The following is a 72,089-nucleotide window of genomic DNA, read 5'->3' on the forward strand; positions in this document are numbered from 1 at the left end:
GCTCATTGGTCGAATGGACCAGGGGCGTGGTTTCCGGAACCAGGAGGCGGGCCCAGGCCCACAGCTGAGCCATTTAAAGTCAAGGCGGGGGCGGGGCCAGGTGAGCAGCTGGAGGCGGTCACGGGATCACGCGGGCGGGGCCAGGTGAACAGCCTGAAGTGGTGAGGTAAGCAGGAGAGAGGGTCGCGGGCAGGGACACGGGTGACCAGCAGGCGGGTCTGCCGGCGGCAGGGACCTAAAGAGGGGGCCCGGCGGCTTTGCCGGCCCCTTAGCTGACCTGCGGGAAGGGGTCAAGGGAAGAGTGGGTTGGGACCGGTGTCAAAAGCTAGAGGTGGTCCAGTGGGGAAGGCCCTGGGGCCCGGTGAAACCTGGACGAGGGTCTCAAGTGCCCACAAAAGCCTCACCTGCCTGAGCTTCAGACTGGATGCCAGCAAGAGGGACCCTTGTCCTCAGGGCAGGGCGTTCCAGGCGAATGGGGGGGAAAGCCGGCCCCCGGGGCCGGGCCACCAGACCAGTCAGAACCTCCGGAGGGGCCGGGGAGGTGCCCCCAGAGTGGAAAGTGATAATTTCTCGGACTTGACACAGCTCTCTCCCGGTTGTCAAAGCCCATAGGCAGGGCTCTGGGCGTCCCAGGACACTCTGCTCTGAGCTGCCCTTTGGTGGGAGCGATGGGGGCCGGGGCGGGGGGGTTAGAGGGCCGTCCCCGAGGCTCATGGAGGCCCCTGGGTGTCCTGAAGGGAGGGCTGGCTGGTCTGCCCACGCTTGGGGACCTGGGAGGCACCCTGTGAGCAGAGGGCTATGTGTCTTTACATCCCAGTGGTGGGGGCTATTCCTCTGTGTTTGGGAGCAGGGCAGACTGGCTGGTGCTGCTCGCTCATTGGTCGAATGGACCAGGGGCGTGGTTTCCGGAACCAGGAGGCGGGCCCAGGCCCACAGCTGAGCCTGTAAAGTCAAGGAGAGGGCGGGGCCACTTGAGCAGCTGGAGGCGGTCACGGGATCACGGGGGCGGGGCCAGGTGAACAGCCTGAAGTGGTGAGGTAAGCAGGAAAGAGTCTCGGGCAGGGACACGGGTGACCAGCAGGCGGGTCTGCTGGCGGCAGGGACCTAAAGAGGGGGCCCGGCGGCTTGGCCGGCCCCTTAGCTGACCTGCGGGAAGCGGTCAAGGGAAGAGTGGGTTGGGGCCGGTGTCAAAAGCTGGAGGTGGTCCAGTGGGGAAGGCCCTGTGGCCCGGTGAAGGTGCCCCAGGAGCACAAAGTGATTTTCTCGGACTTGACACAGCTCTCTCCCCGTTGTCAAAGGCTAACCCTAACCCTAAAACTAAGCCTATCCCTCAACCTAACCCTCACCAGTGGCTAAGGCCCGGGGGACCTGTGAAACCTGGACGAGGGTCTCAAGTGCCCACAAAAGCCTCACCTGCCTGAGCTTCAGACTGGATGCCAGCAAGAGGGACCCTTGTCCTCAGGGCAGGGCGTTCCAGGCGAATGGGGCGGAAAGCAGGCCCCCGGGGCCGTTCCACCAGACCAGTCAGAACCTCCGGATGGGCCGGGGAGGTGCCCCCAGAGTGGAAAGTGATAATTTCTCGGACTTGACACAGCTCTCTCCCGGTTGTCAAAGCCCATAGGCAGGGCTCTGGGCGTCCCAGGACACTCGGCTCTGAGCTGCCCTTTGGTGGGAGCGATGTGGGCCGGGGCGGGGGGGTTAGAGGGCCGGCCCCGAGGCTCATGGAGGACCCTGGGTGTCCTGAAGGGAGGGCTGGCTGGTCTGCCCATGCTTGGGGACCTGGGAGGCACCCTGTGAGCAGAGGGCTATGTGCCTTTACATCCCAGTGGTGGGGGCTATTCCTCTGTGTTTGGGAGCAGGGCAGACTGGCTGGTGCTGCTCGCTCATTGGTCGAATGGACCAGGGGCGTGGTTTCCGGAACCAGGAGGCGGGCCCAGGCCCACAGCTGAGCCAGGTCAAGTCAAGGCGGGGGCGGGGCCAGGTGAGCAGCTGGAGGCGGTCACTGGATCAAGGGGGCGGGGCCAGGTGAACAGCCTGAAGTGGTGAGGTAAGCAGGAGAGAGGGTCGTGGGCAGGGACACGGGTGACCAGCAGGTGGGTCTGCTGGCGGCAGGGACCTCAAGAGGGGGCCCGGCGGCTTGGCCGGCCCCTTAGCTGACCTGCGGGAAGCGGTCAAGGGAAGAGTGGGTTGGGGCCGGTGTCAAAAGCTGGAGGTGGTCCAGTGGGGAAGGCCCTGGGGCCCGGTGAAGGTGCCCCAGGAGCGCAAAGTGATTTTCTCGGACTTGATACAGCTCTCTCCCCGTTGTCAAAGGCTAACCCTAACCCTAAAACTAAGCCTATCCCTAAACCTAACCCTCACGAGTGGCTAAGGCCCTGGGGCCCTGTGAAACCTGGACGAGGGTCTCAAGTGCCCACAAAAGCCTCACCTGCCTGAGCTTCAGACTGGATGCCAGCAAGAGGGACCCTTGTCCTCAGGGCAGGGCGTTCCAGGCGAATGGAGCGGAAAGCAGGCCCCCGGGGCCGGGCCACCAGACCAGTCAGAACCTCCGGAGGGGCCGGGGAGGTGCCGCCAGAGTGGAAAGTGATGATTTCTCGGACTTGACACAGCTCTCTCCCAGTTGTCAAAGCCCATAGGCAGGGCTCTGGGCGTCCCAGGACAATCTGCTCTGAGCTGCCCTTTGGTGGGAGCGATGGGGGCCGGGGCGGGGGGGTTAGAGGGCTGGCCCCGAGGCTCGTGGAGGACCCTGGGTGTCCTGAAGGGAGGGCTGGCTGTTCTGCCCACGCTTGGGGACCTGGGAGGCACACTGTGAGCAGAGGGCTATGTGCCTTTACATCCCAGTCAGTGGTGGGGGCTATTCCTCTGTGTTTGGGAGCAGGGCAGACTGGCTGGTGCTGCTCGCTCATTGGTCGAATGGACCAGGGGCGTGGTTTCCGGAACCAGGAGGAGGGCCCAGGCCCACAGCTGAGCCTGTAAAGTCAAGGAGAGGGCGGGGCCACGTGAGCAGCTGGAGGCGGTCACGGGATCACGGGGGCGGGGCCAGGTGAACAGCCTGAAGTGGTGAGGTAAGCAGGAAAGAGGGTCGCGGGCAGGGACACGGGTGACCAGCAGGCGGGTCTGCCGGCGGCAGGGACCTAAAGAGGGGGCCCGGCGGCTTGGCCGGCCCCTTAGCTGACCTGCGGGAAGCGGTCAAGGGAAGAGTGGGTTGGGGCCGGTGTCAAAAGCTGGAGGTGGTCCAGTGGGGAAGGCCCTGTGGCCCGGTGAAGGTGCCCCAGGAGCACAAAGTGATTTTCTCGGACTTGACACAGCTCTCTCCCCGTTGTCAAAGGCTAACCCTAACCCTAAAACTAAGCCTATCCCTCAACCTAACCCTCACCAGTGGCTAAAGCCCGGGGGACCTGTGAAACCTGGATGAGGGTCTCAAGTGCCCACAAAAGCCTCACCTGCCTGAGCTTCAGACTGGATGCCAGCAAGAGGGACCCTTGTCCTCAGGGCAGGGCGTTCCAGGCGAATGGGGCGGAAAGCAGGCCCCTGGGGCCGTTCCACCAGACCAGTCAGAACCTCCGGATGGGCCGGGGAGGTGCCCCCAGAGTGGAAAGTGATAATTTCTCGGACTTGACACAGCTCTCTCCCGGTTGTCAAAGCCCATAGGCAGGGCTCTGGGCGTCCCAGGACACTCGGCTCTGAGCTGCCCTTTGGTGGGAGCGATGTGGGCCGGGGCGGGGGGGTTAGAGGGCCGGCCCCGAGGCTCATGGAGGACCCTGGGTGTCCTGAAGGGAGGGCTGGCTGGTCTGCCCATGCTTGGGGACCTGGGAGGCACCCTGTGAGCAGAGGGCTATGTGCCTTTACATCCCAGTGGTGGGGGCTATTCCTCTGTGTTTGGGAGCAGGGCAGACTGGCTGGTGCTGCTCGCTCATTGGTCGAATGGACCAGGGGCGTGGTTTCCGGAACCAGGAGGCGGGCCCAGGCCCACAGCTGAGCCAGGTCAAGTCAAGGCGGGGGCGGGGCCAAGTGAGCAGCTGGAGGCGGTCACTGGATCAAGGGGGCGGGGCCAGGTGAACAGCCTGAAGTGGTGAGGTAAGCAGGAGAGAGGGTCGTGGGCAGGGACACGGGTGACCAGCAGGTGGGTCTGCTGGCGGCAGGGACCTCAAGAGGGGGCCCGGCGGCTTGGCCGGCCCCTTAGCTGACCTGCGGGAAGCGGTCAAGGGAAGAGTGGGTTGGGGCCGGTGTCAAAAGCTGGAGGTGGTCCAGTGGGGAAGGCCCTGGGGCCCGGTGAAGGTGCCCCAGGAGCGCAAAGTGATTTTCTCGGACTTGATACAGCTCTCTCTCCGTTGTCAAAGGCTAACCCTAACCCTAAAACTAAGCCTATCCCTAAACCTAACCCTCACGAGTGGCTAAGGCCCTGGGGCCCTGTGAAACCTGGACGAGGGTCTCAAGTGCCCACAAAAGCCTCACCTGCCTGAGCTTCAGACTGGATGCCAGCAAGAGGGACCCTTGTCCTCAGGGCAGGGCGTTCCAGGCGAATGGAGCGGAAAGCAGGCCCCCGGGGCCGGGCCACCAGACCAGTCAGAACCTCCGGAGGGGCCGGGGAGGTGCCGCCAGAGTGGAAAGTGATGATTTCTCGGACTTGACACAGCTCTCTCCCAGTTGTCAAAGCCCATAGGCAGGGCTCTGGGCGTCCCAGGACAATCTGCTCTGAGCTGCCCTTTGGTGGGAGCGATGGGGGCCGGGGCGGGGGGGTTAGAGGGCCGGCCCCGAGGCTCGTGGAGGACCCTGGGTGTCCTGAAGGGAGGGCTGGCTGTTCTGCCCACGCTTGGGGACCTGGGAGGCACACTGTGAGCAGAGGGCTATGTGCCTTTACATCCCAGTCAGTGGTGGGGGCTATTCCTCTGTGTTTGGGAGCAGGGCAGACTGGCTGGTGCTGCTCGCTCATTGGTCGAATGGACCAGGGGCGTGGTTTCCGGAACCAAGAGGAGGGCCCAGGCCCACAGCTGAGCCTGTAAAGTCAAGGAGAGGGCGGGGCCACGTGAGCAGCTGGAGGCGGTCACGGGATCACGGGGGCGGGGCCAGGTGAACAGCCTGAAGTGGTGAGGTAAGCAGGAAAGAGGGTCGCGGGCAGGGACACGGGTGACCAGCAGGCGGGTCTGCCGGCGGCAGGGACCTAAAGAGGGGGCCCGGCGGCTTGGCCGGCCCCTTAGCTGACCTGCGGGAAGCGGTCAAGGGAAGAGTGGGTTGGGGCCGGTGTCAAAAGCTGGAGGTGGTCCAGTGGGGAAGGCCCTGTGGCCCGGTGAAGGTGCCCCAGGAGCACAAAGTGATTTTCTCGGACTTGACACAGCTCTCTCCCCGTTGTCAAAGGCTAACCCTAACCCTAAAACTAAGCCTATCCCTCAACCTAACCCTCACCAGTGGCTAAGGCCCGGGGGACCTGTGAAACCTGGACGAGGGTCTCAAGTGCCCACAAAAGCCTCACCTGCCTGAGCTTCAGACTGGATGCCAGCAAGAGGGACCCTTGTCCTCAGGGCAGGGCGTTCCAGGCGAATGGGGCGGAAAGCAGGCCCCCGGGGCCGTTCCACCAGACCAGTCAGAACCTCCGGATGGGCCGGGGAGGTGCCCCCAGAGTGGAAAGTGATAATTTCTCGGACTTGACACAGCTCTCTCCCGGTTGTCAAAGCCCATAGGCAGGGCTCTGGGCGTCCCAGGACACTCGGCTCTGAGCTGCCCTTTGGTGGGAGCGATGTGGGCCGGGGCGGGGGGGTTAGAGGGCCGGCCCCGAGGCTCATGGAGGACCCTGGGTGTCCTGAAGGGAGGGCTGGCTGGTCTGCCCATGCTTGGGGACCTGGGAGGCACCCTGTGAGCAGAGGGCTATGTGCCTTTACATCCCAGTGGTGGGGGCTATTCCTCTGTGTTTGGGAGCAGGGCAGACTGGCTGGTGCTGCTCGCTCATTGGTCGAATGGACCAGGGGCGTGGTTTCCGGAACCAGGAGGCGGGCCCAGGCCCACAGCTGAGCCAGGTCAAGTCAAGGCGGGGGCGGGGCCAGGTGAGCAGCTGGAGGCGGTCACTGGATCAAGGGGGCGGGGCCAGGTGAACAGCCTGAAGTGGTGAGGTAAGCAGGAGAGAGGGTCGTGGGCAGGGACACGGGTGACCAGCAGGTGGGTCTGCTGGCGGCAGGGACCTCAAGAGGGGGCCCGGCGGCTTGGCCGGCCCCTTAGCTGACCTGCGGGAAGCGGTCAAGGGAAGAGTGGGTTGGGGCCGGTGTCAAAAGCTGGAGGTGGTCCAGTGGGGAAGGCCCTGGGGCCCGGTGAAGGTGCCCCAGGAGCGCAAAGTGATTTTCTCGGACTTGATACAGCTCTCTCCCCGTTGTCAAAGGCTAACCCTAACCCTAAAACTAAGCCTATCCCTAAACCTAACCCTCACGAGTGGCTAAGGCCCTGGGGCCCTGTGAAACCTGGACGAGGGTCTCAAGTGCCCACAAAAGCCTCACCTGCCTGAGCTTCAGACTGGATGCCAGCAAGAGGGACCCTTGTCCTCAGGGCAGGGCGTTCCAGGCGAATGGAGCGGAAAGCAGGCCCCCGGGGCCGGGCCACCAGACCAGTCAGAACCTCCGGAGGGGCCGGGGAGGTGCCGCCAGAGTGGAAAGTGATGATTTCTCGGACTTGACACAGCTCTCTCCCAGTTGTCAAAGCCCATAGGCAGGGCTCTGGGCGTCCCAGGACAATCTGCTCTGAGCTGCCCTTTGGTGGGAGCGATGGGGGCCGGGGCGGGGGGGTTAGAGGGCCGGCCCCGAGGCTCGTGGAGGACCCTGGGTGTCCTGAAGGGAGGGCTGGCTGTTCTGCCCACGCTTGGGGACCTGGGAGGCACACTGTGAGCAGAGGGCTATGTGCCTTTACATCCCAGTCAGTGGTGGGGGCTATTCCTCTGTGTTTGGGAGCAGGGCAGACTGGCTGGTGCTGCTCGCTCATTGGTCGAATGGACCAGGGGCGTGGTTTCCGGAACCAAGAGGAGGGCCCAGGCCCACAGCTGAGCCTGTAAAGTCAAGGAGAGGGCGGGGCCACGTGAGCAGCTGGAGGCGGTCACGGGATCACGGGGGCGGGGCCAGGTGAACAGCCTGAAGTGGTGAGGTAAGCAGGAAAGAGGGTCGCGGGCAGGGACACGGGTGACCAGCAGGCGGGTCTGCCGGCGGCAGGGACCTAAAGAGGGGGCCCGGCGGCTTGGCCGGCCCCTTAGCTGACCTGCGGGAAGCGGTCAAGGGAAGAGTGGGTTGGGGCCGGTGTCAAAAGCTGGAGGTGGTCCAGTGGGGAAGGCCCTGTGGCCCGGTGAAGGTGCCCCAGGAGCACAAAGTGATTTTCTCGGACTTGACACAGCTCTCTCCCCGTTGTCAAAGGCTAACCCTAACCCTAAAACTAAGCCTATCCCTCAACCTAACCCTCACCAGTGGCTAAGGCCCTGGGGCCCTGTGAAACCTGGACGAGGGTCTCAAGTGCCCACAAAAGCCTCACCTGCCTGAGCTTCAGACTGGATGCCAGCAAGAGGGACCCTTGTCCTCAGGGCAGGGCGTTCCAGGCGAATGGGGCGGAAAGCCGGCCCCCGGGGCCGGGCCACCAGACCAGTCAGAACCTCCGGAGGGCCGGGGAGGTGCCCCCAGAGTGGAAAGTGATAATTTCTCGGACTTGACACAGCTCTCTCCCGGTTGTCAAAGCCCATAGGCAGGGCTCTGGGCGTCCCAGGACACTCTGCTCTGAGCTGCCCTTTCGGGGGAGCGATGGGGGCCGGGGCGGGGGGGTTAGAGGGCCGGCCCCGAGGCTCCTGGAGGCCCCTGGGTGTCCTGAAGGGAGGGCTGGATGGTCTGCACACGCTTGGGGACCTGGGAGGCACCCTGTGAGCAGAGGGCTATGTGCCTTTACATCCCAGTGGTGGGGGCTATTCCTTTGTGTTTGGGAGCAGGGCCGACTGGCTGGTGCTGCTCGCTCATTGGTCGAATGGACCAGGGGCGTGGTTTCCGGAACCAGGAGGCGGGCCCAGGCCCACAGCTGAGCCATTTAAAGTCAAGGCGGGGGCGGGGCCAGGTGAGCAGCTGGAGGCGGTCACGGGATCACGCGGGCGGGGCCAGGTGAACAGCCTGAAGTGGTGAGGTAAGCAGGAGAGAGGGTCGCGGGCAGGGACACGGGTGACCAGCAGGCGGGTCTGCCGGCGGCAGGGACCTAAAGAGGGGGCCCGGCGGCTTTGCCGGCCCCTTAGCTGACCTGCGGGAAGGGGTCAAGGGAAGAGTGGGTTGGGACCGGTGTCAAAAGCTAGAGGTGGTCCAGTGGGGAAGGCCCTGGGGCCCGGTGAAACCTGGACGAGGGTCTCAAGTGCCCACAAAAGCCTCACCTGCCTGAGCTTCAGACTGGATGCCAGCAAGAGGGACCCTTGTCCTCAGGGCAGGGCGTTCCAGGCGAATGGGGGGGAAAGCCGGCCCCCGGGGCCGGGCCACCAGACCAGTCAGAACCTCCGGAGGGGCCGGGGAGGTGCCCCCAGAGTGGAAAGTGATAATTTCTCGGACTTGACACAGCTCTCTCCCGGTTGTCAAAGCCCATAGGCAGGGCTCTGGGCGTCCCAGGACACTCTGCTCTGAGCTGCCCTTTGGTGGGAGCGATGGGGGCCGGGGCGGGGGGGTTAGAGGGCCGTCCCCGAGGCTCATGGAGGCCCCTGGGTGTCCTGAAGGGAGGGCTGGCTGGTCTGCCCACGCTTGGGGACCTGGGAGGCACCCTGTGAGCAGAGGGCTATGTGTCTTTACATCCCAGTGGTGGGGGCTATTCCTCTGTGTTTGGGAGCAGGGCAGACTGGCTGGTGCTGCTCGCTCATTGGTCGAATGGACCAGGGGCGTGGTTTCCGGAACCAGGAGGCGGGCCCAGGCCCACAGCTGAGCCTGTAAAGTCAAGGAGAGGGCGGGGCCACTTGAGCAGCTGGAGGCGGTCACGGGATCACGGGGGCGGGGCCAGGTGAACAGCCTGAAGTGGTGAGGTAAGCAGGAAAGAGTCTCGGGCAGGGACACGGGTGACCAGCAGGCGGGTCTGCTGGCGGCAGGGACCTAAAGAGGGGGCCCGGCGGCTTGGCCGGCCCCTTAGCTGACCTGCGGGAAGCGGTCAAGGGAAGAGTGGGTTGGGGCCGGTGTCAAAAGCTGGAGGTGGTCCAGTGGGGAAGGCCCTGTGGCCCGGTGAAGGTGCCCCAGGAGCACAAAGTGATTTTCTCGGACTTGACACAGCTCTCTCCCCGTTGTCAAAGGCTAACCCTAACCCTAAAACTAAGCCTATCCCTCAACCTAACCCTCACCAGTGGCTAAGGCCCGGGGGACCTGTGAAACCTGGACGAGGGTCTCAAGTGCCCACAAAAGCCTCACCTGCCTGAGCTTCAGACTGGATGCCAGCAAGAGGGACCCTTGTCCTCAGGGCAGGGCGTTCCAGGCGAATGGGGCGGAAAGCAGGCCCCCGGGGCCGTTCCACCAGACCAGTCAGAACCTCCGGATGGGCCGGGGAGGTGCCCCCAGAGTGGAAAGTGATAATTTCTCGGACTTGACACAGCTCTCTCCCGGTTGTCAAAGCCCATAGGCAGGGCTCTGGGCGTCCCAGGACACTCGGCTCTGAGCTGCCCTTTGGTGGGAGCGATGTGGGCCGGGGCGGGGGGGTTAGAGGGCCGGCCCCGAGGCTCATGGAGGACCCTGGGTGTCCTGAAGGGAGGGCTGGCTGGTCTGCCCATGCTTGGGGACCTGGGAGGCACCCTGTGAGCAGAGGGCTATGTGCCTTTACATCCCAGTGGTGGGGGCTATTCCTCTGTGTTTGGGAGCAGGGCAGACTGGCTGGTGCTGCTCGCTCATTGGTCGAATGGACCAGGGGCGTGGTTTCCGGAACCAGGAGGCGGGCCCAGGCCCACAGCTGAGCCAGGTCAAGTCAAGGCGGGGGCGGGGCCAGGTGAGCAGCTGGAGGCGGTCACTGGATCAAGGGGGCGGGGCCAGGTGAACAGCCTGAAGTGGTGAGGTAAGCAGGAGAGAGGGTCGTGGGCAGGGACACGGGTGACCAGCAGGTGGGTCTGCTGGCGGCAGGGACCTCAAGAGGGGGCCCGGCGGCTTGGCCGGCCCCTTAGCTGACCTGCGGGAAGCGGTCAAGGGAAGAGTGGGTTGGGGCCGGTGTCAAAAGCTGGAGGTGGTCCAGTGGGGAAGGCCCTGGGGCCCGGTGAAGGTGCCCCAGGAGCGCAAAGTGATTTTCTCGGACTTGATACAGCTCTCTCCCCGTTGTCAAAGGCTAACCCTAACCCTAAAACTAAGCCTATCCCTAAACCTAACCCTCACGAGTGGCTAAGGCCCTGGGGCCCTGTGAAACCTGGACGAGGGTCTCAAGTGCCCACAAAAGCCTCACCTGCCTGAGCTTCAGACTGGATGCCAGCAAGAGGGACCCTTGTCCTCAGGGCAGGGCGTTCCAGGCGAATGGAGCGGAAAGCAGGCCCCCGGGGCCGGGCCACCAGACCAGTCAGAACCTCCGGAGGGGCCGGGGAGGTGCCGCCAGAGTGGAAAGTGATGATTTCTCGGACTTGACACAGCTCTCTCCCAGTTGTCAAAGCCCATAGGCAGGGCTCTGGGCGTCCCAGGACAATCTGCTCTGAGCTGCCCTTTGGTGGGAGCGATGGGGGCCGGGGCGGGGGGGTTAGAGGGCTGGCCCCGAGGCTCGTGGAGGACCCTGGGTGTCCTGAAGGGAGGGCTGGCTGTTCTGCCCACGCTTGGGGACCTGGGAGGCACACTGTGAGCAGAGGGCTATGTGCCTTTACATCCCAGTCAGTGGTGGGGGCTATTCCTCTGTGTTTGGGAGCAGGGCAGACTGGCTGGTGCTGCTCGCTCATTGGTCGAATGGACCAGGGGCGTGGTTTCCGGAACCAGGAGGAGGGCCCAGGCCCACAGCTGAGCCTGTAAAGTCAAGGAGAGGGCGGGGCCACGTGAGCAGCTGGAGGCGGTCACGGGATCACGGGGGCGGGGCCAGGTGAACAGCCTGAAGTGGTGAGGTAAGCAGGAAAGAGGGTCGCGGGCAGGGACACGGGTGACCAGCAGGCGGGTCTGCCGGCGGCAGGGACCTAAAGAGGGGGCCCGGCGGCTTGGCCGGCCCCTTAGCTGACCTGCGGGAAGCGGTCAAGGGAAGAGTGGGTTGGGGCCGGTGTCAAAAGCTGGAGGTGGTCCAGTGGGGAAGGCCCTGTGGCCCGGTGAAGGTGCCCCAGGAGCACAAAGTGATTTTCTCGGACTTGACACAGCTCTCTCCCCGTTGTCAAAGGCTAACCCTAACCCTAAAACTAAGCCTATCCCTCAACCTAACCCTCACCAGTGGCTAAAGCCCGGGGGACCTGTGAAACCTGGATGAGGGTCTCAAGTGCCCACAAAAGCCTCACCTGCCTGAGCTTCAGACTGGATGCCAGCAAGAGGGACCCTTGTCCTCAGGGCAGGGCGTTCCAGGCGAATGGGGCGGAAAGCAGGCCCCTGGGGCCGTTCCACCAGACCAGTCAGAACCTCCGGATGGGCCGGGGAGGTGCCCCCAGAGTGGAAAGTGATAATTTCTCGGACTTGACACAGCTCTCTCCCGGTTGTCAAAGCCCATAGGCAGGGCTCTGGGCGTCCCAGGACACTCGGCTCTGAGCTGCCCTTTGGTGGGAGCGATGTGGGCCGGGGCGGGGGGGTTAGAGGGCCGGCCCCGAGGCTCATGGAGGACCCTGGGTGTCCTGAAGGGAGGGCTGGCTGGTCTGCCCATGCTTGGGGACCTGGGAGGCACCCTGTGAGCAGAGGGCTATGTGCCTTTACATCCCAGTGGTGGGGGCTATTCCTCTGTGTTTGGGAGCAGGGCAGACTGGCTGGTGCTGCTCGCTCATTGGTCGAATGGACCAGGGGCGTGGTTTCCGGAACCAGGAGGCGGGCCCAGGCCCACAGCTGAGCCAGGTCAAGTCAAGGCGGGGGCGGGGCCAAGTGAGCAGCTGGAGGCGGTCACTGGATCAAGGGGGCGGGGCCAGGTGAACAGCCTGAAGTGGTGAGGTAAGCAGGAGAGAGGGTCGTGGGCAGGGACACGGGTGACCAGCAGGTGGGTCTGCTGGCGGCAGGGACCTCAAGAGGGGGCCCGGCGGCTTGGCCGGCCCCTTAGCTGACCTGCGGGAAGCGGTCAAGGGAAGAGTGGGTTGGGGCCGGTGTCAAAAGCTGGAGGTGGTCCAGTGGGGAAGGCCCTGGGGCCCGGTGAAGGTGCCCCAGGAGCGCAAAGTGATTTTCTCGGACTTGATACAGCTCTCTCTCCGTTGTCAAAGGCTAACCCTAACCCTAAAACTAAGCCTATCCCTAAACCTAACCCTCACGAGTGGCTAAGGCCCTGGGGCCCTGTGAAACCTGGACGAGGGTCTCAAGTGCCCACAAAAGCCTCACCTGCCTGAGCTTCAGACTGGATGCCAGCAAGAGGGACCCTTGTCCTCAGGGCAGGGCGTTCCAGGCGAATGGAGCGGAAAGCAGGCCCCCGGGGCCGGGCCACCAGACCAGTCAGAACCTCCGGAGGGGCCGGGGAGGTGCCGCCAGAGTGGAAAGTGATGATTTCTCGGACTTGACACAGCTCTCTCCCAGTTGTCAAAGCCCATAGGCAGGGCTCTGGGCGTCCCAGGACAATCTGCTCTGAGCTGCCCTTTGGTGGGAGCGATGGGGGCCGGGGCGGGGGGGTTAGAGGGCCGGCCCCGAGGCTCGTGGAGGACCCTGGGTGTCCTGAAGGGAGGGCTGGCTGTTCTGCCCACGCTTGGGGACCTGGGAGGCACACTGTGAGCAGAGGGCTATGTGCCTTTACATCCCAGTCAGTGGTGGGGGCTATTCCTCTGTGTTTGGGAGCAGGGCAGACTGGCTGGTGCTGCTCGCTCATTGGTCGAATGGACCAGGGGCGTGGTTTCCGGAACCAAGAGGAGGGCCCAGGCCCACAGCTGAGCCTGTAAAGTCAAGGAGAGGGCGGGGCCACGTGAGCAGCTGGAGGCGGTCACGGGATCACGGGGGCGGGGCCAGGTGAACAGCCTGAAGTGGTGAGGTAAGCAGGAAAGAGGGTCGCGGGCAGGGACACGGGTGACCAGCAGGCGGGTCTGCCGGCGGCAGGGACCTAAAGAGGGGGCCCGGCGGCTTGGCCGGCCCCTTAGCTGACCTGCGGGAAGCGGTCAAGGGAAGAGTGGGTTGGGGCCGGTGTCAAAAGCTGGAGGTGGTCCAGTGGGGAAGGCCCTGTGGCCCGGTGAAGGTGCCCCAGGAGCACAAAGTGATTTTCTCGGACTTGACACAGCTCTCTCCCCGTTGTCAAAGGCTAACCCTAACCCTAAAACTAAGCCTATCCCTCAACCTAACCCTCACCAGTGGCTAAGGCCCGGGGGACCTGTGAAACCTGGACGAGGGTCTCAAGTGCCCACAAAAGCCTCACCTGCCTGAGCTTCAGACTGGATGCCAGCAAGAGGGACCCTTGTCCTCAGGGCAGGGCGTTCCAGGCGAATGGGGCGGAAAGCAGGCCCCCGGGGCCGTTCCACCAGACCAGTCAGAACCTCCGGATGGGCCGGGGAGGTGCCCCCAGAGTGGAAAGTGATAATTTCTCGGACTTGACACAGCTCTCTCCCGGTTGTCAAAGCCCATAGGCAGGGCTCTGGGCGTCCCAGGACACTCGGCTCTGAGCTGCCCTTTGGTGGGAGCGATGTGGGCCGGGGCGGGGGGGTTAGAGGGCCGGCCCCGAGGCTCATGGAGGACCCTGGGTGTCCTGAAGGGAGGGCTGGCTGGTCTGCCCATGCTTGGGGACCTGGGAGGCACCCTGTGAGCAGAGGGCTATGTGCCTTTACATCCCAGTGGTGGGGGCTATTCCTCTGTGTTTGGGAGCAGGGCAGACTGGCTGGTGCTGCTCGCTCATTGGTCGAATGGACCAGGGGCGTGGTTTCCGGAACCAGGAGGCGGGCCCAGGCCCACAGCTGAGCCAGGTCAAGTCAAGGCGGGGGCGGGGCCAGGTGAGCAGCTGGAGGCGGTCACTGGATCAAGGGGGCGGGGCCAGGTGAACAGCCTGAAGTGGTGAGGTAAGCAGGAGAGAGGGTCGTGGGCAGGGACACGGGTGACCAGCAGGTGGGTCTGCTGGCGGCAGGGACCTCAAGAGGGGGCCCGGCGGCTTGGCCGGCCCCTTAGCTGACCTGCGGGAAGCGGTCAAGGGAAGAGTGGGTTGGGGCCGGTGTCAAAAGCTGGAGGTGGTCCAGTGGGGAAGGCCCTGGGGCCCGGTGAAGGTGCCCCAGGAGCGCAAAGTGATTTTCTCGGACTTGATACAGCTCTCTCCCCGTTGTCAAAGGCTAACCCTAACCCTAAAACTAAGCCTATCCCTAAACCTAACCCTCACGAGTGGCTAAGGCCCTGGGGCCCTGTGAAACCTGGACGAGGGTCTCAAGTGCCCACAAAAGCCTCACCTGCCTGAGCTTCAGACTGGATGCCAGCAAGAGGGACCCTTGTCCTCAGGGCAGGGCGTTCCAGGCGAATGGAGCGGAAAGCAGGCCCCCGGGGCCGGGCCACCAGACCAGTCAGAACCTCCGGAGGGGCCGGGGAGGTGCCGCCAGAGTGGAAAGTGATGATTTCTCGGACTTGACACAGCTCTCTCCCAGTTGTCAAAGCCCATAGGCAGGGCTCTGGGCGTCCCAGGACAATCTGCTCTGAGCTGCCCTTTGGTGGGAGCGATGGGGGCCGGGGCGGGGGGGTTAGAGGGCCGGCCCCGAGGCTCGTGGAGGACCCTGGGTGTCCTGAAGGGAGGGCTGGCTGTTCTGCCCACGCTTGGGGACCTGGGAGGCACACTGTGAGCAGAGGGCTATGTGCCTTTACATCCCAGTCAGTGGTGGGGGCTATTCCTCTGTGTTTGGGAGCAGGGCAGACTGGCTGGTGCTGCTCGCTCATTGGTCGAATGGACCAGGGGCGTGGTTTCCGGAACCAAGAGGAGGGCCCAGGCCCACAGCTGAGCCTGTAAAGTCAAGGAGAGGGCGGGGCCACGTGAGCAGCTGGAGGCGGTCACGGGATCACGGGGGCGGGGCCAGGTGAACAGCCTGAAGTGGTGAGGTAAGCAGGAAAGAGGGTCGCGGGCAGGGACACGGGTGACCAGCAGGCGGGTCTGCCGGCGGCAGGGACCTAAAGAGGGGGCCCGGCGGCTTGGCCGGCCCCTTAGCTGACCTGCGGGAAGCGGTCAAGGGAAGAGTGGGTTGGGGCCGGTGTCAAAAGCTGGAGGTGGTCCAGTGGGGAAGGCCCTGTGGCCCGGTGAAGGTGCCCCAGGAGCACAAAGTGATTTTCTCGGACTTGACACAGCTCTCTCCCCGTTGTCAAAGGCTAACCCTAACCCTAAAACTAAGCCTATCCCTCAACCTAACCCTCACCAGTGGCTAAGGCCCTGGGGCCCTGTGAAACCTGGACGAGGGTCTCAAGTGCCCACAAAAGCCTCACCTGCCTGAGCTTCAGACTGGATGCCAGCAAGAGGGACCCTTGTCCTCAGGGCAGGGCGTTCCAGGCGAATGGGGCGGAAAGCCGGCCCCCGGGGCCGGGCCACCAGACCAGTCAGAACCTCCGGAGGGCCGGGGAGGTGCCCCCAGAGTGGAAAGTGATAATTTCTCGGACTTGACACAGCTCTCTCCCGGTTGTCAAAGCCCATAGGCAGGGCTCTGGGCGTCCCAGGACACTCTGCTCTGAGCTGCCCTTTCGGGGGAGCGATGGGGGCCGGGGCGGGGGGGTTAGAGGGCCGGCCCCGAGGCTCCTGGAGGCCCCTGGGTGTCCTGAAGGGAGGGCTGGATGGTCTGCACACGCTTGGGGACCTGGGAGGCACCCTGTGAGCAGAGGGCTATGTGCCTTTACATCCCAGTGGTGGGGGCTATTCCTTTGTGTTTGGGAGCAGGGCCGACTGGCTGGTGCTGCTCGCTCATTGGTCGAATGGACCAGGGGCGTGGTTTCCGGAACCAGGAGGCGGGCCCAGGCCCACAGCTGAGCCATTTAAAGTCAAGGCGGGGGCGGGGCCAGGTGAGCAGCTGGAGGCGGTCACGGGATCACGCGGGCGGGGCCAGGTGAACAGCCTGAAGTGGTGAGGTAAGCAGGAGAGAGGGTCGCGGGCAGGGACACGGGTGACCAGCAGGCGGGTCTGCCGGCGGCAGGGACCTAAAGAGGGGGCCCGGCGGCTTTGCCGGCCCCTTAGCTGACCTGCGGGAAGGGGTCAAGGGAAGAGTGGGTTGGGACCGGTGTCAAAAGCTAGAGGTGGTCCAGTGGGGAAGGCCCTGGGGCCCGGTGAAACCTGGACGAGGGTCTCAAGTGCCCACAAAAGCCTCACCTGCCTGAGCTTCAGACTGGATGCCAGCAAGAGGGACCCTTGTCCTCAGGGCAGGGCGTTCCAGGCGAATGGGGGGGAAAGCCGGCCCCCGGGGCCGGGCCACCAGACCAGTCAGAACCTCCGGAGGGGCCGGGGAGGTGCCCCCAGAGTGGAAAGTGATAATTTCTCGGACTTGACACAGCTCTCTCCCGGTTGTCAAAGCCCATAGGCAGGGCTCTGGGCGTCCCAGGACACTCTGCTCTGAGCTGCCCTTTGGTGGGAGCGATGGGGGCCGGGGCGGGGGGGTTAGAGGGCCGTCCCCGAGGCTCATGGAGGCCCCTGGGTGTCCTGAAGGGAGGGCTGGCTGGTCTGCCCACGCTTGGGGACCTGGGAGGCACCCTGTGAGCAGAGGGCTATGTGTCTTTACATCCCAGTGGTGGGGGCTATTCCTCTGTGTTTGGGAGCAGGGCAGACTGGCTGGTGCTGCTCGCTCATTGGTCGAATGGACCAGGGGCGTGGTTTCCGGAACCAGGAGGCGGGCCCAGGCCCACAGCTGAGCCTGTAAAGTCAAGGAGAGGGCGGGGCCACTTGAGCAGCTGGAGGCGGTCACGGGATCACGGGGGCGGGGCCAGGTGAACAGCCTGAAGTGGTGAGGTAAGCAGGAAAGAGTCTCGGGCAGGGACACGGGTGACCAGCAGGCGGGTCTGCTGGCGGCAGGGACCTAAAGAGGGGGCCCGGCGGCTTGGCCGGCCCCTTAGCTGACCTGCGGGAAGCGGTCAAGGGAAGAGTGGGTTGGGGCCGGTGTCAAAAGCTGGAGGTGGTCCAGTGGGGAAGGCCCTGTGGCCCGGTGAAGGTGCCCCAGGAGCACAAAGTGATTTTCTCGGACTTGACACAGCTCTCTCCCCGTTGTCAAAGGCTAACCCTAACCCTAAAACTAAGCCTATCCCTCAACCTAACCCTCACCAGTGGCTAAGGCCCGGGGGACCTGTGAAACCTGGACGAGGGTCTCAAGTGCCCACAAAAGCCTCACCTGCCTGAGCTTCAGACTGGATGCCAGCAAGAGGGACCCTTGTCCTCAGGGCAGGGCGTTCCAGGCGAATGGGGCGGAAAGCAGGCCCCCGGGGCCGTTCCACCAGACCAGTCAGAACCTCCGGATGGGCCGGGGAGGTGCCCCCAGAGTGGAAAGTGATAATTTCTCGGACTTGACACAGCTCTCTCCCGGTTGTCAAAGCCCATAGGCAGGGCTCTGGGCGTCCCAGGACACTCGGCTCTGAGCTGCCCTTTGGTGGGAGCGATGTGGGCCGGGGCGGGGGGGTTAGAGGGCCGGCCCCGAGGCTCATGGAGGACCCTGGGTGTCCTGAAGGGAGGGCTGGCTGGTCTGCCCATGCTTGGGGACCTGGGAGGCACCCTGTGAGCAGAGGGCTATGTGCCTTTACATCCCAGTGGTGGGGGCTATTCCTCTGTGTTTGGGAGCAGGGCAGACTGGCTGGTGCTGCTCGCTCATTGGTCGAATGGACCAGGGGCGTGGTTTCCGGAACCAGGAGGCGGGCCCAGGCCCACAGCTGAGCCAGGTCAAGTCAAGGCGGGGGCGGGGCCAGGTGAGCAGCTGGAGGCGGTCACTGGATCAAGGGGGCGGGGCCAGGTGAACAGCCTGAAGTGGTGAGGTAAGCAGGAGAGAGGGTCGTGGGCAGGGACACGGGTGACCAGCAGGTGGGTCTGCTGGCGGCAGGGACCTCAAGAGGGGGCCCGGCGGCTTGGCCGGCCCCTTAGCTGACCTGCGGGAAGCGGTCAAGGGAAGAGTGGGTTGGGGCCGGTGTCAAAAGCTGGAGGTGGTCCAGTGGGGAAGGCCCTGGGGCCCGGTGAAGGTGCCCCAGGAGCGCAAAGTGATTTTCTCGGACTTGATACAGCTCTCTCCCCGTTGTCAAAGGCTAACCCTAACCCTAAAACTAAGCCTATCCCTAAACCTAACCCTCACGAGTGGCTAAGGCCCTGGGGCCCTGTGAAACCTGGACGAGGGTCTCAAGTGCCCACAAAAGCCTCACCTGCCTGAGCTTCAGACTGGATGCCAGCAAGAGGGACCCTTGTCCTCAGGGCAGGGCGTTCCAGGCGAATGGAGCGGAAAGCAGGCCCCCGGGGCCGGGCCACCAGACCAGTCAGAACCTCCGGAGGGGCCGGGGAGGTGCCGCCAGAGTGGAAAGTGATGATTTCTCGGACTTGACACAGCTCTCTCCCAGTTGTCAAAGCCCATAGGCAGGGCTCTGGGCGTCCCAGGACAATCTGCTCTGAGCTGCCCTTTGGTGGGAGCGATGGGGGCCGGGGCGGGGGGGTTAGAGGGCTGGCCCCGAGGCTCGTGGAGGACCCTGGGTGTCCTGAAGGGAGGGCTGGCTGTTCTGCCCACGCTTGGGGACCTGGGAGGCACACTGTGAGCAGAGGGCTATGTGCCTTTACATCCCAGTCAGTGGTGGGGGCTATTCCTCTGTGTTTGGGAGCAGGGCAGACTGGCTGGTGCTGCTCGCTCATTGGTCGAATGGACCAGGGGCGTGGTTTCCGGAACCAGGAGGAGGGCCCAGGCCCACAGCTGAGCCTGTAAAGTCAAGGAGAGGGCGGGGCCACGTGAGCAGCTGGAGGCGGTCACGGGATCACGGGGGCGGGGCCAGGTGAACAGCCTGAAGTGGTGAGGTAAGCAGGAAAGAGGGTCGCGGGCAGGGACACGGGTGACCAGCAGGCGGGTCTGCCGGCGGCAGGGACCTAAAGAGGGGGCCCGGCGGCTTGGCCGGCCCCTTAGCTGACCTGCGGGAAGCGGTCAAGGGAAGAGTGGGTTGGGGCCGGTGTCAAAAGCTGGAGGTGGTCCAGTGGGGAAGGCCCTGTGGCCCGGTGAAGGTGCCCCAGGAGCACAAAGTGATTTTCTCGGACTTGACACAGCTCTCTCCCCGTTGTCAAAGGCTAACCCTAACCCTAAAACTAAGCCTATCCCTCAACCTAACCCTCACCAGTGGCTAAGGCCCGGGGGACCTGTGAAACCTGGATGAGGGTCTCAAGTGCCCACAAAAGCCTCACCTGCCTGAGCTTCAGACTGGATGCCAGCAAGAGGGACCCTTGTCCTCAGGGCAGGGCGTTCCAGGCGAATGGGGCGGAAAGCAGGCCCCTGGGGCCGTTCCACCAGACCAGTCAGAACCTCCGGATGGGCCGGGGAGGTGCCCCCAGAGTGGAAAGTGATAATTTCTCGGACTTGACACAGCTCTCTCCCGGTTGTCAAAGCCCATAGGCAGGGCTCTGGGCGTCCCAGGACACTCGGCTCTGAGCTGCCCTTTGGTGGGAGCGATGTGGGCCGGGGCGGGGGGGTTAGAGGGCCGGCCCCGAGGCTCATGGAGGACCCTGGGTGTCCTGAAGGGAGGGCTGGCTGGTCTGCCCATGCTTGGGGACCTGGGAGGCACCCTGTGAGCAGAGGGCTATGTGCCTTTACATCCCAGTGGTGGGGGCTATTCCTCTGTGTTTGGGAGCAGGGCAGACTGGCTGGTGCTGCTCGCTCATTGGTCGAATGGACCAGGGGCGTGGTTTCCGGAACCAGGAGGCGGGCCCAGGCCCACAGCTGAGCCAGGTCAAGTCAAGGCGGGGGCGGGGCCAAGTGAGCAGCTGGAGGCGGTCACTGGATCAAGGGGGCGGGGCCAGGTGAACAGCCTGAAGTGGTGAGGTAAGCAGGAGAGAGGGTCGTGGGCAGGGACACGGGTGACCAGCAGGTGGGTCTGCTGGCGGCAGGGACCTCAAGAGGGGGCCCGGCGGCTTGGCCGGCCCCTTAGCTGACCTGCGGGAAGCGGTCAAGGGAAGAGTGGGTTGGGGCCGGTGTCAAAAGCTGGAGGTGGTCCAGTGGGGAAGGCCCTGGGGCCCGGTGAAGGTGCCCCAGGAGCGCAAAGTGATTTTCTCGGACTTGATACAGCTCTCTCTCCGTTGTCAAAGGCTAACCCTAACCCTAAAACTAAGCCTATCCCTAAACCTAACCCTCACGAGTGGCTAAGGCCCTGGGGCCCTGTGAAACCTGGACGAGGGTCTCAAGTGCCCACAAAAGCCTCACCTGCCTGAGCTTCAGACTGGATGCCAGCAAGAGGGACCCTTGTCCTCAGGGCAGGGCGTTCCAGGCGAATGGAGCGGAAAGCAGGCCCCCGGGGCCGGGCCACCAGACCAGTCAGAACCTCCGGAGGGGCCGGGGAGGTGCCGCCAGAGTGGAAAGTGATGATTTCTCGGACTTGACACAGCTCTCTCCCAGTTGTCAAAGCCCATAGGCAGGGCTCTGGGCGTCCCAGGACAATCTGCTCTGAGCTGCCCTTTGGTGGGAGCGATGGGGGCCGGGGCGGGGGGGTTAGAGGGCCGGCCCCGAGGCTCGTGGAGGACCCTGGGTGTCCTGAAGGGAGGGCTGGCTGTTCTGCCCACGCTTGGGGACCTGGGAGGCACACTGTGAGCAGAGGGCTATGTGCCTTTACATCCCAGTCAGTGGTGGGGGCTATTCCTCTGTGTTTGGGAGCAGGGCAGACTGGCTGGTGCTGCTCGCTCATTGGTCGAATGGACCAGGGGCGTGGTTTCCGGAACCAAGAGGAGGGCCCAGGCCCACAGCTGAGCCTGTAAAGTCAAGGAGAGGGCGGGGCCACGTGAGCAGCTGGAGGCGGTCACGGGATCACGGGGGCGGGGCCAGGTGAACAGCCTGAAGTGGTGAGGTAAGCAGGAAAGAGGGTCGCGGGCAGGGACACGGGTGACCAGCAGGCGGGTCTGCCGGCGGCAGGGACCTAAAGAGGGGGCCCGGCGGCTTGGCCGGCCCCTTAGCTGACCTGCGGGAAGCGGTCAAGGGAAGAGTGGGTTGGGGCCGGTGTCAAAAGCTGGAGGTGGTCCAGTGGGGAAGGCCCTGTGGCCCGGTGAAGGTGCCCCAGGAGCACAAAGTGATTTTCTCGGACTTGACACAGCTCTCTCCCCGTTGTCAAAGGCTAACCCTAACCCTAAAACTAAGCCTATCCCTCAACCTAACCCTCACCAGTGGCTAAGGCCCGGGGGACCTGTGAAACCTGGACGAGGGTCTCAAGTGCCCACAAAAGCCTCACCTGCCTGAGCTTCAGACTGGATGCCAGCAAGAGGGACCCTTGTCCTCAGGGCAGGGCGTTCCAGGCGAATGGGGCGGAAAGCAGGCCCCCGGGGCCGTTCCACCAGACCAGTCAGAACCTCCGGATGGGCCGGGGAGGTGCCCCCAGAGTGGAAAGTGATAATTTCTCGGACTTGACACAGCTCTCTCCCGGTTGTCAAAGCCCATAGGCAGGGCTCTGGGCGTCCCAGGACACTCGGCTCTGAGCTGCCCTTTGGTGGGAGCGATGTGGGCCGGGGCGGGGGGGTTAGAGGGCCGGCCCCGAGGCTCATGGAGGACCCTGGGTGTCCTGAAGGGAGGGCTGGCTGGTCTGCCCATGCTTGGGGACCTGGGAGGCACCCTGTGAGCAGAGGGCTATGTGCCTTTACATCCCAGTGGTGGGGGCTATTCCTCTGTGTTTGGGAGCAGGGCAGACTGGCTGGTGCTGCTCGCTCATTGGTCGAATGGACCAGGGGCGTGGTTTCCGGAACCAGGAGGCGGGCCCAGGCCCACAGCTGAGCCAGGTCAAGTCAAGGCGGGGGCGGGGCCAGGTGAGCAGCTGGAGGCGGTCACTGGATCAAGGGGGCGGGGCCAGGTGAACAGCCTGAAGTGGTGAGGTAAGCAGGAGAGAGGGTCGTGGGCAGGGACACGGGTGACCAGCAGGTGGGTCTGCTGGCGGCAGGGACCTCAAGAGGGGGCCCGGCGGCTTGGCCGGCCCCTTAGCTGACCTGCGGGAAGCGGTCAAGGGAAGAGTGGGTTGGGGCCGGTGTCAAAAGCTGGAGGTGGTCCAGTGGGGAAGGCCCTGGGGCCCGGTGAAGGTGCCCCAGGAGCGCAAAGTGATTTTCTCGGACTTGATACAGCTCTCTCCCCGTTGTCAAAGGCTAACCCTAACCCTAAAACTAAGCCTATCCCTAAACCTAACCCTCACGAGTGGCTAAGGCCCTGGGGCCCTGTGAAACCTGGACGAGGGTCTCAAGTGCCCACAAAAGCCTCACCTGCCTGAGCTTCAGACTGGATGCCAGCAAGAGGGACCCTTGTCCTCAGGGCAGGGCGTTCCAGGCGAATGGAGCGGAAAGCAGGCCCCCGGGGCCGGGCCACCAGACCAGTCAGAACCTCCGGAGGGGCCGGGGAGGTGCCGCCAGAGTGGAAAGTGATGATTTCTCGGACTTGACACAGCTCTCTCCCAGTTGTCAAAGCCCATAGGCAGGGCTCTGGGCGTCCCAGGACAATCTGCTCTGAGCTGCCCTTTGGTGGGAGCGATGGGGGCCGGGGCGGGGGGGTTAGAGGGCCGGCCCCGAGGCTCGTGGAGGACCCTGGGTGTCCTGAAGGGAGGGCTGGCTGTTCTGCCCACGCTTGGGGACCTGGGAGGCACACTGTGAGCAGAGGGCTATGTGCCTTTACATCCCAGTCAGTGGTGGGGGCTATTCCTCTGTGTTTGGGAGCAGGGCAGACTGGCTGGTGCTGCTCGCTCATTGGTCGAATGGACCAGGGGCGTGGTTTCCGGAACCAAGAGGAGGGCCCAGGCCCACAGCTGAGCCTGTAAAGTCAAGGAGAGGGCGGGGCCACGTGAGCAGCTGGAGGCGGTCACGGGATCACGGGGGCGGGGCCAGGTGAACAGCCTGAAGTGGTGAGGTAAGCAGGAAAGAGGGTCGCGGGCAGGGACACGGGTGACCAGCAGGCGGGTCTGCCGGCGGCAGGGACCTAAAGAGGGGGCCCGGCGGCTTGGCCGGCCCCTTAGCTGACCTGCGGGAAGCGGTCAAGGGAAGAGTGGGTTGGGGCCGGTGTCAAAAGCTGGAGGTGGTCCAGTGGGGAAGGCCCTGTGGCCCGGTGAAGGTGCCCCAGGAGCACAAAGTGATTTTCTCGGACTTGACACAGCTCTCTCCCCGTTGTCAAAGGCTAACCCTAACCCTAAAACTAAGCCTATCCCTCAACCTAACCCTCACCAGTGGCTAAGGCCCGGGGGACCTGTGAAACCTGGACGAGGGTCTCAAGTGCCCACAAAAGCCTCACCTGCCTGAGCTTCAGACTGGATGCCAGCAAGAGGGACCCTTGTCCTCAGGGCAGGGCGTTCCAGGCGAATGGGGCGGAAAGCAGGCCCCCGGGGCCGTTCCACCAGACCAGTCAGAACCTCCGGATGGGCCGGGGAGGTGCCCCCAGAGTGGAAAGTGATAATTTCTCGGACTTGACACAGCTCTCTCCCGGTTGTCAAAGCCCATAGGCAGGGCTCTGGGCGTCCCAGGACACTCGGCTCTGAGCTGCCCTTTGGTGGGAGCGATGTGGGCCGGGGCGGGGGGGTTAGAGGGCCGGCCCCGAGGCTCATGGAGGACCCTGGGTGTCCTGAAGGGAGGGCTGGCTGGTCTGCCCATGCTTGGGGACCTGGGAGGCACCCTGTGAGCAGAGGGCTATGTGCCTTTACATCCCAGTGGTGGGGGCTATTCCTCTGTGTTTGGGAGCAGGGCAGACTGGCTGGTGCTGCTCGCTCATTGGTCGAATGGACCAGGGGCGTGGTTTCCGGAACCAGGAGGCGGGCCCAGGCCCACAGCTGAGCCAGGTCAAGTCAAGGCGGGGGCGGGGCCAGGTGAGCAGCTGGAGGCGGTCACTGGATCAAGGGGGCGGGGCCAGGTGAACAGCCTGAAGTGGTGAGGTAAGCAGGAGAGAGGGTCGTGGGCAGGGACACAGGTGACCAGCAGGTGGGTCTGCTGGCGGCAGGGACCTCAAGAGGGGGCCCGGCGGCTTGGCCGGCCCCTTAGCTGACCTGCGGGAAGCGGTCAAGGGAAGAGTGGGTTGGGGCCGGTGTCAAAAGCTGGAGGTGGTCCAGTGGGGAAGGCCCTGGGGCCCGGTGAAGGTGCCCCAGGAGCGCAAAGTGATTTTCTCGGACTTGATACAGCTCTCTCCCCGTTGTCAAAGGCTAACCCTAACCCTAAAACTAAGCCTATCCCTAAACCTAACCCTCACGAGTGGCTAAGGCCCTGGGGCCCTGTGAAACCTGGACGAGGGTCTCAAGTGCCCACAAAAGCCTCACCTGCCTGAGCTTCAGACTGGATGCCAGCAAGAGGGACCCTTGTCCTCAGGGCAGGGCGTTCCAGGCGAATGGAGCGGAAAGCAGGCCCCCGGGGCCGGGCCACCAGACCAGTCAGAACCTCCGGAGGGGCCGGGGAGGTGCCGCCAGAGTGGAAAGTGATGATTTCTCGGACTTGACACAGCTCTCTCCCAGTTGTCAAAGCCCATAGGCAGGGCTCTGGGCGTCCCAGGACACTCTCCTCTGAGCTGCCCTTTGGTGGGAGCGATGTGGGCCGGGGCGGGGGGGTTAGAGGGCCGGCCCCGAGGCTCGTGGAGGACCCTGGGTGTCCTGAAGGGATGGCTGGCTGGTCTGCCCACGCTTGGGGACCTGGGAGGCACCCTGTGAGCAGAGGGCTATGTGCCTTTACATCCCAGTGGTGGGGCTATTCCTCTGTGTTTGGGAGCAGGGCAGGCTGGCTGGTGCTGCTCGCTCATTGGTCGAATGGACCAGGGGCGTGGTTTCCGGAACCAGGATGCGGGCCCAGGCCCACAGCTGAGCCAGGTCAAGTCAAGGCGGGGGCGGGGCCAGGTGAGCAGCTGGAGGCGGTCACTGGATCAAGGGTGCGGGGCCAGGTGAACAGCCTGAAGTGGTGAGGTAAGCAGGACAGAGGGTCGCGGGCAGGGACACGGGTGACCAGCAGGCGGGTCTGCTGGCGGCAGGGACCTCAAGAGGGGGCCCGGCGGCTTGGCCGGCCCCTTAGCTGACCTGCGGGAAGCGGTCAAGGGAAGAGAGGGTTGGGGCCAGTGTCAAAAGCTGGAGGTGGTCCAGTGGGGAAGGCCCTGGGGCCCGGTGAAGGTGCCCCAGGAGCGCAAAGTGATTTTCTCGGACTTGACACAGCTCTCTCCCCGTTGTCAAAGGCTCACCCTAACCCTAAAACTAAGCCTATCCCTCAACCTAACCCTCACCAGTGGCTAAGGCCCTGGGGCCCTATGAAACCTGGACGAGGGTCTCAAGTGCCCACAAAAGCCTCACCTGCCTGAGCTTCAGACTGGATGCCAGCAAGAGGGACCCTTGTCCTCAGGCCAGGGCGTTCCAGGCGAATGGGGCGAAAAGCAGGCCCCCGGGGCCGGGCCACCAGACCAGTCAGAACCTCCGGAGGGGCCGGGGAGGTGCCCCCAGAGTGGAAAGTGATAATTTCTCGGACTTGACACAGCTCTCTCCCGGTTGTCAAAGCCCATAGGCAGGGCTCTGGGTGTCCCAGGACAGTCTGCTCTGAGCTGCCCTTTGGTGGGAGCGATGGGGGCCGGGGCGGGGGGCTTAGAGGGCCGGCCCCGAGGCTCATGGAGGCCCCTGGGTGTCCTGAAGGGATGGCTGGCTGGTCTGCCCACGCTTGGGGACCTGGGAGGCACCCTGTGAGCAGAGGGCTATGTGCCTTTACATCCCAGTGGTGGGGCTATTCCTCTGTGTTTGGGAGCAGGGCAGGCTGGCTGGTGCTGCTCGCTCATTGGTCGAATGGACCAGGGGCGTGGTTTCCGGAACCAGGAGGCGGGCCCAGGCCCACAGCTGAGCCAGGTCAAGTCAAGGCGGGGGCGGGGCCAGGTGAGCAGCTGGAGGCGGTCACTGGATCAAGGGGGCGGGGCCAGGTGAACAGCCTGAAGTGGTGAGGTAAGCAGGAGAGAGGGTCGCAGGCAGGGACACAGGTGACCAGCAGGCGGGTCTGCCGGTGGCAGGGACCTAAAGAGGGGGCCCGGCGGCTTGGCCGGCCCCTTAGCTGACCTGCGGGAAGCGGTCAAGGGAAGAGTGGGTTGGGGCCGGTGTCAAAAGCTGGAGGTGGTCCAGTGGGGAAGGCCCTGGGGCCCGGTGAAGGTGCCCCAGGAGTGCAAAGTGATTTTCTGCCTTCTGGTCCAAGTATAAGCTTTGCCCACTTTATCAAACAACTTCCTACACACTGTTATGAACTGAGGCAGCTCGGGAACATTGTCTCTCAACTGTGTTATAGAGTGTAGTACTACATTTCAGTGAAGTGTAAGGCTTTCCAAAGCTGCCGAACGTGTTTCTTTCTCTATTTCAATGGTATTCTGCCTTGTATAACACCCATTTACCACTCTAGTCTCCTTTAAGTAAGGAATATAGGATTCATACAGTGTTTCATGTGATCTTAACTCGAATTAATGATTTCCCGGATCTTAGCTACCTTTACTACCCTAAGAACTGACTTGGAGAATCTCTTTGAGCGGTTGTAAACAAGTTCTCATCTGTTTACAGTCATTTTCTCTGATTTAATCATGTTTTCATGTAGTTTCTTATATTCTGCCTTCTGGTCCAAGTATAAGCTTTGCCCACTTTATCAAACAACTTCCTACACACTGTTATGAACTGAGGCAGCTCGGGAACATTGTCTCTCTACTGTGTTACATAGTGTAGTACTATATTTCAGTGAAGTGTAAGGCTTTCCAAAGCTGCCGAATGTGTTTCTTTCTCTATTTCAATGGTATTCTGCCTTGTAAAACACACATTTACCACTCCAGTCTCCTTTAAGTAAAGAATATAGGATTCATACAGTGTTTCAAGTCATCTTAACTTGAATTAAGGATTTCCCGGATCTTAGCTACCTTTTCTACACTAAGAACTGACTGGAGAACCTCTTTCAGCTGTTCTGAACATGTTCTCATCTGTTTACAGTCATTTTCTCTGAATTATCCAAGTTTTCATGTAGTTTCCTATATTCTGCCTTCTGGTCCTAGTATAAGCTTTGCCCACTTTATCAAACAACTTCCTACATACTGTTATGAACTGAGGCAGCTCGGGAACATTGTCTCTCAACTGTGTTATAGAGTGTAGTACTACATTTCAGTGAAGTGTAAGGATTTCCAAAGCTGCCGAACGTGTTTCTTTCTCTATTTCAATGGTATTCTGCCTTGTATAACACCCATTTACCACTCTAGTCTCCTTTAAGTAAGGAATATAGGATTCATACAGTGTTTCATGTGATCTTAACTCGAATAAATGATTTCCCGGATCTTAGCTACCTTTACTACGCTAAGAACTGACTTGGAGAATCTCTTTGAGCTGTTCTAAACAAGTTCTCATCTGTTTCCAGTCATTTTCTCTGAATTATCCATGTTTTCATGTAGTTTCCTATATTCTGCCTTCTGGTCCAAGTATAAGCTTTGCCCACTTTATCAAACAACTTCCTACACACTGTTATGAACTGAGGCAACTCGGGAACATTGTCTCTCAACTGTGTTATAGAGTGTAGTACTACATTTCAGTGAAGTGTAAGGCTTTCCAAAGCTGCCAAACGTGTTTAATTCTCTATTTCAATGGTATTCTACCTTGTATAACACAGATTTAGCACTCTAGTCTCCTTTAAGTAAAGAATACAGGATTCATACAGTGTTTCATGTGATCTTAACTCGAATTAAGGATTTCCCGGATCTTATCTACATTTACTACAATAAGAACTGAATGGAGAATCTCTTTGAGCTGTTCTAAACAAGTTCTCATCTGTTTATAGTCATTTTCTCTCAATTATCCATGTTTTCATGTAGTTTCCTATATTCTGCCTTCTGGTCCAAGTATAAGCTTTGCCCACTTTATCAAACAACTTCCTACACACTGTTTTGAACTGAGGCAGCTCGGGAACATTGTCTCTCAACTGTGTTATAGAGTGTAGTACTACGTTTCAGTGAAGTGTAAGGCTTTCCAAAGCTGCCTAACGTGTTTCTTTCTCTATTTCAACGGTATTCTGCCTTGTATAACACACATTTACCACTCTAGTCTCCTTTAAGTAAAGAATATAGGATTCATAGAGTGTTTCATGTCATCTTAACTAGAATTAATGATTTCCCGGATCTTAGCTACTTTTACTACGCTAAGAACTGACTGGAGAATCTCTTTGAGCTGTTCTAAACAAGTTCTCATCTGTTTCCAGTCATTTTCTCTGCATTATCCATGTTTTCATGTAGTTTCCTATATTCTGCCTTCTGGTCCAAGTATAAGCTTTGCCCACTTTATCAAACAACTTCCTACACACTGTTATGAACTGAGGCAGCTCGGGAACATTGTCTCTCAACTGTGTTATAGAGTGTAGTACTACATTTCAGAGAAGTGTAAGGCTTTCCAAAGCTGCCAATCGTGTTTAATTCTCTATTTCAATGGTATTCTACCTTGTATAACACACATTTAGCACTCTAGTCTCCTTTAAGTAAAGAATATAGGATTCATACAGTGTTTCATGTGATCTTAACTCGAATTAAGGATTTCCCGGATCTTAGCTACATGTACTACAATAAGAACTGAATGGAGAATCTCTTTGAGCTGGTATTCTGCCTTAGGTACCTAAGAACTGACTGGAGAATCTCTTTGAGCTGTTCTAAACAAGTTCTCATCTGTTTACAGTCATTTTCTCTGAATTATCCTTGTTTTCATGTAGTTTCCTATATTCTGCCTTCTGGTCCAAGTATAAGCTTTGCCCACTTTATCAAACAACTTCCTACACACTGTTATGAACTGAGGCAGCTCAGGAACATTGTCTCTCAACTGTGTTATAGAGTGTAGTATTACATTTCAGTGAAGTGTAAGGCTTTCCAAAGCTGCCGAACATGTTTCTTTCTCTATTTCGATGGTATTCTGCCTTGTATAACACACATTTACCACTTTAGTCACCTTTAAGTAAAGAATATAGGATTCATACAGTGTTTTATGTCATCTTAACTAGAATTAAGGATTTCCCGGATCTTAGCTACCTTTTCTACACTAAGAACTGATTTGGAGAATCTCTTTCAGCTGTTCTAAACAATCTCTCATCTGTTTCCAGTCATTTTCTCTGAATTATCCATGTTTTCATGTAGTTTCCTATATTCTGCCTTCTGGTCCAAGTATAAGCTTTGCCCACTTTATCAAACAACTTCCTACACACTGTTATGAACTGAGGCAGCTCGGGAACCTTGTCTCTCAACTGTGTTATAGAGTGTAGTACTACATTTCAGTGAAGTGTAAGGCTTTCCAAAGCTGCCGAACGTGTTTCTTTCTCTATTTCAATGGTATTCTGCCTTAGCTACATAAGAACTGACTGGAGAATCTCTTTGAGCTGGTATTCTGCCTTAGGTACCTAAGAACTGACTGGAGAATCTCTTTGAGCTGTTCTAAACAAGTTCTCATCTGTTTACAGTCATTTTCTCTGAATTATCCTTGTTTTCATGTAGTTTCCTATATTCTGCCTTCTGGTCCAAGTATAAGCTTTGCCCACTTTATCAAACAACTTCCTACACACTGTTATGAACTGAGGCAGCTCAGGAACATTGTCTCTCAACTGTGTTATAGAGTGTAGTATTACATTTCAGTGAAGTGTAAGGCTTTCCAAAGCTGCCGAACATGTTTCTTTCTCTATTTCGATGGTATTCTGCCTTGTATAACACACATTTACCACTTTAGTCACCTTTAAGTAAAGAATATAGGATTCATACAGTGTTTTATGTCATCTTAACTCGAATTAAGGATTTCCCGGATCTTAGCTACCTTTTCTACACTAAGAACTGATTTGGAGAATCTCTTTCAGCTGTTCTAAACAATCTCTCATCTGTTTCCAGTCATTTTCTCTGAATTATCCATGTTTTCATGTAGTTTCCTATATTCTGCCTTCTGGTCCAAGTATAAGATTTGCCCACTTTATCAAACAACTTCCTACACACTGTTATGAACTGAGGCAGCTCGGGAACATTGTCTCTCAACTGTGTTATAGAGTGTAGTATTAAATTTCAGTGAAGTGTAAGGCTTTCCTAAGCTGACGAACGTGTTTCTTTCTCTATTTCAGTGGTATTCTGCCTTGTATAACACACATTTACCACTCTAGTCTCCTTCAAGTAAAGAATATAGGATTCATACAGTGTTTCATGTGATCTTAACTCGAATTAAGGATTTCCCGGATCTTAGCTACCTTTACTACGCTAAGAACTGACTGGAGAATCTCTTTGAGCTGTTTTAAACAAGTTCTCATCTGTTTACAGTCATTTTCTCTGAATTATCCATGTTTTCATGTAGTTTCCTATATTCTGCCTTCTGGTCCAAGTAAAAGCTTTGCCCACTTTATCAAACAACTTCCTACACACTGTTATGAACTGAGGCAGCTCAGGAACATTGTCTCTCAACTGTGTTATAGAGTGTAGTATTAAATTTCAGTGAAGTGTAAGGCTTTCCAAAGCTGCCGAACATGTTTCTTTCTCTATTTCGATGGTATTCTGCCTTGTATAACACACATTTACCACTCTAGTCTCCTTTAAGTAAAGAATATAGGATTCATACAGTGTTTCATGTGATCTTAACTCGAATTAAGGATTTCCCGGATCTTAGCTACCTTTACTACGCTAAGAACTGACTTGGAGAATCTCTTTGAGCTGTTCTAAACAAGTTCTCATCTGTTTACAGTCATTTTCTCTGAATTATCCATGTTTTCATTTAGTTTCCTATATTCTGCCTTCTGGTCCAAGTATAAGCTTTGCCCACTTTATCAAACAACTTCCTACACACTGCTATGAACTGAGGCAGCTCGGGAACATTGTCTCTCAACTGTGTTATAGAGTGTAGTACTACATTTCAGTGAAGTGTAAGGCTTTCCAAAGCTGCCAAATGTGTTTAATTCTCTATTTCAATGGTATTCTACCTTGTATAACACACATTTAGCACTCTAGTCTCCTTTAAGTAAAGAATATAGGATTCATACAGTGTTTCATGTGATCTTAACTCGAATTAAGATTTCCCGGATCTTAGCTACATTTACTACAATAAGAACTGAATGGAGAATCTCTTTGAGCTGTTCTAAACAAGTTCTCATCTGTTTACAGTCATTTTCTCTGAATTATGCATGTTTTCATGTAGTTTCCTATATTCTGCCTTCTGGTCCAAGTATAAGCTTTGCCCACTTTATCAAACAACTTCCTACACACCGTTATGAACTGAGGCAGCTCGGGAACCTTGTCTCTCAACTGTGTTATAGAGTGTAGTACTACATTTCAGTGAAGTGTAAGGCTTTCCAAAGCTGCCGAACGTGTTTCCTTCTCTATTTCAATGGTATTCTGCCTTGTATAACACACATTTACCACTCTAGTCTCCTTCAAGTAAAGAATATAGGATTCATACAGTGTTTCATGTGATCTTAACTCGAATTAAGGATTTCCCGAATCTTAGCTACCTTTACTACGATAAGAACTAACTGGAGAATCTCTTTGAGCTTTTCTAAACAAGTTCTCATCTGTTTACAGTCATTTTCTCTGAATTATCCATGTTTTCATGTAGTTTCCTATATTCTGCCTTCTGGTCCAAGTATAAGCTTTGCCCACTTTATCAAACAACTTCCTACACACTGTTATGAACTGAGGCAGCTCAGGAACATTGTCTCTCAACTGTGTTATAGAGTGTAGTATTACATTTCAGTGAAGTGTAAGGCTTTCCAAAGCTGCCGAACATGTTTCTTTCTCTATTTCGATGGTATTCTGCCTTGTATAACACACATTTACCACTCTAGTCTCCTTTAAGTAAAGAATATAGGAATCATACAGTGTTTTATGTCATCTTAACTCGAATTAAGGATTTCCCGGATCTTAGCTACATTTTCTACACTAAGAACTGATTTGGAGAATCTCTTTCAGCTGTTCTAAACAATCTCTCATCTGTTTCCAGTCATTTTCTCTGAATTATCCATGTTTTCATGTAGTTTCCTATATTCTGCCTTCTGGTCCAAGTATTAGCTTTGCCCACTTTATCAAACAACTTCCTACACACTGTTATGAACTGAGGCAGCTCGGGAACATTGTCTCTCAACTGTGTTATAGAGTGTAGTACTACATTTCAGTGAAGTGTAAGGCTTTCCAAAGCTGCTGAACGTGTTTCTTTCTCTATTTCAATGGTATTCTGCCTTGTATAACACACATTTACGACTCTAGTCTCCTTTAAGTAAAGAATATAGGATTCATAAAGTGTTTCAAGTCATCTTAACTTGAAATAAGGATTTCCCGGATCTTAGCTACCTTTTGTACACTAAGAACTGATTTGGAGAATCTCTTTCAGTGTTCTAAACAAGTTCTCATCTGTTTCCTGTCATTTTCTCTGAATTATCCATGTTTTCATGTAGTTTCCTATATTCTGCCTTCTGGTCCTAGTATAAGCTTTGCCCACTTTATCAAACAACTTCCTACACACTGTTATGAACTGAGGCAGCTCGGGAACATTGTCTCTCAACTGTGTTATAGTGTGTAGTACTACATTTCAGTGAAGTGTAAGGCTTTCCAAAGCTGCCGAACGTGTTTCTTTCTCTATTTCAATGGTATTCTGCCTTGTATAACACATATTTACAACTCTAGTCTCCTTTAAGTAAGGAATATAGGATTCATACAGTGTTTCATGTGATCTTAACTCGAATTAATGATTTCCCGGATCTTAGCTACCTTTACTACGCTAAGAACTGACTTGGAGAATCTCTTTGAGCTGTTCTAAACAAGTTCTCATCTGTTTACAGTAATTTTCTCTGAATTATCCATGTTTTCATTTAGTTTCCTATATTCTGCCTTCTGGTCCAAGTATAAGCTTTGCCCACTTTATCAAACAACTTCCTACACACTGTTATGAACTGAGGCAGCTCGGGAACATTTTCTCTCAACTGTGTTATAGAGTGTAGTACTACATTTCAGTGAAGTGTAAGGCTTTCCAAAGCTGCCAAACGTGTTTAATTCTCTATTTCAATGGTATTCTACCTTGTATAACACACATTTAGCACTCTAGTCTCCTTTAAGTAAAGAATATAGGATTCATACAGTGTTTCATGTGATCTTAACTCGAATTAAGATTTCCCGGATCTTAGCTACATTTACTACAATAAGAACTGAATGGAGAATCTCTTTGAGCTGTTCTAAACAAGTTCTCATCTGTTTACAGTCATTTTCTCTGAATTATGCATGTTTTCATGTAGTTTCCTATATTCTGCCTTCTGGTCCAAGTATAAGCTTTGCCCACTTTATCAAACAACTTCCTACACACCGTTATGAACTGAGGCAGCTCGGGAACCTTGTCTCTCAACTGTGTTATAGAGTGTAGTACTACATTTCAGTGAAGTGAAAGGCTTTCCAAACCTGCCGAACGTGTTTCTTTCTCTATTTCAATGGTATTCTGCCTTGTATAACACACATTTACCACTCTAGTCTCCTTCAAGTAAAGAATATAGGATTCATACAGTGTTTCATGTGATCTTAACTCGAATTAAGGATTTCCCGAATCTTAGCTACCTTTACTACGCTAAGAACTAACTGGAGAATCTCTTTGAGCTTTTCTAAACAAGTTCTCATCTGTTTACAGTCATTTTCTCTGAATTATCCATGTTTTCATGTAGTTTCCTATATTCTGCCTTCTGGTCCAAGTATAAGCTTTGCCCACTTTATCAAGCAACTTGCTACACACTGTTATGAACTGAGGCAGCTCGGGAACCTTGTCTCTCAACTGTGTTATAGAGTGTAGTACTACATTTTAGTGAAGTGTAATGCTTTCCAAATATGTCGAATGCGTTTCTTTCTCTATTTCAATGGCATTCTGCCTTGTATAACACACATTTACCACTCTATTCTCCCTTAAGTAAAGAATATAGGATTCATACAGTGTTTCATGTCATCTTAACTCGAATTAAGGATTTCCCGGATCTTAGCTACCTTTACTACACTAAGAACTGATTGGAGAATCTCTTTGAGCTGTTCTAAACAAGTTCTCATCTTTTTACAGTCATTTTCTCTGAATTATCCATGTTTTCATGTAGTTTCCTATATTCTGCCTTCTGGTCCAAGTATAAGCTTTGCCCACTTTATCAAACAACTTCCTACACACTGTTATGAAGTGAGGCAGCTCGGGAACATTGTCTCTCAACTGTGTTATAGAGTGTAGTACTACATTTCAGTGAAGTGTAATGCTTTCCAAAGATGTCGAATGTCTTTCTTTCTCTATTTCAATGGCATTCTGCCTTGTATAACACACATTTACCACTCTATTCTCCTTTAAGTAAAGAATATAGGATTCATACAGTGTTTCATGTCATCTTAACTCGAATTAAGGATTTCCTGGATCTTAGCTACCTTTACTACACTAAGAACTGACTGGAGAATCTCTTTGAGCTGTTCTAAACAAGTTCTCATCTGTTTACAGTCATTTTCTCTGAATTATCCATGTTTTCATGTAGTTTCCTATATTCTGCCTTCTGGTCCAAGTATAAGCTTTGCCCACTTTATCAAACAACTTCCTACACACTGTTATGAACTGAGTCAGCTCGGGAACCTTGTCTCTCAACTGTGTTATAGAGTGTAGTACTACATTTCAGTGAAGTGTAAGGCTTTCCAAAGCTGCCGAACGTGTTTCTTTCTCTATTTCAGTGGTATTCTGCCTTAGCTACCTAAGAACTGACTGGAGAATCTCTTTGAGCTGGTATTCTGCCTTAGGTACCTAAGAACTGACTGGAGAATCTCTTTGAGCTGTTCTAAACAAGTTCTCATCTGTTTACAGTCATTTTCTCTGAATTATCCATGTTTTCATGTAGTTTCCTATATTCTGCCTTCTGGTCCAAGTATAAGCTTTGCCCACTTTATCAAACAACTTCCTACACACTGTTATGAACTGAGGCAGCTCGGGAACATTGTCTCTCAACTGTGTCATAGAGTGTAGTATTACATTTCAGTGAAGTGTAAGGCTTTCCAAAGCTGCCGAACGTGTTTCTTTCTCTATTTCAGTGGTATTCTGCCTTGTATAACACACATTTACCACTCTAGTCTCCTTCAAGTAAAGAATATAGGATTCATACAGTGTTTCATGTGATCTTAACTCGAATTAAGGATTTCCCGAATCTTAGCTACCTTTACTACGCTAAGAACTAACTGGAGAATCTCTTTGAGCTTTTCTAAACAAGTTCTCATCTGTTTACAGTCATTTTCTCTGAATTATCCATGTTTTCATGTAGTTTCCTATATTCTGCCTTCTGGTCCAAGTATAAGCTTTGCCCACTTTATCAAACAACTTGCTACACACTGTTATGAACTGAGGCAGCTCGGGAACCTTGTCTCTCAACTGTGTTATAGAGTGTAGTACTACATTTTAGTGAAGTGTAATGCTTTCCAAATATGTCGAATGCGTTTCTTTCTCTATTTCAATGGCATTCTGCCTTGTATAACACACATTTACCACCCTATTCTCCCTTAAGTAAAGAATATAGGATTCATACAGTGTTTCATGTCATCTTAACTCGAATTAAGGATTTCCCGGATCTCAGCTACCTTTACTACACTAAGAACTGATTGGAGAATCTCTTTGAGCTGTTCTAAACAAGTTCTCATCTGTTTACAGTCATTTTCTCTGAATTATCCATGTTTTCATGTAGTTTCCTATATTCAGCCTTCTGGTCCAAGTATAAGCTTTGCCCACTTTATCAAACAACTTCCTACACACTGTTATGAAGTGAGGCAGCTCGGGAACATTGTCTCTCAACTGTGTTATAGAGTGTAGTACTACATTTCAGTGAAGTGTAATGCTTTCCAAAGATGTCGAATGTCTTTCTTTCTCTATTTCAATGGCATTCTGCCTTGTATAACACACATTTACCACTCTATTCTCCTTTAAGTAAAGAATATAGGATTCATACAGTGTTTCATGTCATCTTAACTCGAATTAAGGATTTCCTGGATCTTAGCTACCTTTACTACACTAAGAACTGACTGGAGAATCTCTTTGAGCTGTTCTAAACAAGTTCTCATCTGTTTACAGTCATTTTCTCTGAATTATCCATGTTTTCATGTAGTTTCCTATATTCTGCCTTCTGGTCCAAGTATAAGCTTTGCCCACTTTATCAAACAACTTCCTACACACTGTTATGAACTGAGTCAGCTCGGGAACATTGTCTCTCAACTGTGTTACAGAGTGTAGTACTATATTTCAGTGAAGTGTAAGGCTTTCCAAAGCTGCCGAAAGTGTTTCTTTCTCTATTTCAATGGTATTCTGCCTTGTATAACACCCATTTACCACTCTAGTCTCCTTTAAGTAAGGAATATAGGATTCATACAGTGTTTCATGTGATCTTAACTCGAATTAATGATTTCCCGGATCTTAGCTACCTTTACTACGCTAAGAACTGACTTGGAGAATCTCTTTGAGCTGTTCTAAACAAGTTCTCATCTGTTTATAGTCATTTTCTCTGAATTATCCATGTTTTCATGTAGTTTCCTATATTCTGCCTTCTGGTCCAAGTATAAGCTTTGCCCACTTTATCAAACAACTTCCTACACACTGTTATGAACTGAGGCAACTCGGGAACATTGTCTCTCAACTGTGTTATAGAGTGTAGTACTACGTTTCAGTGAAGTGTAAGGCTTTCCAAAGCTGCCTAACGTGTTTCTTTCTCTATTTCAACGGTATTCTGCCTTGTATAACACACATTTACCACTCTAGTCTCCTTTAAGTAAAGAATATAGGATTCATAGAGTGTTTCATGTCATCTTAACTAGAATTAATGATTTCCCGGATCTTAGCTACTTTTACTACGCTAAGAACTGACTGGAGAATCTCTTTGAGCTGTTCTAAACAAGTTCTCATCTGTTTCCAGTCATTTTCTCTGAATTATCCATGTTTTCATGTAGTTTCCTATATTCTGCCTTCTGGTCCAAGTATAAGCTTTGCCCACTTTATCAAACAACTTCCTACACACTGTTATGAACTGAGGCAGCTCGGGAACATTGTCTCTCTACTGTGTTACAGAGTGTAGTACTATATTTCAGTGAAGTGTAAGGCTTTCCAAAGCTGCCGAACGTGTTTCTTTCTCTATTTCAATGGTATTCTGCCTTGTAAAACACACATTTACCACTCCAGTCTCCTTTAAGTAAAGAATATAGGATTCATACAGTGTTTCAAGTCATCTTAACTTGAATTAAGGATTTCCCGGATCTTAGCTACCTTTTCTACACTAAGAACTGATTGGAGAATCTCTTTGAGCTGTTCTGAACAAGTTCTCATCTTTTTACAGTCATTTTCTCTGAATTATCCATGTTTTCATGTAGTTTCCTATATTCTGCCTTCTGGTCCTAGTATAAGCTTTGCCCACTTTATCAAACAACTTCCTACACACTGTTATGAACTGAGGCAGCTCGGGAACCTTGTCTTTCAACTGTGTTATAGAGTGTAGTACTACATTTCAGTGAAGTGTAAGGCTTTCCAAAGCTGCCGAACGTGTTTCTTTCTCTATTTCAGTGGTATTCTGCCTTAGCTACCTAAGAACTGACTGGAGAATCTCTTTGAGCTGGTATTCTGCCTTAGGTACCTAAGAACTGACTGGAGAATCTCTTTGAGCTGTTCTAAACAAGTTCTCATCTGTTTACAGTCATTTTCTCTGAATTATCCATGTTTTCATGTAGTTTCCTATATTCTGCCTTCTGGTCCAAGTATAAGCTTTGCCCACTTTATCAAACAACTTCCTACACACTGTTATGAACTGAGGCAGCTCGGGAACATTGTCTCTCAACTGTGTTATAGAGTGTAGTATTACATTTCAGTGAAGTGTAAGGCTTTCCAAAGCTGCCGAACGTGTTTCTTTCTCTATTTCAGTGGTATTCTGCCTTGTATAACACACATTTACCACTCTAGTCTCCTTCAAGTAAAGAATATAGGATTCATACAGTGTTTCATGTGATCTTAACTCGAATTAAGGATTTCCCGAATCTTAGCTACCTTTACTACGCTAAGAACTAACTGGAGAATCTCTTTGAGCTTTTCTAAACAAGTTCTCATCTGTTTACAGTCATTTTCTCTGAATTATCCATGTTTTCATGTAGTTTCCTATATTCTGCCTTCTGGTCCAAGTATAAGCTTTGCCCACTTTATCAAACAACTTGCTACACACTGTTATGAACTGAGGCAGCTCGGGAACCTTGTCTCTCAACTGTGTTATAGAGTGTAGTACTACATTTTAGTGAAGTGTAATGCTTTCCAAATATGTCGAATGCGTTTCTTTCTCTATTTCAATGGCATTCTGCCTTGTATAACACACATTTACCACTCTATTCTCCCTTAAGTAAAGAATATAGGATTCATACAGTGTTTCATGTCATCTTAACTCGAATTAAGGATTTCCCGGATCTTAGCTACCTTTACTACACTAAGAACTGATTGGAGAATCTCTTTGAGCTGTTCTAAACAAGTTCTCATCTTTTTACAGTCATTTTCTCTGAATTATCCATGTTTTCATGTAGTTTCCTATATTCTGCCTTCTGGTCCAAGTATAAGCTTTGCCCACTTTATCAAACAACTTCCTACACACTGTTATGAATTGAGGCAGCTCGGGAACATTGTCTCTCAACTGTGTTATAGAGTGTAGTATTACATTTCAGTGAAGTGTAAGGCTTTCCAAAGCTGCCGAACGTGTTTCTTTCTCTATTTCAGTGGTATTCTGCCTTGTATAACACACATTTACCACTCCAGTCTCCTTTAAGTAAAGAATATAGGATTCATACAGTGTTTCATGTCATCTTAACTCGAATTAAGGATTTCCTGGATCTTAGCTACCTTTACTACACTAAGAACTGACTGGAGAATCTCTTTGAGCTGTTCTAAACAAGTTCTCATCTGTTTACAGTCATTTTCTCTGAATTATCCATGTTTTCATGTAGTTTCCTATATTCTGCCTTCTGGTCCAAGTATAAGCTTTGCCCACTTTATCAAACAACTTCCTACACACTGTTATGAACTGAGTCAGCTCGGGAACATTGTCTCTCAACTGTGTTACAGAGTGTAGTACTATATTTCAGTGAAGTGTAAGGCTTTCCAAAGCTGCCGAAAGTGTTTCTTTCTCTATTTCAATGGTATTCTGCCTTGTATAACACCCATTTACCACTCTAGTCTCCTTTAAGTAAGGAATATAGGATTCATACAGTGTTTCATGTGATCTTAACTCGAATTAATGATTTCCCGGATCTTAGCTACCTTTACTACGCTAAGAACTGACTTGGAGAATCTCTTTGAGCTGTTCTAAACAAGTTCTCATCTGTTTATAGTCATTTTCTCTGAATTATCCATGTTTTCATGTAGTTTCCTATATTCTGCCTTCTGGTCCAAGTATAAGCTTTGCCCACTTTATCAAACAACTTCCTACACACTGTTATGAACTGAGGCAACTCGGGAACATTGTCTCTCAACTGTGTTATAGAGTGTAGTACTACGTTTCAGTGAAGTGTAAGGCTTTCCAAAGCTGCCTAACGTGTTTCTTTCTCTATTTCAACGGTATTCTGCCTTGTATAACACACATTTACCACTCTAGTCTCCTTTAAGTAAAGAATATAGGATTCATAGAGTGTTTCATGTCATCTTAACTAGAATTAATGATTTCCCGGATCTTAGCTACTTTTACTACGCTAAGAACTGACTGGAGAATCTCTTTGAGCTGTTCTAAACAAGTTCTCATCTGTTTCCAGTCATTTTCTCTGAATTATCCATGTTTTCATGTAGTTTCCTATATTCTGCCTTCTGGTCCAAGTATAAGCTTTGCCCACTTTATCAAACAACTTCCTACACACTGTTATGAACTGAGGCAGCTCGGGAACATTGTCTCTCTACTGTGTTACAGAGTGTAGTACTATATTTCAGTGAAGTGTAAGGCTTTCCAAAGCTGCCGAACGTGTTTCTTTCTCTATTTCAATGGTATTCTGCCTTGTAAAACACACATTTACCACTCCAGTCTCCTTTAAGTAAAGAATATAGGATTCATACAGTGTTTCAAGTCATCTTAACTTGAATTAAGGATTTCCCGGATCTTAGCTACCTTTTCTACACTAAGAACTGATTGGAGAATCTCTTTGAGCTGTTCTGAACAAGTTCTCATCTGTTTACAGTCATTTTCTCTGAATTATCCATGTTTTCATGTAGTTTCCTATATTCTGCCTTCTGGTCCTAGTATAAGCTTTGCCCACTTTATCAAACAACTTCCTACACACTGTTATGAACTGAGGCAGCTCGGGAACCTTGTCTTTCAACTGTGTTATAGAGTGTAGTACTACATTTCAGTGAAGTGTAAGGCTTTCCAAAGCTGCCGAACGTGTTTCTTTCTCTATTTCAGTGGTATTCTGCCTTAGCTACCTAAGAACTGACTGGAGAATCTCTTTGAGCTGGTATTCTGCCTTAGGTACCTAAGAACTGACTGGAGAATCTCTTTGAGCTGTTCTAAACAAGTTCTCATCTGTTTACAGTCATTTTCTCTGAATTATCCATGTTTTCATGTAGTTTCCTATATTCTGCCTTCTGGTCCAAGTATAAGCTTTGCCCACTTTATCAAACAACTTCCTACACACTGTTATGAACTGAGGCAGCTCGGGAACATTGTCTCTCAACTGTGTTATAGAGTGTAGTATTACATTTCAGTGAAGTGTAAGGCTTTCCAAAGCTGCCGAACGTGTTTCTTTCTCTATTTCAGTGGTATTCTGCCTTGTATAACACACATTTACCACTCTAGTCTCCTTCAAGTAAAGAATATAGGATTCATACAGTGTTTCATGTGATCTTAACTCGAATTAAGGATTTCCCGAATCTTAGCTACCTTTACTACGCTAAGAACTAACTGGAGAATCTCTTTGAGCTTTTCTAAACAAGTTCTCATCTGTTTACAGTCATTTTCTCTGAATTATCCATGTTTTCATGTAGTTTCCTATATTCTGCCTTCTGGTCCAAGTATAAGCTTTGCCCACTTTATCAAACAACTTGCTACACACTGTTATGAACTGAGGCAGCTCGGGAACCTTGTCTCTCAACTGTGTTATAGAGTGTAGTACTACATTTTAGTGAAGTGTAATGCTTTCCAAATATGTCGAATGCGTTTCTTTCTCTATTTCAATGGCATTCTGCCTTGTATAACACACATTTACCACTCTATTCTCCCTTAAGTAAAGAATATAGGATTCATACAGTGTTTCATGTCATCTTAACTCGAATTAAGGATTTCCCGGATCTTAGCTACCTTTACTACACTAAGAACTGATTGGAGAATCTCTTTGAGCTGTTCTAAACAAGTTCTCATCTTTTTACAGTCATTTTCTCTGAATTATCCATGTTTTCATGTAGTTTCCTATATTCTGCCTTCTGGTCCAAGTATAAGCTTTGCCCACTTTATCAAACAACTTCCTACACACTGTTATGAATTGAGGCAGCTCGGGAACATTGTCTCTCAACTGTGTTATAGAGTGTAGTATTACATTTCAGTGAAGTGTAAGGCTTTCCAAAGCTGCCGAACGTGTTTCTTTCTCTATTTCAGTGGTATTCTGCCTTGTATAACACACATTTACCACTCCAGTCTCCTTTAAGTAAAGAATATAGGATTCATACAGTGTTTCATGTGATCTTAACTTGAATTAAGGATTTCCCGGATCTCAGCTACCTTTTCTACACTAAGAACTGACTTGGAGAATCTCTTTGAGCTGTTCTAAACAAGTTCTCATCTGTTTACAGTCATTTTCTCTGAATTATCCATGTTTTCATGTAGTTTCCTATATTCAGCCTTCTGGTCCAAGTATAAGCTTTGCCCACTTTATCAAACAACTTCCTACACACTGTTATGAAGTGAGGCAGCTCGGGAACATTGTCTCTCAACTGTGTTATAGAGTGTAGTACTACATTTCAGTGAAGTGTAATGCTTTCCAAAGATGTTGAATGTCTTTCTTTCTCTATTTCAATGGCATTCTGCCTTGTATAACACACATTTACCACTCTATTCTCCTTTAAGTAAAGAATATAGGATTCATACAGTGTTTCATGTCATCTTAACTCGAATTAAGGATTTCCTGGATCTTAGCTACCTTTACTACACTAAGAACTGACTGGAGAATCTCTTTGAGCTGTTCTAAACAAGTTCTCATCTGTTTACAGTCATTTTCTCTGAATTATCCATGTTTTCATGTAGTTTCCTATATTCTGCCTTCTGGTCCAAGTATAAGCTTTGCCCACTTTATCAAACAACTTCCTACACACTGTTATGAACTGAGTCAGCTCGGGAACATTGTCTCTCAACTGTGTTACAGAGTGTAGTACTATATTTCAGTGAAGTGTAAGGCTTTCCAAAGCTGCCGAAAGTGTTTCTTTCTCTATTTCAATGGTATTCTGCCTTGTATAACACCCATTTACCACTCTAGTCTCCTTTAAGTAAGGAATATAGGATTCATACAGTGTTTCATGTGATCTTAACTCGAATTAATGATTTCCCGGATCTTAGCTACCTTTACTACGCTAAGAACTGACTTGGAGAATCTCTTTGAGCTGTTCTAAACAAGTTCTCATCTGTTTATAGTCATTTTCTCTGAATTATCCATGTTTTCATGTAGTTTCCTATATTCTGCCTTCTGGTCCAAGTATAAGCTTTGCCCACTTTATCAAACAACTTCCTACACACTGTTATGAACTGAGGCAACTCGGGAACATTGTCTCTCAACTGTGTTATAGAGTGTAGTACTACGTTTCAGTGAAGTGTAAGGCTTTCCAAAGCTGCCTAACGTGTTTCTTTCTCTATTTCAACGGTATTCTGCCTTGTATAACACACATTTACCACTCTAGTCTCCTTTAAGTAAAGAATATAGGATTCATAGAGTGTTTCATGTCATCTTAACTAGAATTAATGATTTCCCGGATCTTAGCTACTTTTACTACGCTAAGAACTGACTGGAGAATCTCTTTGAGCTGTTCTAAACAAGTTCTCATCTGTTTCCAGTCATTTTCTCTGAATTATCCATGTTTTCATGTAGTTTCCTATATTCTGCCTTCTGGTCCAAGTATAAGCTTTGCCCACTTTATCAAACAACTTCCTACACACTGTTATGAATTGAGGCAGCTCGGGAACATTGTCTCTCAACTGTGTTATAGAGTGTAGTATTACATTTCAGTGAAGTGTAAGGCTTTCCAAAGCTGCCGAACGTGTTTCTTTCTCTATTTCAGTGGTATTCTGCCTTGTATAACACACATTTACCACTCCAGTCTCCTTTAAGTAAAGAATATAGGATTCATACAGTGTTTCATGTGATCTTAACTTGAATTAAGGATTTCCCGGATCTCAGCTACCTTTTCTACACTAAGAACTGACTTGGAGAATCTCTTTGAGCTGTTCTAAACAAGTTCTCATCTGTTTACAGTCATTTTCTCTGAATTATCCATGTTTTCATGTAGTTTCCTATATTCAGCCTTCTGGTCCAAGTATAAGTTTTGCCCACTTTATCAAACAACTTCCTACACACTGTTATGAAGTGAGGCAGCTCGGGAACATTGTCTCTCAACTGTGTTATAGAGTGTAGTACTACATTTCAGTGAAGTGTAATGCTTTCCAAAGATGTCGAATGTCTTTCTTTCTCTATTTCAATGGCATTCTGCCTTGTATAACACACATTTACCACTCTATTCTCCTTTAAGTAAAGAATATAGGATTCATACAGTGTTTCATGTCATCTTAACTCGAATTAAGGATTTCCTGGATCTTAGCTACCTTTACTACACTAAGAACTGACTGGAGAATCTCTTTGAGCTGTTCTAAACAAGTTCTCATCTGTTTACAGTCATTTTCTCTGAATTATCCATGTTTTCATGTAGTTTCCTATATTCTGCCTTCTGGTCCAAGTATAAGCTTTGCCCACTTTATCAAACAACTTCCTACACACTGTTATGAACTGAGTCAGCTCGGGAACATTGTCTCTCAACTGTGTTACAGAGTGTAGTACTATATTTCAGTGAAGTGTAAGGCTTTCCAAAGCTGCCGAAAGTGTTTCTTTCTCTATTTCAATGGTATTCTGCCTTGTATAACACCCATTTACCACTCTAGTCTCCTTTAAGTAAGGAATATAGGATTCATACAGTGTTTCATGTGATCTTAACTCGAATTAATGATTTCCCGGATCTTAGCTACCTTTACTACGCTAAGAACTGACTTGGAGAATCTCTTTGAGCTGTTCTAAACAAGTTCTCATCTGTTTATAGTCATTTTCTCTGAATTATCCATGTTTTCATGTAGTTTCCTATATTCTGCCTTCTGGTCCAAGTATAAGCTTTGCCCACTTTATCAAACAACTTCCTACACACTGTTATGAACTGAGGCAACTCGGGAACATTGTCTCTCAACTGTGTTATAGAGTGTAGTACTACGTTTCAGTGAAGTGTAAGGCTTTCCAAAGCTGCCTAACGTGTTTCTTTCTCTATTTCAACGGTATTCTGCCTTGTATAACACACATTTACCACTCTAGTCTCCTTTAAGTAAAGAATATAGGATTCATAGAGTGTTTCATGTCATCTTAACTAGAATTAATGATTTCCCGGATCTTAGCTACTTTTACTACGCTAAGAACTGACTGGAGAATCTCTTTGAGCTGTGCTAAACAAGTTCTCATCTGTTTCCAGTCATTTTCTCTGAATTATCCATGTTTTCATGTAGTTTCCTATATTCTGCCTTCTGGTCCAAGTATAAGCTTTGCCCACTTTATCAAACAAATTCCTACACACTGTTATGAACTGAGGCAGCTCGGGAACATTGTCTCTCTACTGTGTTACAGAGTGTAGTACTATATTTCAGTGAAGTGTAAGGCTTTCCAAAGCTGCCGAACGTGTTTCTTTCTCTATTTCAATGGTATTCTGCCTTGTAAAACACACATTTACCACTCCAGTCTCCTTTAAGTAAAGAATATAGGATTCATACAGTGTTTCAAGTCATCTTAACTTGAATTAAGGATTTCCCGGATCTTAGCTACCTTTTCTACACTAAGAACTGATTGGAGAATCTCTTTGAGCTGTTCTGAACAAGTTCTCATCTGTTTCCTGTCATTTTCTCTGAATTATCCATGTTTTCATGTAGTTTCCTATATTCTGCCTTCTGGTCCTAGTATAAGCTTTGCCCACTTTATCAAACAACTTCCTACACACTGTTATGAACTGAGGCAGCTCGGGAACATTGTCTCTCAACTGTGTTATAGTGTGTAGTACTACATTTCAGTGAAGTGTAAGGCTTTCCAAAGCTGCCGAACGTGTTTCTTTCTCTATTTCAGTGGTATTCTGCCTTAGCTACCTAAGAACTGACTGGAGAATCTCTTTGAGCTGGTATTCTGCCTTAGGTACCTAAGAACTGACTGGAGAATCTCTTTGAGCTGTTCTAAACAAGTTCTCATCTGTTTACAGTCATTTTCTCTGAATTATCCATGTTTTCATGTAGTTTCCTATATTCTGCCTTCTGGTCCAAGTATAAGCTTTGCCCACTTTATCAAACAACTTCCTACACACTGTTATGAACTGCGTCAGCTCGGGAACATTGTCTCTCAACTGTGTTACAGAGTGTAGTACTATATTTCAGTGAAGTGTAAGGCTTTCCAAAGCTGCCGAACATGTTTCTTTCTCTATTTCGATGGTATTCTGCCTTGTATAACACCCATTTACCACTCTAGTCTCCTTTAAGTAAGGAATATAGGATTCATACAGTGTTTCATGTGATCTTAACTCGAATTAATGATTTCCCGGATCTTAGCTACCTTTACTACGCTAAGAACTGACTTGGAGAATCTCTTTGAGCTGTTCTAAACAAGTTCTCATCTGTTTATAGTCATTTTCTCTGAATTATCCATGTTTTCATGTAGTTTCCTATATTCTGCCTTCTGGTCCAAGTATAAGCTTTGCCCACTTTATCAAACAACTTCCTACACACTGTTATGAAGTGAGGCAGCTCGGGAACATTGTCTCTCAACTGTGTTATAGAGTGTAGTACTACATTTCAGTGAAGTGTAATGCTTTCCAAAGATGTCGAATGTCTTTCTTTCTCTATTTCAATGGCATTCTGCCTTGTATAACACACATTTACCACTCTATTCTCCTTTAAGTAAAGAATATAGGATTCATACAGTGTTTCATGTCATCTTAACTCGAATTAAGGATTTCCTGGATCTTAGCTACCTTTACTACACTAAGAACTGACTGGAGAATCTCTTTGAGCTGTTCTAAACAAGTTCTCATCTGTTTACAGTCATTTTCTCTGAATTATCCATGTTTTCATGTAGTTTCCTATATTCTGCCTTCTGGTCCAAGTATAAGCTTTGCCCACTTTATCAAACAACTTCCTACACACTGTTATGAACTGAGTCAGCTCGGGAACATTGTCTCTCAACTGTGTTACAGAGTGTAGTACTATATTTCAGTGAAGTGTAAGGCTTTCCAAAGCTGCCGAAAGTGTTTCTTTCTCTATTTCAATGGTATTCTGCCTTGTATAACACCCATTTACCACTCTAGTCTCCTTTAAGTAAGGAATATAGGATTCATACAGTGTTTCATGTGATCTTAACTCGAATTAATGATTTCCCGGATCTTAGCTACCTTTACTACGCTAAGAACTGACTTGGAGAATCTCTTTGAGCTGTTCTAAACAAGTTCTCATCTGTTTATAGTCATTTTCTCTGAATTATCCATGTTTTCATGTAGTTTCCTATATTCTGCCTTCTGGTCCAAGTATAAGCTTTGCCCACTTTATCAAACAACTTCCTACACACTGTTATGAAGTGAGGCAGCTCGGGAACATTGTCTCTCAACTGTGTTATAGAGTGTAGTACTACGTTTCAGTGAAGTGTAAGGCTTTCCAAAGCTGCCTAACGTGTTTCTTTCTCTATTTCAACGGTATTCTGCCTTGTATAACACACATTTACCACTCTAGTCTCCTTTAAGTAAAGAATATAGGATTCATAGAGTGTTTCATGTCATCTTAACTAGAATTAATGATTTCCCGGATCTTAGCTACTTTTACTACGCTAAGAACTGACTGGAGAATCTCTTTGAGCTGTTCTAAACAAGTTCTCATCTGTTTCCAGTCATTTTCTCTGAATTATCCATGTTTTCATGTAGTTTCCTATATTCTGCCTTCTGGTCCAAGTATAAGCTTTGCCCACTTTATCAAACAACTTCCTACACACTGTTATGAACTGAGGCAGCTCGGGAACATTGTCTCTCTACTGTGTTACAGAGTGTAGTACTATATTTCAGTGAAGTGTAAGGCTTTCCAAAGCTGCTGAACGTGTTTCTTTCTCTATTTCAATGGTATTCTGCCTTGTAAAACACACATTTACCACTCCAGTCTCCTTTAAGTAAAGAATATAGGATTCATACAGTGTTTCAAGTCATCTTAACTTGAATTAAGGATTTCCCGGATCTTAGCTACCTTTTCTACACTAAGAACTGATTGGAGAATCTCTTTGAGCTGTTCTGAACAAGTTCTCATCTGTTTCCTGTCATTTTCTCTGAATTATCCATGTTTTCATGTAGTTTCCTATATTCTGCCTTCTGGTCCTAGTATAAGCTTTGCCCACTTTATCAAACAACTTCCTACACACTGTTATGAACTGAGGCAGCTCGGGAACATTGTCTCTCAACTGTGTTATAGTGTGTAGTACTACATTTCAGTGAAGTGTAAGGCTTTCCAAAGCTGCCGAACGTGTTTCTTTATCTATTTCAGTGGTATTCTGCCTTAGCTACCTAAGAACTGACTGGAGAATCTCTTTGAGCTGGTATTCTGCCTTAGGTACCTAAGAACTGACTGGAGAATCTCTTTGAGCTGTTCTAAACAAGTTCTCATCTGTTTACAGTCATTTTCTCTGAATTATCCATGTTTTCATGTAGTTTCCTATATTCTGCCTTCTGGTCCAAGTATAAGCTTTGCCCACTTTATCAAACAACTTCCTACACACTGTTATGAACTGAGGCAGCTCGGGAACATTGTCTCTCAACTGTGTTATAGAGTGTAGTATTACATTTCAGTGAAGTGTAAGGCTTTCCAAAGCTGCCGAACGTGTTTCTTTCTCTATTTCAGTGGTATTCTGCCTTGTATAACACACATTTACCACTCTAGTCTCCTTCAAGTAAAGAATATAGGATTCATACAGTGTTTCATGTGATCTTAACTCGAATTAAGGATTTCCCGGATCTTAGCTACCTTTACTACGCTAAGAACTGACTGGAGAATCTCTTTGAGCTGTTCTAAACAAGTTCTCATCTGTTTACAGTCATTTTCTCTGAATTATCCATGTTTTCATGTAGTTTCCTATATTCTGCCTTCTGGTCCAAGTATAAGCTTTGCCCACTTTATCAAACAACTTCCTACACACTGTTATGAACTGCGTCAGCTCGGGAACATTGTCTCTCAACTGTGTTACAGAGTGTAGTACTATATTTCAGTGAAGTGTAAGGCTTTCCAAAGCTGCCGAACATGTTTCTTTCTCTATTTCGATGGTATTCTGCCTTGTATAACACCCATTTACCACTCTATTCTCCTTTAAGTAAGGAATATAGGATTCATACAGTGTTTCATGTGATCTTAACTCGAATTAATGATTTCCCGGATCTTAGCTACCTTTACTACGCTAAGAACTGACTTGGAGAATCTCTTTGAGCTGTTCTAAACAAGTTCTCATCTGTTTATAGTCATTTTCTCTGAATTATCCATGTTTTCATGTAGTTTCCTATATTCTGCCTTCTGGTCCAAGTATAAGCTTTGCCCACTTTATCAAACAACTTCCTACACACCGTTATGAACTGAGGCAGCTCGGGAACCTTGTCTCTCAACTGTGTTATAGAGTGTAGTACTACATTTCAGTGAAGTGTAAGGCTTTCCAAAGCTGCCGAACGTGTTTCTTTCTCTATTTCAATGGTATTCTGCCTTGTATAACACACATTTACCACTCTAGTCTCCTTCAAGTAAAGAATATAGGATTCATACAGTGTTTCATGTGATCTTAACTCGAATTAAGGATTTCCCGAATCTTAGCTACCTTTACTACGCTAAGAACTAACTGGAGAATCTCTTTGAGCTTTTCTAAACAAGTTCTCATCTGTTTACAGTCATTTTCTCTGAATTATCCATGTTTTCATGTAGTTTCCTATATTCTGCCTTCTGGTCCAAGTATAAGCTTTGCCCACTTTATCAAACAACTTCCTACACACTGTTATGAACTGAGGCAGCTCGGGAACATTGTCTCTCAACTGTGTTATAGAGTGTAGTACTACATTTCAGTGAAGTGTAAGGCTTTCCAAAGCTGCTGAACGTGTTTCTTTCTCTATTTCAATGGTATTCTGCCTTGTATAACACACATTTACCACTCTAGTCTCCTTTAAGTAAAGAATATAGGATTCATAGAGTGTTTCAAGTCATCTTAACTTGAATTAAGGATTTCCCGGATCTTAGCTAACTTTTCTACACTAAGAACTGATTTGGAGAATCTCTTTCAGTGTTCTAAACAAGTTCTCATCTGTTTCCTGTCATTTTCTCTGAATTATCCATGTTTTCATGTAGTTTCCTATATTCTGCCTTCTGGTCCTAGTATAAGCTTTGCCCACTTTATCAAACAACTTCCTACACACTGTTATGAACTGAGGCAGCTCGGGAACATTGTCTCTCAACTGTGTTATAGTGTGTAGTACTACATTTCAGTGAAGTGTAAGGCTTTCCAAAGCTGCCGAACGTGTTTCTTTCTCTATTTCAATGGTATTCTGCCTTGTATAACACACATTTACCACTCTAGTCTCCTTTAAGTAAGGAATATAGGATTCATACAGTGTTTCATGTGATCTTAACTCGAATTAATGATTTCCCGGATCTTAGCTACCTTTACTACGCTAAGAACTGACTTGGAGAATCTCTTTGAGCTGTTCTAAACAAGTTCTCATCTGTTTACAGTCATTTTCTCTGAATTATCCATGTTTTCATTTAGTTTCCTAAATTCTGCCTTCTGGTCCAAGTATAAGCTTTGCCCACTTTATCAAACAACTTCCTACACACTGTTATGAACTGAGGCAGCTCGGGAACATTGTCTCTCAACTGTGTTATAGAGTGTAGTACTACATTTCAGTGAAGTGTAAGGCTTTCCAAAGCTGCTGAACGTGTTTCTTTCTCTATTTCAATGGTAGTCTGCCTTGTATAACACACATTTACGACTCTAGTCTCCTTTAAGTAAAGAATATAGGATTCATAGAGTGTTTCAAGTCATCTTAACTTGAATTAAGGATTTCCCGGATCTTAGCTACCTTTTCTACACTAAGAACTGATTTGGAGAATCTCTTTCAGTGTTCTAAACAAGTTCTCATCTGTTTCCTGTCATTTTCTCTGAATTATCCATGTTTTCATGTAGTTTCCTATATTCTGCCTTCTGGTCCTAGTATAAGCTTTGCCCACTTTATCAAACAACTTCCTACACACTGTTATGAACTGAGGCAGCTCGGGAACATTGTCTCTCAACTGTGTTATAGTGTGTAGTACTACATTTCAGTGAAGTGTAAGGCTTTCCAAAGCTGCCGAACGTGTTTCTTTCTCTATTTCAATGGTATTCTGCCTTGTATAACACACATTTACCACTCTAGTCTCCTTTAAGTAAGGAATATAGGATTCATACAGTGTTTCATGTGATCTTAACTCGAATTAATGATTTCCCGGATCTTAGCTACCTTTACTACGCTAAGAACTGACTTGGAGAATCTCTTTGAGCTGTTCTAAACAAGTTCTCATCTGTTTACAGTCATTTTCTCTGAATTATCCATGTTTTCATTTAGTTTCCTATATTCTGCCTTCTGGTCCAAGTATAAGCTTTGCCCACTTTATCAAACAACTTCCTACACACTGTTATGAACTGAGGCAGCTCGGGAACATTGTCTCTCAACTGTGTTATAGAGTGTAGTACTACATTTCAGTGAAGTGTAAGGCTTTCCAAAGCTGCTGAACGTGTTTCTTTCTCTATTTCAATGGTATTCTGCCTTGTTTAACACACATTTACGACTCTAGTCTTCTTTAAGTAAAGAATATAGGATTCATAGAGTGTTTCAAGTCATCTTAACTTGAATTAAGGATTTCCCGGATCTTAGCTACCTTTTCTACACTAAGAACTGATTTGGAGAATCTCTTTCGGTGTTCTAAACAAGTTCTCATCTGTTTCCTGTCATTTTCTCTGAATTATCCATGTTTTCATGTAGTTTCCTATATTCTGCCTTCTGGTCCTAGTATAAGCTTTGCCCACTTTATCAAACAACTTCCTACACACTGTTATGAACTGAGGCAGCTCGGGAACATTGTCTCTCAACTGTGTTATAGTGTGTAGTACTACATTTCAGTGAAGTGTAAGGCTTTCCAAAGCTGCCGAACGTGTTTCTTTCTCTATTTCAATGGTATTCTGCCTTAGCTACCTAAGAACTGACTGGAGAATCTCTTTGAGCTGGTATTCTGCCTTAGGTACCTAAGAACTGACTGGAGAATCTCTTTGAGCTGTTCTAAACAAGTTCTCATCTGTTTACAGTCATTTTCTCTGAATTATCCATGTTTTCATGTAGTTTCCTATATTCTGCCTTCTGGTCCAAGTATAAGCTTTGCCCACTTTATCAAACAACTTCCTACACACTGTTATGAACTGAGGCAGCTCGGGAACATTGTGTCTCAACTGTGTTATAGAGTGTAGTATTACATTTCAGTGAAGTGTAAGGCTTTCCAAAGCTGCCGAACGTGTTTCTTTCTCTATTTCAGTGGTATTCTGCCTTGTATAACACACATTTACCACTCTAGTCTCCTTCAAGTAAAGAATATAGGATTCATACAGTGTTTCATGTGATCTTAACTCGAATTAAGGATTTCCCGAATCTTAGCTTCCTTTACTACGCTAAGAACTAACTGGAGAATCTCTTTGAGCTTTTCTAAACAAGTTCTCATCTGTTTACAGTCATTTTCTCTGAATTATCCATGTTTTCATTTAGTTTCCTATATTCTGCCTTCTGGTCCAAGTATAAGCTTTGCCCACTTTATCAAACAACTTCCTACACACTGTTATGAACTGAGTCAGCTCGGGAACATTGTCTCTCAACTGTGTTATAGAGTGTAGTACTATATTTCAGTGAAGTGTAAGGCTTTCCAAAGCTGCTGAACGTGTTTCTTTCTCTATTTCAATGGTATTCTGCCTTGTATAACACACATTTACGACTCTAGTCTCCTTTAAGTAAAGAATATAGGATTCATAGAGTGTTTCAAGTCATCTTAACTTGAATTAAGGATTTCCCGGATCTTAGCTACCTTTTGTACCCTAAGAACTGATTTGGAGAATCTCTTTCAGTGTTCTAAACAAGTTCTCATCTGTTTACAGTCATTTTCTCTGAATTATCCATGTTTTCATGTAGTTTCCTATATTCTGCCTTCTGGTCCAAGTATAAGCTTTGCCCACTTTATCAAACAACTTCCTACACACCGTTATGAACTGAGGCAGCTCGGGAACCTTGTCTCTCAACTGTGTTATAGAGTGTAGTACTACATTTCAGTGAAGTGAAAGGCTTTCCAAACCTGCCGAACGTGTTTCTTTCTCTATTTCAATGGTATTCTGCCTTGTATAACACACATTTACCACTCTAGTCTCCTTCAAGTAAAGAATATAGGATTCATACAGTGTTTCATGTGATCTTAACTCGAATTAAGGATTTCCCGAATCTTAGCTACCTTTACTACGCTAAGAACTAACTGGAGAATCTCTTTGAGCTTTTCTAAACAAGTTCTCATCTGTTTACAGTCATTTTCTCTGAATTATCCATGTTTTCATGTAGTTTCCTATATTCTGCCTTCTGGTCCAAGTATAAGCTTTGCCCACTTTATCAAACAACTTGCTACACACTGTTATGAACTGAGGCAGCTCGGGAACCTTGTCTCTCAACTGTGTTATAGAGTGTAGTACTACATTTTAGTGAAGTGTAATGCTTTCCAAATATGTCGAATGCGTTTCTTTCTCTATTTCAATGGCATTCTGCCTTGTATAACACACATTTACCACTCTATTCTCCCTTAAGTAAAGAATATAGGATTCATACAGTGTTTCATGTCATCTTAACTCGAATTAAGGATTTCCCGGATCTTAGCTACCTTTACTACACTAAGAACTGATTGGAGAATCTCTTTGAGCTGTTCTAAACAAGTTCTCATCTTTTTACAGTCATTTTCTCTGAATTATCCATGTTTTCATGTAGTTTCCTATATTCTGCCTTCTGGTCCAAGTATAAGCTTTGCCCACTTTATCAAACAACTTCCTACACACTGTTATGAATTGAGGCAGCTCGGGAACATTGTCTCTCAACTGTGTTATAGAGTGTAGTATTACATTTCAGTGAAGTGTAAGGCTTTCCAAAGCTGCCGAACGTGTTTCTTTCTCTATTTCAGTGGTATTCTGCCTTGTATAACACACATTTACCACTCCAGTCTCCTTTAAGTAAAGAATATAGGATTCATACAGTGTTTCATGTGATCTTAACTTGAATTAAGGATTTCCCGGATCTCAGCTACATTTTCTACACTAAGAACTGACTTGGAGAATCTCTTTGAGCTGTTCTAAACAAGTTCTCATCTGTTTACAGTCATTTTCTCTGAATTATCCATGTTTTCATGTAGTTTCCTATATTCAGCCTTCTGGTCCAAGTATAAGCTTTGCCCACTTTATCAAACAACTTCCTACACACTGTTATGAAGTGAGGCAGCTCGGGAACATTGTCTCTCAACTGTGTTATAGAGTGTAGTACTACATTTCAGTGAAGTGTAATGCTTTCCAAAGATGTCGAATGTCTTTCTTTCTCTATTTCAATGGCATTCTGCCTTGTATAACACACATTTACCACTCTATTCTCCTTTAAGTAAAGAATATAGGATTCATACAGTGTTTCATGTCATCTTAACTCGAATTAAGGATTTCCTGGATCTTAGCTACCTTTACTACACTAAGAACAGATTGGAGAATCTCTTTGAGCTGTTCTAAACAAGTTCTCATGTGTTTAAAGTCATTTTCTCTGAATTATCCATGTTTTCATGTAGTTTCCTATATTCTGCCTTCTGGTCCAAGTATAAGCTTTGCCCACTTTATCAAACAACTTCCTACACACTGTTATGAACTGAGGCAGCTCGGGAACATTGTCTCTCAACTGTGTTATAGAGTGTAGTATTACATTTCAGTGAAGTGTAAGGCTTTCCAAAGCTGCCGAACGTGTTTCTTTCTCTATTTCAGTGGTATTCTGCCTTGTATAACACACATTTACCACTCTAGTCTCCTTCAAGTAAAGAATATAGGATTCATACAGTGTTTCATGTGATCTTAACTCGAATTAAGGATTTCCCGGATCTTAGCTACCTTTACTACGCTAAGAACTGACTGGAGAATCTCTTTGAGCTGTTCTAAACAAGTTCTCATCTGTTTACAGTCATTTTCTCTGAATTATCCATGTTTTCATGTAGTTTCCTATATTCTGCCTTCTGGTCCAAGTATAAGCTTTGCCCACTTTATCAAACAACTTCCTACACACTGTTATGAACTGAGTCAGCTCGGGAACATTGTCTCTCAACTGTGTTACAGAGTGTAGTACTATATTTCAGTGAAGTGTAAGGCTTTCCAAAGCTGCCGAAAGTGTTTCTTTCTCTATTTCAATGGTATTCTGCCTTGTATAACACCCATTTACCACTCTAGTCTCCTTTAAGTAAGGAATATAGGATTCATACAGTGTTTCATGTGATCTTAACTCGAATTAATGATTTCCCGGATCTTAGCTACCTTTACTACGCTAAGAACTGACTTGGAGAATCTCTTTGAGCTGTTCTAAACAAGTTCTCATCTGTTTATAGTCATTTTCTCTGAATTATCCATGTTTTCATGTAGTTTCCTATATTCTGCCTTCTGGTCCAAGTATAAGCTTTGCCCACTTTATCAAACAACTTCCTACACACTGTTATGAACTGAGGCAACTCGGGAACATTGTCTCTCAACTGTGTTATAGAGTGTAGTACTACGTTTCAGTGAAGTGTAAGGCTTTCCAAAGCTGCCTAACGTGTTTCTTTCTCTATTTCAACGGTATTCTGCCTTGTATAACACACATTTACCACTCTAGTCTCCTTTAAGTAAAGAATATAGGATTCATAGAGTGTTTCATGTCATCTTAACTAGAATTAATGATTTCCGGGATCTTAGCTACTTTTACTACGCTAAGAACTGACTGGAGAATCTCTTTGAGCTGTTCTAAACAAGTTCTCATCTGTTTCCAGTCATTTTCTCTGAATTATCCATGTTTTCATGTAGTTTCCTATATTCTGCCTTCTGGTCCAAGTATAAGCTTTGCCCACTTTATCAAACAACTTCCTACACACTGTTATGAACTGAGGCAGCTCGGGAACATTGTCTCTCTACTGTGTTACAGAGTGTAGTACTATATTTCAGTGAAGTGTAAGGCTTTCCAAAGCTGCCGAACGTGTTTCTTTCTCTATTTCAATGGTATTCTGCCTTGTAAAACACACATTTACCACTCCAGTCTCCTTTAAGTAAAGAATATAGGATTCATACAGTGTTTCAAGTCATCTTAACTTGAATTAAGGATTTCCCGGATCTTAGCTACCTTTTCTACACTAAGAACAGATTGGAGAATCTCTTTGAGCTGTTCTGAACAAGTTCTCATCTGTTTACAGTCATTTTCTCTGAATTATCCATGTTTTCATGTAGTTTCCTATATTCTGCCTTCTGGTCCTAGTATAAGCTTTGCCCACTTTATCAAACAACTTCCTACACACTGTTATGAACTGAGGCAGCTCGGGACCCTTGTCTCTCAACTGTGTTATAGAGTGCAGTACTACATTTCAGTGAAGTGTAAGGCTTTCCAAAGCTGCCGAACGTGTTTCTTTCTCTATTTCAATGGTATTCTGCCTTAGCTACCTAAGAACTGACTGGAGAATCTCTTTGAGCTGGTATTCTGCCTTAGGTAACTAAGAACTGACTGGAGAATCTCTTTGAGCTGTTCTAAACAAGTTCTCATCTGTTTACAGTCATTTTCTCTGAATTATCCATGTTTTCATGTAGTTTCCTATATTCTGCCTTCTGGTCCAAGTATAAGCTTTGCCCACTTTATCAAACAACTTCCTACACACTGTTATGAACTGAGGCAGCTCGGGCACATTGTCTCTCAACTGTGTTATAGAGTGTAGTATTACATTTCAGTGAAGTGTAAGGCTTTCCAAAGCTGCCGAACGTGTTTCTTTCTCTATTTCAGTGGTATTCTGCCTTGTATAACACACATTTACCACTCTAGTCTCCTTCAAGTAAAGAATATAGGATTCATACAGTGTTTCATGTGATCTTAACTCGAATTAAGGATTTCCCGGATCTTAGCTACCTTTACTACGCTAAGAACTGACTGGAGAATCTCTTTGAGCTGTTCTAAACAAGTTCTCATCTGTTTACAGTCATTTTCTCTGAATTATCCATGTTTTCATGTAGTTTCCTATATTCTGCCTTCTGGTCCAAGTATAAGCTTTGCCCACTTTATCAAACAACTTCCTACACACTGTTATGAACTGAGTCAGCTCGGGAACATTGTCTCTCAACTGTGTTACAGAGTGTAGTACTATATTTCAGTGAAGTGTAAGGCTTTCCAAAGCTGCCGAACATGTTTCTTTCTCTATTTCGATGGTATTCTGCCTTGTATAACACCCATTTACCACTCTAGTCTCCTTTAAGTAAGGAATATAGGATTCATACAGTGTTTCATGTGATCTTAACTCGAATTAATGATTTCCCGGATCTTAGCTACCTTTACTACGCTAAGAACTGACTTGGAGAATCTCTTTGAGCTGTTCTAAACAAGTTCTCATCTGGTTATAGTCATTTTCTCTGAATTATCCATGTTTTCATGTAGTTTCCTATATTCTGCCTTCTGGTCCAAGTATAAACTTTGCCCACTTTATCAAACAACTTCCTACACACCGTTATGAACTGAGGCAGCTCGGGAACCTTGTCTCTCAACTGTGTTATAGAGTGTAGTACTACATTTCAGTGAAGTGTAAGGCTTTCCAAAGCTGCCGAACGTGTTTCTTTCTCTATTTCGATGGTATTCTGGCTTGTATAACACACATTTACCACTCTAGTCTCCTTTAAGTAAAGAATATAGGATTCATACAGTGTTTTATGTCATCTTAACTCGAATTAAGGATTTCCCGGATCTTAGCTACCTTTTCTACACTAAGAACTGATTTGGAGAATCTCTTTCAGTGTTCTAAACAAGTTCTCATCTGTTTCCTGTCATTTTCTCTGAATTATCCATGTTTTCATGTAGTTTCCAATATTCTGCCTTCTGGTCCTAGTATAAGCTTTGCCCACTTTATCAAACAACTTCCTACACACTGTTATGAACTGAGGCAGCTCGGGAACATTGTCTCTCAACTGTGTTATAGTGTGTAGTACTACATTTCAGTGAAGTGTAAGGCTTTCCAAAGCTGCCGAACGTGTTTCTTTCTCTATTTCAATGGTATTCTGCCTTGTATAACACACATTTACCACTCTAGTCTCCTTTAAGTAAGGAATATAGGAGTCATACAGTGTTTCATGTGATCTTAACTCGAATTAATGATTTCCCGGATCTTAGCTACCTTTACTACGCTAAGAACTGACTTGGAGAATCTCTTTGAGCTGTTCTAAACAAGTTCTCATCTGTTTACAGTCATTTTCTCTGAATTATCCATGTTTTCATTTAGTTTCCTATATTCTGCTTTCTGGTCCAAGTATAAGCTTTGCCCACTTTATTAAACAACTTCCTACACACTGTTATGAACTGAGGCAGCTCGGGAACATTGTCTCTCAACTGTGTTATAGAGTGTAGTACTACATTTCAGTGAAGTGTAAGGCTTTCCAAAGCTGCCAAACGTGTTTAATTCTCTATTTCAATGGTATTCTACCTTGTATAACACACATTTAGCACTCTAGTCTCCTTTAAGTAAAGAATATAGGATTCATACAGTGTTTCATGTGATCTTAACTCGAATTAAGATTTCCCGGATCTTAGCTACATTTACTACAATAAGAACTGAATGGAGAATCTCTTTGAGCTGTTCTAAACAAGTTCTCATCTGTTTACAGTCATTTTCTCTGAATTATGCATGTTTTCATGTAGTTTCCTATATTCTGCCTTCTGGTCCAAGTATAAGCTTTGCCCACTTTATCAAACAACTTCCTACACACCGTTATGAACTGAGGCAGCTCGGGAACCTTGTCTCTCAACTGTGTTATAGAGTGTAGTACTACATTTCAGTGAAGTGTAAGGCTTTCCAAGCTGCCGAACGTGTTTCTTTCTCTATTTCAATGGTATTCTGCCTTGTATAACACACATTTACCACTCTAGTCTCCTTCAAGTAAAGAATATAGGATTCATACAGTGTTTCATGTGATCTTAACTCGAATTAAGGATTTCCCGAATCTTAGCTACCTTTACTACGCTAAGAACTAACTGGAGAATCTCTTTGAGCTTTTCTAAACAAGTTCTCATCTGTTTACAGTCATTTTCTCTGAATTATCCATGTTTTCATGTAGTTTCCTATATTCTGCCTTCTGGTCCAAGAATAAGCTTTGCCCACTTTATCAAACAACTTCCTACACACTGTTATGAACTGAGGCAGCTCAGGAACATTGTCTCACAACTGTGTTATAGAGTGTAGTATTACATTTCAGTGAAGTATAAGGCTTTCCAAAGCTGCCGAACATGTTTCTTTCTCTTTTTCGATGGTATTCTGCCTTGTATAACACACATTTACCACTCTAGTCTCCTTTAAGTAAAGAATATAGGATTCATACAGTGTTTTATGTCATCTTAACTCGAATTAAGGATTTCCCGGATCTTTGCTACATTTTCTACACTAAGAACTGATTTGGAGAATCTCTTTCAGCTGTTCTAAACAATCTCTCATCTGTTTCCAGTCATTTTCTCTGAATTATCCATGTTTTCATGTAGTTTCCTATATTCTGCCTTCTGGTCCAAGTATAAGCTTTGCCCACTTTATCAAACAACTTCCTACACACTGTTATGAACTGAGGCAGCTCGGGAACATTGTCTCTCAACTCTGTTATAGAGTGTAGTACTACATTTCAGTGAAGTGTAAGGCTTTCCAAAGCTGCTGAACGTGTTTCTTTCTCTATTTCAATGGTATTCTGCCTTGTATAACACACATTTACGACTCTAGTCTCCTTTAAGTAAAGAATATAGGATTCATAGAGTGTTTCAAGTCATCTTAACTTGAATTAAGGATTTCCCGGATCTTAGCTACCTTTTCTACACTAAGAACTGATTTGGAGAATCTCTTTCAGTGTTCTAAACAAGTTCTCATCTGTTTCCTGTCATTTTCTCTGAATTATCCATGTTTTCATGTAGTTTCCTATATTCTGCCTTCTGGTCCTAGTATAAGCTTTGCCCACTTTATCAAACAACTTCCTACACACTGTTATGAACTGAGGCAGCTCGGGAACATTGTCTCTCAACTGTGTTATAGTGTGTAGTACTACATTTCAGTGAAGTGTAAGGCTTTCCAAAGCTGCCGAACATGTTTCTTTCTCTATTTCAATGGTATTCTGCCTTGTATAACACACATTTACCACTCTAGTCTCCTTTAAGTAAGGAATATAGGATTCATACAGTGTTTCATGTGATCTTAACTCGAATTAATGATTTCCCGGATCTTAGCTACCTTTACTACGCTAAGAACTGACTTGGAGAATCTCTTTGAGCTGTTCTAAACAAGTTCTCATCTCTTTACAGTCATTTTCTCTGAATTATCCATGTTTTCATTTAGTTTCCTATATTCTGCTTTTTGGTCCAAGTATAAGCTTTGCCCACTTTATTAAACAACTTCCTACACACTGTTATGAACTGAGGCAGCTCGGGAACATTGTCTCTCAACTGTGTTATAGAGTGTAGTACTACATTTCAGTGAAGTGTAAGGCTTTCCAAAGCTGCCAAACGTGTTTAATTCTCTATTTCAATGGTATTCTACCTTGTATAACACACATTTAGCACTCTAGTCTCCTTTAAGTAAAGAATATAGGATTCATACAGTGTTTCATGTGATCTTAACTCGAATTAAGATTTCCCGGATCTTAGCTACATTTACTACAATAAGAACTGAATGGAGAATCTCTTTGAGCTGTTCTAAACAAGTTCTCATCTGTTTACAGTCATTTTCTCTGAATTATGCATGTTTTCATGTAGTTTCCTATATTCTGCCTTCTGGTCCAAGTATAAGCTTTGCCCACTTTATCAAACAACTTCCTACACACCGTTATGAACTGAGGCAGCTCGGGAACCTTGTCTCTCAACTGTGTTATAGAGTGTAGTACTACATTTCAGTGAAGTGTAAGGCTTTCCAAGCTGCCGAACGTGTTTCTTTCTCTATTTCAATGGTATTCTGCCTTGTATAACACACATTTACCACTCTAGTCTCCTTCAAGTAAAGAATATAGGATTCATACAGTGTTTCATGTGATCTTAACTCGAATTAAGGATTTCCCGAATCTTAGCTACCTTTACTACGCTAAGAACTAACTGGAGAATCTCTTTGAGCTTTTCTAAACAAGTTCTCATCTGTTTACAGTCATTTTCTCTGAATTATCCATGTTTTCATGTAGTTTCCTATATTCTGCCTTCTGGTCCAAGTATAAGCTTTGCCCACTTTATCAAACAACTTCCTACACACTGTTATGAACTGAGGCAGCTCGGGAACATTGTCTCTCAACTCTGTTATAGAGTGTAGTACTACATTTCAGTGAAGTGTAAGGCTTTCCAAAGCTGCTGAACGTGTTTCTTTCTCTATTTCAATGGTATTCTGCCTTGTATAACACACATTTACGACTCTAGTCTCCTTTAAGTAAAGAATATAGGATTCATAGAGTGTTTCAAGTCATCTTAACTTGAATTAAGGATTTCCCGGATCTTAGCTACCTTTTCTACACTAAGAACTGATTTGGAGAATCTCTTTCAGTGTTCTAAACAAGTTCTCATCTGTTTCCTGTCATTTTCTCTGAATTATCCATGTTTTCATGTAGTTTCCTATATTCTGCCTTCTGGTCCTAGTATAAGCTTTGCCCACTTTATCAAACAACTTCCTACACACTGTTATGAACTGAGGCAGCTCGGGAACATTGTCTCTCAACTGTGTTATAGTGTGTAGTACTACATTTCAGTGAAGTGTAAGGCTTTCCAAAGCTGCCGAACGTGTTTCTTTCTCTATTTCAATGGTATTCTGCCTTGTATAACACACATTTACCACTCTAGTCTCCTTTAAGTAAGGAATATAGGATTCATACAGTGTTTCATGTGATCTTAACTCGAATTAATGATTTCCCGGATCTTAGCTACCTTTACTACGCTAAGAACTGACTTGGAGAATCTCTTTGAGCTGTTCTAAACAAGTTCTCATCTGTTTACAGTCATTTTCTCTGAATTATCCATGTTTTCATTTAGTTTCCTATATTCTGCCTTCTGGTCCAAGTATAAGCTTTGCCCACTTTATCAAACAACTTCCTACACACTGTTATGAACTGAGGCAGCTCGGGAACATTGTCTCTCAACTGTGTTATAGAGTGTAGTACTACATTTCAGTGAAGTGTAAGGCTTTCCAAAGCTGCCAAACGTGTTTAATTCTCTATTTCAATGGTATTCTACCTTGTATAACACACATTTAGCACTCTAGTCTCCTTTAAGTAAAGAATATAGGATTCATACAGTGTTTCATGTGATCTTAACTCGAATTAAGATTTCCCGGATCTTAGCTACATTTACTACAATAAGAACTGAATGGAGAATCTCTTTGAGCTGTTCTAAACAAGTTCTCATCTGTTTACAGTCATTTTCTCTGAATTATGCATGTTTTCATGTAGTTTCCTATATTCTGCCTTCTGGTCCAAGTATAAGCTTTGCCCACTTTATCAAACAACTTCCTACACACCGTTATGAACTAAGGCAGCTCGGGAACCTTGTCTCTCAACTGTGTTATAGAGTGTAGTACTACATTTCAGTGAAGTGTAAGGCTTTCCAAAGCTGCCGAACGTGTTTCTTTCTCTATTTCAATGGTATTCTGCCTTGTATAACACACATTTACCACTCTAGTCTCCTTCAAGTAAAGAATATAGGATTCATACAGTGTTTCATGTGATCTTAACACGAATTAAGGATTTCCCGAATCTTAGCTACCTTTACTACGCTAAGAACTAACTGGAGAATCTCTTTGAGCTTTTCTAAACAAGTTCTCATCTGTTTACAGTCATTTTCTCTGAATTATCCATGTTTTCATGTAGTTTCCTATATTCTGCCTTCTGGTCCAAGTATAAGCTTTGCCCACTTTATCAAACAACTTCCTACACACTGTTATGAACTGAGGCAGCTCAGGAACATTGTCTCTCAACTGTGTTATAGAGTGTAGTATTACATTTCAGTGAAGTGTAAGGCTTTCCAAAGCTGCCGAACATGTTTCTTTCCCTATTTCGATGGTATTCTGCCTTGTATAACACACATTTACCACTCTAGTCTCCTTTAAGTAAAGAATATAGGATTCATACAGTGTTTTATGTCATCTTAACTCGAATTAAGGATTTCCCGGATCTTAGCTACATTTTCTACACTAAGAACTGATTTGGAGAGTCTCTTTCAGCTGTTCTAAACAATCTCTCATCTGTTTCCAGTCATTTTCTCTGAATTATCCATGTTTTCATGTAGTTTCCTATATTCTGCCTTCTGGTCCAAGTATAAGCTTTGCCCACTTTATCAAACAACTTCCTACACACTGTTATGAACTGAGGCAGCTCAGGAACATTGTCTCTCAACTGTGTTATAGAGTGTAGTATTACATTTCAGTGAAGTGTAAGGCTTTCCAAAGCTGCCGAACATGTTTCTTTCTCTATTTCGATGGTATTCTGCCTTGTATAACACACATTTACCACTCTAGTCTCCTTTAAGTAAAGAATATAGGATTCATAGAGTGTTTTATGTCATCTTAACTCGAATTAAGGATTTCCCGGATCTTAGCTACATTTTCTACACTAAGAACTGATTTGGAGAATCTCTTTCAGCTGTTCTAAACAATCTCTCATCTGTTTCCAGTCATTTTCTCTGAATTATCCATGTTTTCATGTAGTTTCCTATATTCTGCCTTCTGGTCCAAGTATAAGCTTTGCTCACTTTATCAAACAACTTCCTACACACTGTTATGAACTGAGGCAGCTCGGGAACATTGTCTCTCAACTGTGTTATAGAGTGTAGTACTACATTTCAGTGAAGTGTAAGGCTTTCCAAAGCTGCTGAACATGTTTCTTTCTCTATTTCAATGGTATTCTGCCTTGTATAACATACATTTACGACTCTAGTCTCCTTTAAGTAAAGAATATAGGATTCATAGAGTGTTTCAAGTCATCTTAACTTGAATTAAGGATTTCCCGGATCTTAGCTACCTTTTCTACACTAAGAACTGATTTGGAGAATCTCTTTCAGTGTTCTAAACAAGTTCTCATCTGTTTCCTGTCATTTTCTCTGAATTATCCATGTTTTCATGTAGTTTCCTATATTCTGCCTTCTGGTCCTAGTATAAGCTTTGCCCACTTTATCAAACAACTTCCTACACACTGTTATGAACTGAGGCAGCTCGGGAACATTGTCTCTCAACTGTGTTATAGTGTGTAGTACTACATTTCAGTGAAGTGTAAGGCTTTCCAAAGCTGCCGAACGTGTTTCTTTCTCTATTTCAATGGTATTCTGCCTTGTATAACACACATTTACCACTCTAGTCTCCTTTAAGTAAGGAATATGGGATTCATACAGTGTTTCATGTGATCTTAACTCGAATTAATGATTTCCCGGATCTTAGCTACCTTTACTACGCTAAGAACTGACTTGGAGAATCTCTTTGAGCTGTTCTAAACAAGTTCTCATCTGTTTACAGTCATTTTCTCTGAATTATCCATGTTTTCATTTAGTTTCCTATATTCTGCCTTCTGGTCCAAGTATAAGCTTTGCCCACTTTATCAAACAACTTCCTACACACTGCTATGAACTGAGGCAGCTCGGGAACATTGTCTCTCAACTGTGTTATAGAGTGTAGTACTACATTTCAGTGAAGTGTAAGGCTTTCCAAAGCTGCCAAACGTGTTTAATTCTCTATTTCAATGGTATTCTACCTTGTATAACACACATTTAGCACTCTAGTCTCCTTTAAGTAAAGAATATAGGATTCATACAGTGTTTCATGTGATCTTAACTCGAATTAAGATTTCCCGGATCTTAGCTACATTTACTACAATAAGAACTGAATGGAGAATCTCTTTGAGCTGTTCTAAACAAGTTCTCATCTGTTTACAGTCATTTTCTCTGAATTATGCATGTTTTCATGTAGTTTCCTATATTCTGCCTTCTGGTCCAAGTATAAGCTTTGCCCACTTTATCAAACAACTTCCTACACACCGTTATGAACTGAGGCAGCTCGGGAACCTTGTGTCTCAACTGTGTTATAGAGTGTAGTACTACATTTCAGTGAAGTGTAAGGCTTTCCAAAGCTGCCGAACGTGTTTCTTTCTCTATTTCAATGGTATTCTGCCTGGTATAACACACATTTACCACTCTAGTTTCCTTCAAGTAAAGAATATAGGATTCATACAGTGTTTCATGTGATCTTAACTCGAATTAAGGATTTCCCTAATCTTAGCTACCTTTACTACGCTAAGAACTAACTGGAGAATCTCTTTGAGCTTTTCTAAACAAGTTCTCATCTGTTTACAGTCATTTTCTCTGAATTATCCATGTTTTCATGTAGTTTCCTATATTCTGCCTTCCGGTCCAAGTATAAGCTTTGCCCACTTTATCAAACAACTTCCTACACACTGTTATGAACTGAGGCAGCTCAGGAACATTGTCTCTCAACTGTGTTATAGAGTGTAGTATTACATTTCAGTGAAGTGTAAGGCTTTCCAAAGCTGCCGAACGTGTTTCTTTCTCTATTTCGATGGTATTCTGCCTTGTATAACACACATTTACCACTCTAGTCTACTTTAAGTAAAGAATATAGGATTCATACAGTGTTTTATGTCATCTTAACTCGAATTAAGGATTTCCCGGATCTTAGCTACATTTTCTACACTAAGAACTGATTTGGAGAATCTCTTTCAGCTGTTCTAAACAATCTCTCATCTGTTTCCAGTCATTTTCTCTGAATTATCCATGTTTTCATGTAGTTTCCTATATTCTGCCTTCTGGTCCAAGTATAAGCTTTGCCCACTTTATCAAACAACTTCCTACACACTGTTATGAAGTGAGGCAGCTCGGGAACATTGTCTCTCAACTGTGTTATAGAGTGTAGTATTACATTTCAGTGAAGTGTAAGGCTTTCCAAAGCTGCCGAACGTGTTTCTTTCTCTATTTCAGTGGTATTCTGCCTTGTATAACACACATTTACCACTCCAGTCTCCTTTAAGTAAAGAATATAGGATTCATACAGTGTTTCATGTGATCTTAACTTGAATTAAGGATTTCCCAGATCTTAGCTACATTTACTACAATAAGAACTGAATGGAGAATCTCTTTGAGCTGTTCTAAACAAGTTCTCATCTGTTTACAGTCATTTTCTCTGAATTATGCATGTTTTCATGTAGTTTCCTATATTCTGCCTTCTGGTCCAAGTATAAGCTTTGCCCACTTTATCAAACAACTTCCTACACACTGTTATGAACTGAGGCAGCTCGGGAACATTGTCTCTCAACTGTGTTATAGAGTGTAGTACTACATTTCAGTGAAGTGTAATGCTTTCCAAATATGTCGAATGCGTTTCTTTCTCTATTTCAATGGCATTCTGCCCTGTATAACACACATTTACCACTCTATTCTCCCTTAAGTAAAGAATATAGGATTTATACAGTGTTTCATGTCATCTTAACTCGAATTAAGGGTTTCCCGGATCTTAGCTACCTTTACTACACTAAGAACTGATTGGAGAATCTCTTTGAGCTGTTCTAAACAAGTTCTCATCTTTTTACAGTCATTTTCTCTGAATTATCCATGTTTTCATGTAGTTTCCTATATTATGCCTTCTGGTCCAAGTATAAGCTTTGCCCACTTTATCAAACAACTTCCTACACACTGTTATGAATTGAGGCAGCTCGGGAACATTGTCTCTCAACTGTGTTATAGAGTGTAGTATTACATTTCAGTGAAGTGTAAGGCTTTCCAAAGCTGCCGAACGTGTTTCTTTCTCTATTTCAGTGGTATTCTGCCTTGTATAACACACATTTACCACTCCAGTCTCCTTTAAGTAAAGAATATAGGATTCATACAGTGTTTCATGTGATCTTAACTTGAATTAAGGATTTCCCGGATCTCAGCTACCTTTTCTACACTAAGAACTGACTTGGAGAATCTCTTTGAGCTGTTCTAAACAAGTTCTCATCTGTTTACAGTCATTTTCTCTGAATTATCCATGTTTTCATGTAGTTTCCTATATTCAGCCTTCTGGTCCAAGTATAAGCTTTGCCCACTTTATCAAACAACTTCCTACACACTGTTATGAAGTGAGGCAGCTCGGGAACATTGTCTCTCAACTGTGTTATAGAGTGTAGTACTACATTTCAGTGAAGTGTAATGCTTTCCAAAGATGTCGAATGTCTTTCTTTCTCTATTTCAATGGCATTCTGCCTTGTATAACACACATTTACCACTCTATTCTCCTTTAAGTAAAGAATATAGGATTCATACCGTGTTTCATGTCATCTTAACTCGAATTAAGGATTTCCTGGATCTTAGCTACCTTTACTACACTAAGAACTGATTGGAGAATCTCTTTGAGCTGTTCTAAACAAGTTCTCATCTGTTTACAGTCATTTTCTCTGAATTATCCATGTTTTCATGTAGTTTCCTATATTCTGCCTTCTGGTCCAAGTATAAGCTTTGCCCACTTTATCAAACAACTTCCTACACACTGTTATGAACTGAGGCAGCTCGGGAACATTGTCTCTCAACTGTGTTACAGAGTGTAGTACTATATTTCAGTGAAGTGTAAGGCTTTCCAAAGCTGCCGAACGAGTTTCTTTCTCTATTTCAATGGTATTCTGCCTTGTAAAACACACATTTACCACTCCAGTCTCCTTTTAGTAAAGAATATAGGATTCATACAGTGTTTCAAGTCATCTTAACTTGAATTAAGGATTTCCCGGATCTTAGCTACCTTTTCTACACTAAGAACTGATTTGGAGAATCTCTTTCAGCTTTTCTAAACAATCTCTCATCTGTTTCCAGTCATTTTCTCTGAATTATCCATGTTTTCATGTAGTTTCCTATATTCTGCCTTCTGGTCCAAGTATAAGCTTTGCCCACTTTATCAAACAACTTCCTACACACTGTTATGAACTGAGGCAGCTCGGGAACATTGTCTCTCAACTGTGTTATAGAGTGTAGTACTACATTTCAGTGAAGTGTAATGCTTTCCAAAGATGTCGAATGTGTTTCTTTCTCTATTTCAATGGCATTCTGCCTTGTATAACACACATTTACCACTCTATTCTCCTTTAAGTAAAGAATATAGGATTCATACAGTGTTTCATGTCATCTTAACTCGAATTAAGGATTTCCTGGATCTTAGCTACCTTTACTACACTAAGAACTGATTGAAGAATCTCTTTGAGCTGTTCTAAACAAGTTCTCATCTGTTTACAGTCATTTTCTCTGAGTTATCCATGTTTTCATGTAGTTTCCTATATTCTGCCTTCTGGTCCAAGTATAAGCTTTGCCCACTTTATCAAACAACTTCCTACACACTGTTATGAACTGAGGCAGCTCGGGAACATTGTCTCTCAACTGTGTTATAGAGTGTAGTATTACATTTCAGTGAAGTGTAAGGCTTTCCAAAGCTGCCGAACATGTTTCTTTCTCTATTTCAGTGGTATTCTGCCTTGTATAACACACATTTACCACTCTAGTCTCCTTCAAGTAAAGAATATAGGATTCATACAGTGTTTCATGTGATCTTAACTCGAATTAAGGATTTCCCGGATCTTAGCTACCTTTACTACGCTAAGAACTGACTGGAGAATCTCTTTGAGCTGTTCTAAACAAGTTCTCATCTGTTTAAAGTCATTTTCTCTGAATTATCCATGTTTTCATGTAGTTTCCTATATTCTGCCTTCTGGGCCAAGTATAAGCTTTGCCCACTTTATCAAACAACTTCCTACACACTGTTATGAACTGAGGCAGCTCAGGAACATTGTCTCTCAACTGTGTTATAGAGTGTAGTATTACATTTCAGTGAAGTGTAAGGGTTTCCAAAGCTGCCAAACATGTTTCTTTCTCTATTTCGATGGTATTCTGCCTTGTATAACACACATTTAGCACTCTAGTCTCCTTTAAGTATAGAATATAGGATTCATACAGTGTTTTATGTCATCTTAACTCGAATTAAGGATTTCCCGGATCTTAGCTACCTTTACTATGCTGAGAACTGACCGGAGAATCTCTTAGAGCTGTTCTAAACTAGTTCTCATATGTTTACAGTCATTTTCTCTGAATTATCCATGTTTTCATGTAGTTTCCTATATTCTGCCTTCTGGTCCAAGTATAAGCTTTGCCTACTTTATCAAACAACTTCCTACACACTGTTATGAACTGAGGCAGCTCGGGAACATTGTCTCTCAACTGTGTTACAGAGTGTAGTACTATATTTCAGTGAAGTGTAAGGCTTTCCAAAGCTGCCGAATGAGTTTCTTTCTCTATTTCAATGGTATTCTGCCTTGTAAAACACACATTTACCACTCCAGTCTCCTTTTAGTAAAGAATATAGGATTCATACAGTGTTTCAAGTCATCTTAACTTGAATTAAGGATTTCCCGGATCTTAGCTACCTTTTCTACACTAAGAACTGATTTGGAGAATCTCTTTCAGCTGTTCTAAACAATCTCTCATCTGTTTCCAGTCATTTTCTCTGAATTATCCATGTTTTCATGTAGTTTCCTATATTCTGCCTTCTGGTCCAAGTATAAGCTTTGCCCACTTTATCAAACAACTTCCTACACACTGTTATGAACTGAGGCAGCTCGGGAACATTGTCTCTCAACTGTGTTATAGAGTGTAGTATTACATTTCAGTGAAGTGTAAGGGTTTCCAAAGCTGCCAAACATGTTTCTTTCTCTATTTCGATGGTATTCTGCCTTGTATAACACACATTTAGCACTCTAGTCTCCTTTAAGTAAAGAATATAGGATTCATACAGTGTTTTATGTCATCTTAACTCGAATTAAGGATTTCCCGGATCTTAGCTACCTTTACTATGCTGAGAACTGACCGGAGAATCTCTTAGAGCTGTTCTAAACTAGTTCTCATATGTTTACAGTCATTTTCTCTGAATTATCCATGTTTTCATGTAGTTTCCTATATTCTGCCTTCTGGTCCAAGTATAAGCTTTGCCTACTTTATCAAACAACTTCCTACACACTGTTATGAACTGAGGCAGCTCGGGAACATTGTCTCTCAACTGTGTTACAGAGTGTAGTACTATATTTCAGTGAAGTGTAAGGCTTTCCAAAGCTGCCGAACGAGTTTCTTTCTCTATTTCAATGGTATTCTGCCTTGTAAAACACACATTTACCACTCCAGTCTCCTTTTAGTAAAGAATATAGGATTCATACAGTGTTTCAAGTCATCTTAACTTGAATTAAGGATTTCCCGGATCTTAGCTACCTTTTCTACACTAAGAACTGATTTGGAGAATCTCTTTCAGCTGTTCTAAACAATCTCTCATCTGTTTCCAGTCATTTTCTCTGAATTATCCATGTTTTCATGTAGTTTCCTATATTCTGACTTCTGGTCCAAGTATAAGCTTTGCCCACTTTATCAAACAACTTCCTACACACTGTTATGAACTGAGGCAGCTCGGGAACATTGTCTCTCAACTGTGTTATAGAGTGTAGTACTACATTTCAGTGAAGTGTAATGCTTTCCAAATATGTCGAATGCGTTTCTTTCTCTATTTCAATGGCATTCTGCCCTGTATAACACACATTTACCACTCTATTCTCCCTTAAGTAAAGAATATAGGATTTATACAGTGTTTCATGTCATCTTAACTCGAATTAAGGGTTTCCCGGATCTTAGCTACCTTTACTACACTAAGAACTGATTGGAGAATCTCTTTGAGCTGTTCTAAACAAGTTCTCATCTTTTTACAGTCATTTTCTCTGAATTATCCATGTTTTCATGTAGTTTCCTATATTATGCCTTCTGGTCCAAGTATAAGCTTTGCCCACTTTATCAAACAACTTCCTACACACTGTTATGAATTGAGGCAGCTCGGGAACATTGTCTCTCAACTGTGTTATAGAGTGTAGTATTACATTTCAGTGAAGTGTAAGGCTTTCCAAAGCTGCCGAACGTGTTTCTTTCTCTATTTCAGTGGTATTCTGCCTTGTATAACACACATTTACCACTCCAGTCTCCTTTAAGTAAAGAATATAGGATTCATACAGTGTTTCATGTGATCTTAACTTGAATTAAGGATTTCCCGGATCTCAGCTACCTTTTCTACACTAAGAACTGACTTGGAGAATCTCTTTGAGCTGTTCTAAACAAGTTCTCATCTGTTTACAGTCATTTTCTCTGAATTATCCATGTTTTCATGTAGTTTCCTATATTCAGCCTTCTGGTCCAAGTATAAGCTTTGCCCACTTTATCAAACAACTTCCTACACACTGTTATGAAGTGAGGCAGCTCGGGAACATTGTCTCTCAACTGTGTTATAGAGTGTAGTACTACATTTCAGTGAAGTGTAATGCTTTCCAAAGATGTCGAATGTCTTTCTTTCTCTATTTCAATGGCATTCTGCCTTGTATAACACACATTTACCACTCTATTCTCCTTTAAGTAAAGAATATAGGATTCATACCGTGTTTCATGTCATCTTAACTCGAATTAAGGATTTCCTGGATCTTAGCTACCTTTACTACACTAAGAACTGATTGGAGAATCTCTTTGAGCTGTTCTAAACAAGTTCTCATCTGTTTACAGTCATTTTCTCTGAATTATCCATGTTTTCATGTAGTTTCCTATATTCTGCCTTCTGGTCCAAGTATAAGCTTTGCCCACTTTATCAAACAACTTCCTACACACTGTTATGAACTGAGGCAGCTCGGGAACATTGTCTCTCAACTGTGTTACAGAGTGTAGTACTATATTTCAGTGAAGTGTAAGGCTTTCCAAAGCTGCCGAACGAGTTTCTTTCTCTATTTCAATGGTATTCTGCCTTGTAAAACACACATTTACCACTCCAGTCTCCTTTTAGTAAAGAATATAGGATTCATACAGTGTTTCAAGTCATCTTAACTTGAATTAAGGATTTCCCGGATCTTAGCTACCTTTTCTACACTAAGAACTGATTTGGAGAATCTCTTTCAGCTTTTCTAAACAATCTCTCATCTGTTTCCAGTCATTTTCTCTGAATTATCCATGTTTTCATGTAGTTTCCTATATTCTGCCTTCTGGTCCAAGTATAAGCTTTGCCCACTTTATCAAACAACTTCCTACACACTGTTATGAACTGAGGCAGCTCGGGAACATTGTCTCTCAACTGTGTTATAGAGTGTAGTACTACATTTCAGTGAAGTGTAATGCTTTCCAAAGATGTCGAATGTGTTTCTTTCTCTATTTCAATGGCATTCTGCCTTGTATAACACACATTTACCACTCTATTCTCCTTTAAGTAAAGAATATAGGATTCATACAGTGTTTCATGTCATCTTAACTCGAATTAAGGATTTCCTGGATCTTAGCTACCTTTACTACACTAAGAACTGATTGAAGAATCTCTTTGAGCTGTTC

Source organism: Pipistrellus hanaki (assembly GCF_964339955.1).
Source record: "Pipistrellus hanaki genome assembly, contig: scaffold_23, whole genome shotgun sequence".
In the NCBI taxonomy this organism is placed as follows: domain Eukaryota; kingdom Metazoa; phylum Chordata; class Mammalia; order Chiroptera; family Vespertilionidae; genus Pipistrellus; species Pipistrellus hanaki.